At 33.1% G+C, this 60,948-nt stretch overlaps 3 protein-coding genes and 4 long non-coding RNA genes across 23 annotated transcripts in view; 5 read left to right on the top strand and 2 right to left on the bottom strand.

Annotated features, from left to right (window-relative positions):
• The first annotated feature begins 9,015 nt into the window (after positions 1-9,015).
• LOC123897367 lies at positions 9,016-10,868 on the top strand. Its single transcript, XR_006805002.1, has 4 exons — positions 9,016-9,475; positions 9,841-9,908; positions 10,010-10,122; positions 10,696-10,868. It is a non-coding gene; the product is annotated as an uncharacterized LOC123897367 (long non-coding RNA).
• Positions 10,869-10,937: 69 nt separating this feature from the next.
• On the top strand, positions 10,938-12,862 carry LOC123897366. Of its 3 annotated transcripts, none has more exons than XR_006805000.1 (3): positions 10,938-11,978; positions 12,083-12,208; positions 12,840-12,862. It is a non-coding gene; the product is annotated as an uncharacterized LOC123897366 (long non-coding RNA). The 3 variants fall into 3 exon arrangements; XR_006804999.1 differs by lacking the exon at positions 12,840-12,862 and having other exon boundaries at positions 10,938-11,224; positions 11,317-11,978; positions 12,083-12,472; XR_006804998.1 differs by lacking the exon at positions 12,840-12,862 and having other exon boundaries at positions 12,083-12,472.
• A 1,185-nt stretch (positions 12,863-14,047) lies between these two features.
• On the bottom strand, positions 14,048-15,611 carry LOC123895933. The gene is made up of 2 exons (XM_045946398.1): positions 14,118-15,611; positions 14,048-14,059 (listed from the first exon to the last, which is right to left on the bottom strand). The coding sequence occupies exons 1-2, from the start codon at positions 15,609-15,611 to the stop codon at positions 14,048-14,050; spliced, it is 1,506 nt and encodes a 501-aa protein (XP_045802354.1).
• Positions 15,612-23,148: 7,537 nt separating this feature from the next.
• LOC123899672 lies at positions 23,149-25,670 on the top strand. The gene is made up of 3 exons (XR_006805709.1): positions 23,149-23,549; positions 24,253-24,300; positions 25,357-25,670. It is a non-coding gene; the product is annotated as an uncharacterized LOC123899672 (long non-coding RNA).
• Positions 25,671-29,233: 3,563 nt separating this feature from the next.
• LOC123900105 lies at positions 29,234-31,755 on the top strand. The gene is made up of 3 exons (XR_006805801.1): positions 29,234-29,633; positions 30,338-30,385; positions 31,442-31,755. It is a non-coding gene; the product is annotated as an uncharacterized LOC123900105 (long non-coding RNA).
• Positions 31,756-34,861: 3,106 nt separating this feature from the next.
• On the top strand, positions 34,862-36,552 carry LOC123897896 (probable BOI-related E3 ubiquitin-protein ligase 3). Its single transcript, XM_045948713.1, has 3 exons — positions 34,862-35,038; positions 35,126-35,495; positions 35,592-36,552. The coding sequence occupies exons 1-3, from the start codon at positions 34,980-34,982 to the stop codon at positions 36,156-36,158; spliced, it is 996 nt and encodes a 331-aa protein (XP_045804669.1). The 5' UTR covers positions 34,862-34,979; the 3' UTR covers positions 36,159-36,552.
• A 17,726-nt stretch (positions 36,553-54,278) lies between these two features.
• LOC123895531 (protein WHAT'S THIS FACTOR 1 homolog, chloroplastic-like) overlaps positions 54,279-60,948 on the bottom strand; it is an 11,394-nt gene continuing 4,724 nt past the window's right edge. For 8 of the 15 annotated variants that reach the window (XM_045945933.1, XM_045945934.1, XM_045945932.1 and 5 more), the window contains exons 6-12: positions 58,818-60,593; positions 58,521-58,594; positions 58,124-58,272; positions 56,678-57,504; positions 55,789-55,949; positions 55,623-55,674; positions 54,279-55,012 (exon numbers count right to left, since the gene is read on the bottom strand). Coding sequence is in view for 1 of the 15 variants with exons in the window: in XM_045945936.1 (XP_045801892.1) it covers positions 54,882-55,061; positions 55,623-55,674; positions 55,789-55,949; positions 56,678-56,704 (420 nt within the window). In the remaining 14 variants the exon portion in view is untranslated. Of the gene's footprint in view, positions 55,062-55,622; positions 55,675-55,788; positions 55,950-56,677; positions 57,505-58,123; positions 58,273-58,520; positions 58,595-58,817; positions 60,594-60,948 lie in introns of those variants that run through there. The other 7 variants (XR_006804398.1, XR_006804399.1, XM_045945925.1 and 4 more) reach the window with 7 other exon arrangements.

The raw sequence follows: 60,948 nt of genomic DNA, 5'->3' as shown, positions 1-60,948 counted from the left end.
GAATGTTGAGGATTGATTGGCACATTGAGCAATGAAACTTATAAAGTGGCAGATTAAGCATTGAGCAATAACACAAACGACTTTGACACCACACTTATAAAGTGTTCATCCTCAATTGTTCCAACTAATATGAGACTTAACTGACACTTGATAGATCTCAACATTTTCCCTCTAGGGGGCCTTGATATCACTATTGGGCTGTGAGGGGTGCCTCACTTTATTGAATCGACACATTGAACATTGATCAACCACACAAGTAATTTTGACATCACACTTTCACTCAAAATTTTAAGACATTAGGTTTATGAATTCTTTAACTTATAAAATATTTAACCTCAACTCTTTCAATCAATACTCCCTTTATAAATCTCATCCTATTTAAGTCTGCGGAGGAAGTATAATCTATCACATGAGAGAAAGTTTCCCTTATTTAGTACTTTTACAATGAAGTGCTGACTGATCTTATTATTATTAACTCATTCACCTAACTAAAACAATCAGTTGGTTGAAAACCTTTTATTTAATTTCTGCTCACATGCATGCGCACTATTTGTTCATCTGTATCTATCACGATCGTTTTTGTTTTATGCTATAAGGTTAATAATCAGTGTCAATAAAAGTTGGTTCTTTTCAACTGAATTGAATCCCGAAAAATCACATTAGAATAAATGCATGATACTTCAAAGTGGTGGATGAGTCAGCATAAATAGTAGAGACAAGACAACCCTTCCATTCAATTACTTGCTAGTGCAAATTCATGATCTAGAACAACCAATGTTGTTTGTCTAGAATAAGCATCTTGGGTGTGTTGAATATAATGTCTAACAAAAATGAATGTGAAATGGCATGTCTTATTGTGAGGACAGGAAAGTAAGCATCTTGTATATCATTAATGCATCAATTTGGATTTTCCGCATTTAAATGTTCAAGATGTCAATAGTTGTACTCCCTCTTGTCTCATAGGTAATCTCATAAGTAAGTAAAATTAACTTTTTTAGATTCATTGAAAAAAATGATGTATTTTGTCTATATTTAAGACTAAATATGTCCATTTTTCAATGAATCTAAAAAAGCTACTTTTACTTACATATAAGGCCGGAGGGAATACGAGTAGATTTAAGTTTGGTCTTTTGAATTAAAATACGAAAATGAAGTTCTATATTTGTTTTTTACATTGAAGATCACCGATATTCTGAATATGTTTTTTTTGACGACGGATATATTATTAATAATAATCAGGTCTCTGCACAAAACAAACATATACATGTAAAAAACGGGTTACAAAACAAATGCGCCATATATAAGCGGGACGCCAATAAAAATATCAAAACAGACACCACCTAATAGAGTTTCACTTCTAATTTCATTCTTACATAGAGACTCATCAGCTTCCAAACCACCAGAAAAGACAGCAACCCGACCCGTAGAGATGCCACTAGAGGCACTAACTCCCGATCTCGAATCAAAAGTGATCGGTCCATTAGAATCCAAAAAATAGCTCCATGAGTCAAGAGCATCAACTCCGTCCCTATGGGCTTTTGAGGAGCGGGAGAAATTGTGTTGGAATTCTATGAAAAGTTGATGGGGCACCGGTAGAATGAGAACCTACGCAAATGAGTCTCTGCTCGAAAACTGCCTCTAAATAGTCAACACTGACGCAACCAGATATAAAGACCTGCAAATCTCAACAGATTTGGAAACCAACAACGACTCAAAAAAAGTTTGTAAATCTCAACATATTTTTATTTTTATTTTTACTAAAAATCTCAACATATTTAAAAAATGTCAAAGAATTAAGTATCAAAGAAAGTCAATCACACACGGCATCAACTAACGCCTCATCAACTCCAACCACCACCACCTCACCACAATACCAACATATATCGAATTTTTCTTTTACAATATCACTAGGAATCTTAATCCATAATTCATAATTTATAAAAACAATTTATATTGGGAAATGTATTCTTCAATCGAGAAAAAGAGTTGGCAGTTAACTATTTTTTTTAAAGTTTATATTATTGATGATTGTAAGCAAGTAACCTTAGGAAAATGATCATCTTATTTTTTGTTTCACTTTCCAAGTAACCTTAGAAGGCTAATGCTACGGTGGACTACCTTCACAAGTGTTTTGAAAATATCGTATAGATCATCCATAAATTTTTTAAAATATTTTGAAAATCATTTGATATGTTATTGAGACCCATCAAGATTTATGTTATTTAATAAACCATTAATCTTGATATGTCTCAATAACATATCAAATGATTTTCAATTTTTCTAAATTTTTCTATGGATGATCTATATGATATAAACTTTCAATCCAACGGTGAATTTTGTAAAATTTGTATTCGTTATAATGTTATTCATGACTGGTCCACCATGGACCACTTGACTGGTCCATATTAAAATTTACCTATATCTAAACATATAAATCAATTGACCATATATAAATTCCTTTTCCCAAAATTTCTCACTTTCCTTTGTCATTGGTACACACACTTATTCAATTTTGGTAGTTTTACATTTCAAGGGAATTGAATTCTGATAGTGAAATCACATGTTGCTAGTTGAACAAGAAAATGCCAACTACTAAAAAAGAAGGGTAGACTTTCAAGTATGAAATGCTGAATATATTTAGGAAAATGCTAATATATGTTTTAAAGGTATATAATAAACAATTTAATATAAAAATATTTCTCAAAAAATTATGCATTTAACTTCTAAAAAAAAAGATTGTTATATTTTTTATAATTCTATTTTTGAGTTTCTTAAATATGTCTTTAGGACACACGTTAAAAGACATGTATTTATACCTATCTTAAAGAAAGACAAATAAGATGGAGAGAGGGGTCCACACAAACCATGAATTGTGCAATTTCTTTGAAAACCTACCTCTCTCAACTTATTATTATTTTTTATGGATCATGCTAACCGGTGCCCGGGGCACTGGTTAAGAAAACAAAAAAAAAAAAAAAAAAATTTAAATAGAAAATAACATTTTTTTAACTTTTGAGGAGTTGCATGCACAAGTTTCAATGTCAAATTATTATTTTTGCTTATTATTTTTGCTTCTATTTTTTATTAACCTTTGATTTCCATAAAAGGGGGTCTGGTATCCGACAATGAGATAAATAAAATCTGACAAAAAATTGTTTTCACAAAAAATCAAACTTAAATTTTTTCAAACAATTCATCCTAATAGAAGTTTATTAACTATATTTGTTCCGCATCTCTCAACTTAATTAACATTCAATTTTGTTTTGGCTATTGTTAGAAATATTAAAGCTATCCTCTTTACAAGTATCATGACTCATGATCATGACCATTGAGCACAAGAAAAGTATGTCTCCAATACAAGAAATAGTGATAGCTCAACCCATAGGCCCATTTCAGCAAAAACCATCCTTTAAGTCTGTCATAATAAATTATCAAATATTATTTAAAATAACATAGCACATTAACCGATTTAATTTTTTTAGAAATGATAAAAAAAATTGAATTAGTGGTAAAAATTATAGCTGGCATTTTCTTTCTTTTTTCTTTTTTGTTGTTAATGTAATAATTTTAGTAATAATATTATTAACATTCATTAATTAACTATATACCTATTACTATTTACTTAACTATGTACAATTATCTCATGCAGACATATGGATGTTATTTCTTAAGAATTTTATATTCTTATATAGGAATTATTGTGGGCCTTATATATAATTCAATAAATTTATTTTATTTTTTTAACTATTTAACAGATGAAATGAGAGATATATGTTTGACGTGTTCAAAAACAAGTCTTATATTCTAGGTGATGAAAGTGATATATCCAAAAGATTCTCATGTATTATGTATAATGTGAGAGTTGATCATAGAAAATACAAGTGTTGAGATCACTCATGACCTTCAATGTGGAACATAGAAAAGAAAAAGATGTATAAAGAAAGTATATTAACAAGTCAAGATGCAAACAAAGTTGCCCCCCTTTTTAGGGCAAGCACAAAGCATGATTTTCCTATTACCCACTAAAGTAGTTAATCAAATTGTAGTTATTTGCTAATTTTATGACCAATGGCCCCTCTTTTCTTTTTCTTAAATGATATTTCTTTTCTCTTTAACGTCTTCATATGATGTTGGTTAATAAAGTTTAATATCTAATAAAGTGGGTGGAGATCAAAAGAACTTGAATTATATAGTATGAGTTTCTTTTGACTTCCTGAGAGTTTTTGAGATCGAATTGAGTTATGTAATAATGTCAAATATTTTGTGGGTGAATTTTGTCATCTATTCCGGTCATACTTACCTCGACAGATTAATATCTACAATTACGTATAAAAGACATTCAGTTCACACTATACTTTTTCATCTACAAGATTGGAACCCAACACCTTATTTAAGGTATTCATGTCCATTTGTCCATTTCCATTTAAACCAATATAATATTGGTGTATTTCATATTCTTCCAAATCTCACCCAAATTTCTAATTGAAATGATCAAGTGTTTGGGCAAAGAATTTTGTTTTGTAAAGTCCATTATTGATATAATCAGACGTGTTTGGGTGAAGAATTTCGCCGTGTGAGGTGACCGCCAAGAACTTACACTACAAGGATTTTTGGTATTACCTACAAAAATTTTAGAGGAAATTTGGTTCCTCACAGTGTAAAAAATTTCTAGGAAATATTTCTAGGAAACCATTTGTAAGGGAAGCACGTTTTACAAGAACACATTTCCGAGAATTTTTTTTTCACTAGCCAGTTTTGACCGAGTCAAACTACTTACCTAGGAATATTTTCCTGTGTAATTTATTGAAGGAATAATTCAAGTTAGAAGTTAGTTACAATTTATGTTACTTGTGTTGTAAGCAACTAACTAGTGAGTTAGTTAGAGTAACCATAGTTAGTTAGATTGAATGTGTATATAAGCACATTAGTCATTGTAATTTCAACACAATCTTGATCAATAATAATTCTCCCTTTACTCTCTCAATTTCCATCATTCTCTCATTGTTGATTTCCCTCATTCTCCTTTCAAGTTCTAACAACTGGTATCTAGAGCCTCAAGGTTCTTGGCATTAAAGATTCAAGAAAGATCACTGTGCAGCAGAAGCTTGAAGATGTCAAGCCAATTGGAAACTCTGAGCAACAGTTTTGGAGGAAAACTTCCGATTCTTGATGGTTCCAACTGGGATAGATGGAACAAGCAGATGAAAGTCATCTTTGGCTTTCAAGAAGTGCAAGATGTGGTGGAAACTGGTGTGACTCTATAACACCCCATATCGAATAACTAGAATACGATACAAAATACTCATAACGGTACATGGAATTACATTAAAAATTACAATAAAGTTCTTGAACAACATAGCACAAGACTTAAAATAATGTTGAAAGTCTCAAAATCTGAAGCATAACTAGTCAATTAGTACTAATACATGTAGGAATTAGCCATAGTTCAAAACATGATAACTCATAATCAACTAGATATCATTTCTGCATCAGTCACTACTCCCAATTAGCTTACCCTTGCCTTGCTCCACCTGTTTACCTATAACAAAAAGTGGGGGGTGAGACAGTCACTTCGTCTCAGTGGTTCCATCTACCTAAGTATTAGTGGATGAGCTTAACCTGTCTATTAGTTGATCATAAATTATAAACAGATTCATATGCACAATTCATAACATAGTTATAGTAAAGTGTAACACACATTAATTAACTTGGTTCATTTTATAACTCACGGACACTTCGAGGTGAGCGAGTCTCGAAGGCCGGACTGTAGTCCCTGATATTAAATATAGATCAGAGTACCACCTCATCTCACAATTTAAGTAAACTGATTCTCACTAGTAATGGAGAATCCTTCCTAGCAAAGCTAGTCTCATAGCCAAAGGCTAGATAAAGTTGTGGTTTAGAATTAACCACCTCATGATCAACTGTTCTAAAGAATTTGTCTACCTGTATCATCCGTTCCGGAAACTATGTAGTTAGTAACTAAGTATTATCTATACCTCTTCCCATTGAACTTTCTTTAACCTGTTTCATATTGTTAAACAGTGCTAAAAATCATGGGCAATAGTCATGAATTATACTAGTATGAATTGGGGATCATTAGGACCTTAAAAATGTAATTTTTCTCACTTATATGCAGTATCAATCGAGTGATTATATCAAAAACAGTTTATCAATCGACCGACAGTAGTAAAAAAATAGATTTTCAGCATTAGAAGGTCTGTAAGTCGATTGGTTTGTGCATTGATCTATTGATGCTGCAGAAAAATGAGTTTTTACCTGAAAATTAAGTTTCCGAACCAAAGTTTAAGATCCCCTATTCATCCTCAATTTATACCAGAGTCCATAACCATCATCAAACATGTTTTTTAGCATAAGTCTAAGCATTTGGATAATGGGAAAATAGCTATCAGCATACAATTTCATAAATTTATAGGCTTAACCACAAACATACATGATTATTAACTAAATCAATACCCAAAGTTCATGAATTTCTAGACTTAACTACAAACATACATAATTACTAAGTAAATCAAATTCTTAAATCATAATAATTTCCCAAAATCTCTAACTAAAGGAACCCACCTGTTAAGAAATAGCAATTTTTCTCTTGAAACTCCTAAATCCTCAACCTTACTTCAAGTTCCAAATTCTGATTCTTGTGCAAAAGCTTCAGCCCCTGTCACACACCACACAATTCTTAGTTCCAAGAGAGTAGAAGTGAAGGAATTGAAGACATGCAGACCCAAGATTTGATTTTCCAAAGGTTTGAATGGATGGGTTGCAATGGAGGGTACACGAAGGAGAGAATGAGAGAGATGGGTTTGAAATTGCTCACCTTATCTTCAACTTACTTCCATGAGTAATAAAATACCTTTGCATGTAGTGGGTGTTAATAAAGGTTGATGTTTAGAAGAGATGAGTAGGTGGTGGTGGTGATACGTGAGAGAAGAGAGGAAGAGTTTCAACTTTCCTTTTCATTGATTTTGTAATAATGAAGATGAGTGTTTTGTGTGGGGTTTAAGTCCTTGGGTAAAATATGGGTCCCACCTCTTGGTTACTAATGTGTGTGCATAATTTTAACACTAGTTTCTTTTCATAAACTTCTCCTTACTATTACTCTTAACTATTTTAAAGTGGGTTGTTACATCCTACCCCCCTTAAAATAATTTCGTCCTCGAAATTGAAAATTCATACCTGAAAACAAGTGGGGATATTGTTTTCGCATCTCCGATTCGAGTTCCCAAGTAGCTTCTCCGTCCGGGGATCCTTCCCACAACACTTTCACGATTGGAATGGTTTTACTTCTTAATGCCTTGACATCGCGGCCTATAATATGAACTGGTTGCGGTTGAAATGTCAAGTCTGATTTCAAGTCCACTGTATCCAAGTCTACTGTTGTGAACGGGTCAGGGACAAACTTTCTGAGTTGAGACACGTGAAAAACGTCATGTAGTCCTGACATTGCCGGAGGCAATGCTAGTCTATATGCTACCTCACCGACTCGTTCAATGATTTGAAACGGACCAATATATCTCGGGCACAGCTTCTTGGTTTTAAACACACCTCTTAATCTCAACATAGGAGTTACTTTCAAAAATACGTGATCACCTTCCTTAAACTCCACTGACCGTCGTCCTTTATCTGCATAACTCTTTTGGCGACTCTGAGCCGTTTTCATCTTTTCTTGAATTGATTTAATTTTCAAGGTAGTCTCTTGCACCATGTCTGGTCCTAATATGCCTTTTTCACCAACTTCAGCCCAACACAAGGGTGTCCTGCACTTCCTACCATACAGGGCTTCATAAGGAGCCATTCCGATGCTGGAATGGTAGCTATTGTTGTATGCGAACTCAATCAAGTGCAGATAGTTACCCCAGCTGCCTCCATCTTCTAACACACATGCTCTCAGCATGTCTTCCAGAGTTTGAATTGTTCTCTCAGACTGTCCATCTGTCTGAGGGTGATGAGATGTACTCATTTTCAATCTAGTGCCCATAGCTTCCTGAAATGCCTTCCAGAATCTTGACGTGAACCTTGCATCTCTATCTGACACGATACTCAGGGGTACACCATGCAACTTCACAATCTTGGAAATAAAGAGCTCTGCATACTTTGGGGCCTTATAAGTTGTCTTAACTGCTATGAAATGCGCTGACTTCGTCAATCGATCCACGATTACCCAAATTGAATCATGTCCCTTCTTTGTGCGCGGTAATCCACTAACAAAATCCATTGTAATTTGCTCCCACTTCCACTGAGGAATCTCAAGTGGTTGCAACAACCCTGCTGGCTTCTGATGCTCAATTTTCACCTGTTGGCACACTATGCAACGTGCCACAAATTCTGCTATTTCGGTCTTCATGCCGGGCCACCAATAGTCTTTCTTCAAGTCATGGTACATCTTGGTGGAGCCGGGGTGGATAGAGAATCCACTTTTATGGGCCTCACTTAAAATCAACTGCTTCAATTCAGTGTCGTTTGGTACACACAATCTACCTTCATAAAGGATGGCTCCGTCTGCTGATACAGAGAACTCGGGCTTACCAATTCTTCTTTGCAAATCCGGGTCAGATATCTGAGCTTGGACGATCATGCTTCTCAAATCGCATGACATTTCATATTTATTCATCAACAATCCACCTTCCACGTCCATCACGTTGAGATTCAAATTCCTGAAACTCTCAATGAGTCTACACTTGTGCATCATCAACTCTGATGCATGCAAAGCTTTCCTGCTCAGAGCATCCGCTACTACATTTGCTTTGCCAGGGTGATATTTCAATTCAAAATCAAAATCTTTCAAGTACTCCATCCAGCGCCTCTGCCTCATATTTAACTCCTTTTGATCAAACAGATATTTCAAACTCTTGTGGTCGCTGAATAGGTCAAAATGAACTCCATACAAGTGATGTCTCCATATTTTCAGTGCGAACACTAGTAAAAATATGACATATTACTTAAGAAGTTTACATCTGTGGAACATATGCCAGATGTAATAAGCTATATGGAGTAGGGTTTTCATCTGGTTTCAATATCCACAGAAGTGAAAAATACATAGACACAACTTTTTACATCTGGTCATAATATAACCAGAAGCAAAGCTGAATGCGGTGGCAATCCTGTAATTATGGTGAGAATTGTGTAACTCGCAGTACTATCATGATCTCACTCATCTCTCTCACGCACTGCTCACTCGATTTCTCTCACTTCTCACTCGAACCCTAGCGGCCTTATCTCTCTCACGATCGATCTCGTCTTCTCTCTCACTAATCTCACTCGAACTCGGCGGCGTCATCTCTCTCACCGACCTCACGTACTCGCTCATCTTTGTCGTCTCTCTGTCTCACTGAAACACGAATTGATGGCTGAATCGGAAATTCCAAAACCCAGTGAAACATGAATTGAAGGTTGAAGCACTCATATCTGTCTTCTCTCTCGTTTCATCTTCTCTAGCCCTAAACCCAGAGAAAAGGTCAAACCCTAATTTACTCATGGTTTTTTTGAGTTAATTACTTTGTTTGGTTTTTGATTTCAATGGTATTGAGGAGTGATATATTATGAATTATGAATAATTTTTTGTTTGATTATGAATAATTTTTTTAGTTGGGTTTTTGAATTTAGTGGTATTGTGTTCAAATTAGCTTCAATTTTATGGTTTTCATAATTAAATTAGGTCATTTGAGTGATTCAGTTTGTGTTCAACTTATTGTTCAATTGTTTTACTCTATAATCCTCTTATTGATAGTGTGTATGGAAAACATGGAAGATCAATCCCTTGAATCTACAGTTTTTATTCAGGAGGAAAATCATAATCACATGGCTGTATTTAAATTGCAGAAAGCATACAAGAGTTTTCGCACACGAAGAAAGCTACCTGAGTATGCAATTCTTCTTGAACAAATCTGGTATGTTATATTTACTTAATATTGGGAAGTTTTGCACTCAATTGTACACAAATTTAATTTCATGTGTTTTAATTTTGATCTTTTGTTTTAACCATATATAGGTGGAAGCTTTTAGATTTTGTTGAACTAAAGCAGCTCGATACCTTTCTTTGACATTGAGAAACATGAAACTACGATTTTGCGTTGGTCTATAGCTAGGACAATAGCTACTAAGGTTAGTAAAGGTTTATCAAAACATGTTAAAGTTAGTTAAGGTTGAACTAAAGATTTACAAATTACAAGAACAAGAAAATCAAAATGATTCCAGTCAAATTACAAGAGCAAGAAAATCAAAATGAGATCTTGTTCATGAGTTTCATATTCATTGGGATCCTTTGAGTGTAAATTATATTGTTTTCTAAGATATGTTCTGTTTTGTGAAAGCCACTGGTAGTGTGTAGTAATTACATTTATTGGAAAGTGGAAACTATGTTTGATAATGATATAGTATATTTTTTCAAGGTCACTTACATGCTTCATGAATACGAGATCATTAAGGATTTGAAGAAGTTACTGAATTGGTGTCTGACTTACCTTTAAATATATCTAAAAATATATCTGAAGCTTGTACAATATTGGGACTTCATTGTGTTCTTGTTACTTGTCAATGCATTAATTTGGCTTTCAGCTAGCTGAAGTTGTTTTGTTGCGTTCCTCTGTACAGTGAGTTTGATTCGTGTCAGTGCGCATTGAATTATGCTTTTATATGTTCAACAAAGCCTGATTTTCTTGGACTGTGATTTTGTAGGACCAGTTGCAGCAAACAGAAGTGGATTGTGCGTATTTGAATAGATGTTGTGAGATACTGACAGAAGAGACTAAGAGTTTACATAAAGAACTTCAAATTTGGAGCAGTTTCTCTCGGGTTCATTTTGTTATTGTACTAGTAAGCATTCTGCTTAGGTAAGATGACCTACATTCTATCAAAATATTTTGACAGATTCGGCAGTTTCGTGACTTTGTATTAATTTCATGTCTTATTGGTAACTTAATTTAACATGTTAGCTATTACCATGTTCTTGATGTCACATGTAGGGAGTTATTATGCATGTATAAATATTCAATATGAATGTATTTATTTTGCAATAATACTTGATCATTATCCCTTACATTCCAATAATACAATTTATGCTTTTGAAAGTGAACTAAAATTTCACTTTGACTTGATTACATTTGTGTTTTAACTCATTTGATTGAAGTATTGAATTTGTAGAGTATAGAGAAGTATAGTTAAAAATAACATGATCCAGTCATTGACTAAGCATCTCTTCAACAAGGTTTGTCTTCTAAGTTTACTCTGGTATAATCAGCCACCATGACTCTTTTTTTCAGGTAGTAGTTTGATTTTGTTATGTCTCTTTGATTTCAGCTTGTAGGACTAGGTTTTGATGCAATTTTGGCTTTCATATTCACTAATGTATAACACTAAGGCTCTGCAGCTTTTTTCTATTTTTTTAGTTAGTTTTAGACTCTCTTTGTTTTTTTTTACAAAAGAGTTAGTTTTAGACTTTTAGTAGTCACAATTTGTTGAATTCTGTTTTTGGTGAGTTTATCATGAAATTCTGTTTGCATGTTCTTTGTTGAATTCATATGAGAATTCCATTCCAATATCAATTTCTACAGCTTCCTCATTGCTTATATTTTTCCTCTTTGATTGCTTCCTAGACAGTATATGGACTATGTAAATCTTAAATGATGTTTCAGGCAACTACAAGATACTGTGTTTTTATTTTACAAAATGAATTTATATGGACTTTCATTGATGTTGTTTTCAGGATTTTTAAACCTTGTTGAAGGAGAAAGACAAATTCAAACCTGGATGTTTTCAAGAAGGAGAAAGACAAATTCAAACCTGGATCTAAGGTAGAAGAAAATTAAGGGTTGTTTAAGAACAAGTGGAGTGGCAGCAAAAGCTGCGTTTCTGTTACTGAACAGCTCGTCTAGCGAGAAGCATCATCGCCTAGCGAGGACAGCAGCGTGCTCTGCCTGTGTGTGTTGTTCTTTCCCCTATCCAACCATTCTTGATCATAGGTAAGCAAACTCAAGCTCTTTTCCTTCTCTCCAGGATTATTCTATTCTTTTGGTGTTAGAAATATCACTGATCCCATTCACTAATTTGTCTCTTATGTCTGCAGCTTCACATTGAGTAGGGTACTGTGCTCCCCCCCCCCCCCCCCAAAAAAAAAGAGACTGCAGCTATTTAGGAGCGAGGCCGGGTTTCTCTCTTATTTGACGTTGTACATTGTTTAGCTTAAGTTTTGGTAAGTTGCTATATAGGAGCTCTTAGATCTTGCGAACTGTCTTGATTTTGATGACAATATTAGTGATGCAATTTAGGAAAGGGATGTATAGTATGGTGCTATTGTACATATGTGATTTGAATTTAATAAGTATTAGGCTTTGGCATTTTAGTGTGGTGAACTATCTTGATTTAGGAAGGGATCTAGGTATGTGTGAAGTTATTGTATGGTGAATTGTTTTGATATTAATTTTGGATGTTGAATGGTACATATTAGCATTGTTAACATTACTATTTGCCTTAATTCGAATGTAGTATCATGTTCTTGATTTTTAATTTTGGATGTTTGTTGTGAAATTATGTTTATATATGCAAGTTATGTTATATATATATATATATAGTCTTGCTGGCTTGTGGGTTAGATTTTAAAAAAATCAGGATTTAAAATTAAAAAAAAAAAAAAGGTGAAGTTTTCACATCTGGTGGAAAGCTTGGCCAGATGTAAAAAGTCCAATTTAATTTAAAAAAATAATAATTGAAAAAATGGTCAACTGAAGCACGAGAACAGAGGTAAAAAGTGTTGATTTTACATCTGGCTAAGTCAGATGTAAAACGCGTAAACTTATTATATCTTGTGCGTCTACATCTGACAGGCTGCAGATGTAAAATGGGTTTTTGGCCAGATGTAAAAAGTGTTTTCTGTACTAGTGGAAAATTATGGCAGCTAATTCAAGGTCATGTGTAGGGTAGTTCTCTTCATGCGTCTTGAGTTGCCTGGATGCATATGCCACCACCCGGTCATCCTGCATAAGCACACATCCAAGTCCTTTAGCTGACGCATCACAAAACACTACATAGCTCTTGGTTGGATCCGGAATGGTTAAAACTGGTGCCTGAGTTAACATCTCCTTTAACCGTCTGAAACTTCTCTCACACTCTTCGTTCCACACGAAGGGTGTGTCTTTTCTAGTCAACCGCGTCAAGGGTAATGCAATTTGGGAAAAACTCTTGATGAATCTTCTGTAGTAACCAGCTAAACCCAAAAAACTTCTAACTTCGGTGACACTTCTGGGTCGCTCCCAATTCAACACTGCCTCCACTTTCGATTGATCCACTGATACTCCACCCTGAGATATTACGTGGCCTAAGAATTTGACTTCCGACAACCAAAACTCACATTTGCTGAACTTGGCATACAACTTCTTCTCACGAAGGATTTCTAAGACTATTCTTAAGTGCTCTGCATGCTCTTGAGAATCCTTAGAATAAATCAGAATGTCGTCAATGAAGATAACCACAAACTTGTCTAGATATGGCTGGAAGATGCGGTTCATATAGTCCATAAAGATGGCTGGAGCATTAGTAACACCGAACGGCATCACCAAAAACTCATAGTGACCGTATCGGGTTCTGAAGGCAGTCTTTGAAACATCCGAGGATCTAATACGGATCTGGTGATAACCGGATCGCAAATCAATCTTTGAAAATACGGTCGCGCCTCTGAGTTGGTCTAATAGGTCGTCAATTCTCGGTAGTGGGTACTTATTCTTGATGGTAACTTTGTTGAGTTGACGATAGTCTATACACAACCGCATTGTACCATCTTTCTTCTTAACCAGGAGTACTGGTGCTCCCCATGGAGACACACTAGGTCTGATAAAATGCTTTCTAAGCAACTCTTCCAACTGATTCTTCAACTCTCTAAGTTCGACAGGTGACATCCGATAAGGTGCCACGGAAATAGGCTGAGCTCCAGGAAGCAAGTCAATCGAGAATTCAATTTCTCGTTCTGGAGGGAGATTCGTGATATCGTCGGGAAAGACATCTAAGAATTCATTCACAATAGGAATATTGCTGGGACTCAGGACAGGTTCTGGAGTCACAGTGAACAAGATACAAAAATTCTTATTTTCAGCGAACAGGTATTGAACCATCTGGTGGGTGTTCTGTAGTAATGTTGATAATGCTACACCTTCAGCGGTGTTCTCGGTTGGCATATAAATGCTCTTCTCAGCGCACCCAATATACACGGAATTGGCAGAAAGCCAATCCATGCCTAAAATGACATCGAGATCACTAATAGGTAAGCATATGAGATCTACGAAGTAAGTTTTTCCGGTGACAGTGATGGGACAACTCTGACATACTCGCTTAGATATAACTCTTCCGCCAGTGGCAACTGATACTGACATCGGAGGAATCAGTGGGGAGGATTCTAAATTTAGACGCTTCACACAGTTAACAGAAATAAAGGAGTTGGTAGCTCCGCAGTCAAACAATACAAACACATTAGATTGACCAATTAAGCACATACCCGCAATCAAACTGTTGTCGCTTTTAGCTTTCTCTCCTTCCATGGTGTAGACTCTTCCTTTGCTAATTGTAGTGCCTTCTGCACCACCCACGCTTTTCCATTTAGGGCAGTCACTCTTCATGTGCCCCGGTTGCTTACAAAAATAACATATTCCCTTCCCTTTCATGCATTCACCACCGTGATAATTACCACACTTAGGGCAAGTTCTAGGGGATTGTGGTGAGTGAGTCTGCTTTCCCTTGCTAGGAGAACCCTTAGCCTTCAAATGTTGCTTAAACTTTCCCGATTCTTTTCTCTGTTGGTACGCAGCCTGCTTCTCTTTGTTAGCAAAGTCGATCGTCGCTTCGGCTGAATACGCCTTCTGAATTAAGTCTGCAAAATTAGCAATATTTTGTAAAGACACCGCATGGGCAATGTCTCCCCTCAACCCATAACGGTACTTGTTCATCTTCCCCTTCTCCGAAAGAACGCCGTTAACATCGGAGGAATAGCGAATCAGCTCATTGAACCTCTGAGTATACTCTGCCACGGTGGAACTGCCTTGCTTAAGTTCTCCCAGCTCACGCCCCATTTGAAATGAGTAACTCTCCGGCACATAATGACCCATGAACAACCTACTAAAATTCTCCCAGTTCATCTCTATAGCATTTGTCATCATGTACTCCTTGGTACCATGCCACCAATTACGAGCTGCCCCCCGAAATAAGCGGGTAGCAAAGGAAACTTTTTCGGCTTGAGTACCATCCACATCCTCCAACATCTCTGCCATGCGAAACAGCCACTCACTTGCTTCTGCTGGTACATACTGACCCTCGAAGGTCGGAGGGTTCATCCTACAAAATTCCCGGTACGCAGGATTTCCCCGCTGAGCCGGGGGTGGTTGAGCTACTTCTGGTTGTGGCTGTCCTCTCTGCTGCAGAAGGGCCTGCATCATTTCCCTATGATGTCTATCAGCCTGCGCCTGTTGCGCCTGATATTGTCGATGCATCAGTTGTTGTTGGTGCAACATCTGAACCCACATATCTGCGTTAGGATCGATGTCTGACATATCGTCCTCCTCTTCTATCTCATTGCTCCTTAGACTCTCAGGTCCACTCCGATTCCCAGACATGTTACTCTCTGTCATAACAAAATTGAGTTGATCAGGCTCAATATGGTATAACAATAGAATATATGTTAGAACTCGAAGAAACCATACTACTTGACATTGAAATTTTTAATGTCCCATGGCACAGTCTGAATCGACCTGCTCTGATACCAATTATAACACCCCATATCGAATAACTAGAATACGATACAAAATACTCATAACGGTACATGGAATTACATTAAAAATTACAATAAAGTTCTTGAACAACATAGCACAAGACTTAAAATAATGTTGAAAGTCTCAAAATCTGAAGCATAACTAGTCAATTAGTACTAATACATGTAGGAATTAGCCATAGTTCAAAACATGATAACTCATAATCAACTAGATATCATTTCTGCATCAGTCACTACTCCCAATTAGCTTACCCTTGCCTTGCTCCACCTGTTTACCTATAACAAAAAGTGGGGGGTGAGACAGTCACTTCGTCTCAGTGGTTCCATCTACCTAAGTATTAGTGGATGAGCTTAACCTGTCTATTAGTTGATCATAAATTATAAACAGATTCATATGCACAATTCATAACATAGTTATAGTAAAGTGTAACACACATTAATTAACTTGGTTCATTTTATAACTCACGGACACTTCGAGGTGAGCGAGTCTCGAAGGCCGGACTGTAGTCCCTGATATTAAATATAGATCAGAGTACCACCTCATCTCACAATTTAAGTAAACTGATTCTCACTAGTAATGGAGAATCCTTCCTAGCAAAGCTAGTCTCATAGCCAAAGGCTAGATAAAGTTGTGGTTTAGAATTAACCACCTCATGATCAACTGTTCTAAAGAATTTGTCTACCTGTATCATCCGTTCCGGAAACTATGTAGTTAGTAACTAAGTATTATCTATACCTCTTCCCATTGAACTTTCTTTAACCTGTTTCATATTGTTAAACAGTGCTAAAAATCATGGGCAATAGTCATGAATTATACTAGTATGAATTGGGGATCATTAGGACCTTAAAAATGTAATTTTTCTCACTTATATGCAGTATCAATCGAGTGATTATATCAAAAACAGTTTATCAATCGACCGACAGTAGTAAAAAAAATAGATTTTCAGCATTAGAAGGTCTGTAAGTCGATTGGTTTGTGCATTGATCTATTGATGCTGCAGAAAAATGAGTTTTTACCTGAAAATTAAGTTTCCGAACCAAAGTTTAAGATCCCCTATTCATCCTCAATTTATACCAGAGTCCATAACCATCATCAAACATGTTTTTTAGCATAAGTCTAAGCATTTGGATAATGGGAAAATAGCTATCAGCATACAATTTCATAAATTTATAGGCTTAACCACAAACATACATGATTATTAACTAAATCAATACCCAAAGTTCATGAATTTCTAGACTTAACTACAAACATACATAATTACTAAGTAAATCAAATTCTTAAATCATAATAATTTCCCAAAATCTCTAACTAAAGGAACCCACCTGTTAAGAAATAGCAATTTTTCTCTTGAAACTCCTAAATCCTCAACCTTACTTCAAGTTCCAAATTCTGATTCTTGTGCAAAAGCTTCAGCCCCTGTCACACACCACACAATTCTTAGTTCCAAGAGAGTAGAAGTGAAGGAATTGAAGACATGCAGACCCAAGATTTGATTTTCCAAAGGTTTGAATGGATGGGTTGCAATGGAGGGTACACGAAGGAGAGAATGAGAGAGATGGGTTTGAAATTGCTCACCTTATCTTCAACTTACTTCCATGAGTAATAAAATACCTTTGCATGTAGTGGGTGTTAATAAAGGTTGATGTTTAGAAGAGATGAGTAGGTGGTGGTGGTGATACGTGAGACAAGAGAGGAAGAGTTTCAACTTTCCTTTTCATTGATTTTGTAATAATGAAGATGAGTGTTTTGTGTGGGGTTTAAGTTCTTGGGTAAAATATGGGTCCCACCTCTTGGTTACTAATGTGTGTGCATAATTTTAACACTAGTTTCTTTTCATAAACTTCTCCTTACTATTACTCTTAACTATTTTAAAGTGGGTTGTTACAGACTCCACTACCAGCAGATGCAAATGAGAATCAAAGAACTGCACACAGAAATTCCAAGAAGAAAGACTTCAAGGCTATGTTCTTTATCCATCAATGTGTTGATGTGATAAACTTTCAGAAGATTGAGAATGCAGGATCTGCAAAAGAGTGTTGGGACATTCTTGCTAAATGTCATGAAGGGAATGAGAAATTGAAGAAAGTTCGATTGCAGACATGGAAGAGAAAATTTGAATTGCTTCAGATGGAAGATACTGAAACAATCACAGCCTACTTCAACAGAATCACCAATATTTCAAATCAGATAAGAAGCTGTGGAGAAACATTGGGTGATGCAGCTATTGTTGAAAAGGTAATACGAACTCTAGCTCCAAAGTTTGATTACATTACTGTTGCAATCATGGAATCCAAAGATATAAGCACTATGACATTGGATGAACTGCAATGTTCTTTGGAATCACATGATCAAAGACTGAGTGAAAGACAGAAAGATAGAGCTGCAGATCAGGCACTGCAAGCTCATGCAATCAAGAAAGGCAATGGTAAATGGAAAGGGAAAGATAAGGCTCATAAAGAAAGCAATCACCAAGATAATTCAAAGAAGAACAGTGATCAAGGAGAATCATCACATCAGAGTAATGGTTCAAATCAAGAAAAAAAGGGAAAAGTGAATTTGAAAAAGATTCAATGCTACAATTGTCAGAAATATGGTCATTTTGCAAAAGACTGCAGAGGCAAGAAGGTTCCAAGGTATGGAGGAAAGAATAAGGCTGAAGCACATATTGCTCAGGAAGATAGTGACTCAGAGGCTGATCCAACACTGTATATGGCAACCATCACAGATGCTGAAGATGATCAAGAACATTGGTATCTTGACACAGGTTGCAGCAATCACATGACAAGCCATAAAGACTAGCTAATCAACTTCAACAGTTCATTAAAAACTAAAATAAGGTTTGCAGACAATAGAACAATTCCAGCTGAAGGAGTGGGTGATGTATTGATCAAAGGCAAGAAAGGAAATCAAGCCATCATCACAGGTGTTCTATATGTACCAGACATGAAAACAAATTTACTAAGTATGGGACAGCTACTAGAGAAGGGATTCATTATGCATATGGAGAATAACATCATGGAAGTGTATGATTCTCAGAACAACACTATTTTGAGAGCTCCTCTATCTCAGAATAGAACATTCCAAGTCACCTTGACTGCAAATCAATCCCAATGTCTGGCTACAATAAAGATCAATGACCAAGCTTGGTTATGGCATCTGAGGTATGGTCATCTGAACTTTAAAAGCTTGAGTTATCTGCAAAACAATGAACTGGTCAATGGACTACCTGCAATTAAGATTCCTAGAGATATTTGTCAACATTGCTTGTTAGGCAAGCAAACAAGAAAGTCTTTTGTCAAGGAGATTGCAATGAGAGCCAAGCAGGTACTTGATGTAGTATATACAGATGTATGTGGTCCATTTGACACACTATCTTTAGGAGGAAACAGATACTTTGTATCATTCATTGATGAATTCAGCAGAATGATGTGGATTCACCTAATGAAGAGCAAAGATGAAGTGCTTCAGATTTTAAGTCATTCAAACTGTTAGTTGAAAAGCAATCAGAAAAGAAGATTAAAATTCTGAGAAGTGATGGTGGTGGTGAATACACCTCAAATGATTTCAAAACATTTTGTTCAGAAAATGGAATTCAGCATGAGGTAATAGCTCCATACACTCCTCAACACAATGGAATAGCTGAAAGGAGGAATAGAACTATCATGAACATGACCAGATGTATGTTAAGAGAAAAGAATCTACCTCACAGTTTTTGGGGTGAAGCTGTAGTTACAGCCTGCTATGTTCTGAACAGATGTCCAACAAAGCAAATGAATAAGGTACCAGAAGCAATTTGGTCAGGACACACACCATCAGTGAAGCATCTAAGGGTATTTGGCTGCTTGTGCTACAGACACATACCAGATCAAAAGAGGAAGAAACTTGATGACAAGAGTGAAGCAATGATACTAATAGGATATCACACTGTAGGTGCTTACAAACTGTACAATCCCATTACAAAAAAGGTCACTGCTAGCAGGGATGTAACATTTGAAGAAGATAAATGCTGGGATTGGAACAATACCACATCAGATAATGGAGACTATGTACCATTTGAGCTGCTTGATAAGCAAGCACCTGAAGAAGCAACTGTGCCACCACCTCCAGCTTCAAACAATGCACCAGTGGTACTAAGGAGGTCAGAAAGACCAATTGTTCCAAATAGAACTCTGCAAGACTATGAAAGGGTCAGTGATGATATGGTCACTCCAGATGGTGACATTGTACATCTGGCACTATTTGTTGACACTGAACCCTTGACATATGTTGAAGCCTCAAAGCATGAAGAATGGAGACAAGCAATGACAGAAGAAATTGCTTCAATTGAGAAAAATGCAACATGGAGTATCACTCAATTACCTCCTGGTAAGAAACCAATTGCTGTCAAATGGATTTATAAGCTAAAACATTTACCTAATGGAACTATAGCAAAGTATAAAGCAAGATTGGTAGCTAAAGGGTTCCTTCAGAAGCAAGGCATTGATTTCTCAGAAATTTTTGCACCAGTAGCAAGAATTGAAACTGTAAGATTAGTGGTAGCAATAGCTAATCACTTCAGATGGGAGTTTGTTCAACTTGATGTCAAGTCTGCATTTCTCAATGGCAAACTTGAGGAGGAAGTATATGTTGAACAACCTCAAGGCTTCACAGTTAAGGGAAAGGAGGATCATGTATTGAGGCTGAATAAATCACTATATGGCCTGAGACAGGCACCTAGAGCTTGGAACATAAGGATAGATGATTTTCTGAACAAAATTGGATATTCAAAGTGCACAGTTGAACATGGAATTTATGTGAAAGGCTCAACTCAGAGTAAACTCTGTGTAACAGCCCGGGCCCCTTTTCTACGTATTTAGTAGGCAATCCCGGCTGTCACCTCACGATCTTCTCCACCCCCCTCTCTAGTGGAGTTTTTGCCTTCCGTGGGAATCGAACCATGTACCCTGGGGTTCAAGTACATGTTCAATCCATTCCCACTACCAATTGAGCTACGTAGCTCAATTGGTAGTGGGAATGGATTGAACATGTACTTGAACCCCAGGGTACATGGTTCGATTCCCACGGAAGGCAAAAACTCCACTAGAGAGGGGGGTGGAGAAGATCGTGAGGTGACAGCCGGGATTGCCTACTAAATACGTAGAAAAGGGGCCCGGGCTGTTACATAAAAAGGCGCCTTTTTTGTAACAGCCCCCGGGCCCCATCATGGCGATCCCGGAGCTGCCACCTCACGATCTTCTCTACCCCCCTCACTAGTAGAGTTTTTGCCTTCCGTGGGAATCGAACCACGTACCCTAGGGTTCAAATACGTGTTCAATCCATTCCCACTACCAATTGAGCTAGCTCAATTGGTAGTGGGAATGGATTGAACATGTACTTGAACCCCAGGGTACATGGTTCGATTCCCACGGAAGGCAAAAACTCCACTAGAGAGGGGGGTGGAGAAGATCGTGAGGTGACAGCCGGGATTGCCTACTAAATACGTAGAAAAGGGGCCCGGGCTGTTACATAAAAAGGCGCCTTTTTTTGTAACAGCCCCCGGGCCCCATCATGGCGATCCCGGTGCTTTACCTCACGACCTTCTCCACCCCCCTCTCTAGTGGATTTTTTGCCTTCCGTGGGAATCGAACCATGTACCCTGGGGTTCAAGTACATGTTCAATCCATTCCCACTACCAATTGAGCTACGTAGCTCAATTGGTAGTGGGAATGGATTGAACATGTACTTGAACCCCAGGGTACATGGTTCGATTCCCACGGAAGGCAAAAAATCCACTAGAGAGGGGGGTGGAGAAGGTCGTGAGGTAAAGCACCGGGATCGCCATGATGGGGCCCGGGGGCTGTTACACTCTGCATAGTATGCTTATATGTGGATGATTTACTGATAACAGGCAGTGACAAAAGAGAAATTGAAAGGTTAACAAGCCAGCTGAGCTCAGAATTTGAAATGACTAATCTGGGAGGCCTAAAATACTTCCTTGGACTGGAATTCACTACAACTGAAGAGGGAATGTTGATTCACCAGAGAAAATATATCTCATACATATTGAAAAGATTCAACATGATGAATTGCAACCCAGCCAATACACCAATGGAAACTGCTTCAAGCCTGAGTAATGATGATGAAGGCAGCAATGTCAATAGCACATTGTATAAGCAGATGGTTGGAAGCCTGAGATATGCCTGCAATTCAAGGCCTGAAATTTGTCACAGTGTAGGGATAGTCAGTAGGTTCATGCAAACACCTAAACTATCTCATATGCAAGCAGTGAAGAGGATACTGAGATACTTGCAAGGCACAATGGAGTATGGTGTTCTATATCCAAATTCAGATGGAAAGAAAGGCAAATTGATTGGATATAGTGACTCTGATTGGTCAGGTGACAAAGTAGAAAGGAAAAGCACTATGGGATATGTATTCACACTGTTTGATTGCCCTATTTCATGGAGCTCTAAAAAGCAAAATGTAGTAGCACTGTCAACATGTGAAGCTGAGTACATATCAGCCTGCAATGCAGCATGTCAAGGTATATGGCTGCAATCTTTGCTGCAGGAAATGAAAATAGATATTGAAGATGGAGTAGAGCTTATGGTTGACAACAAATCAGCCATAAATCTGGCCAAGAATCCCATAGCTCATGGGAGAAGCAAGCATATTGAAACTAAGTTTCATTTTTTGAGAGACCAAGTCACTAAAGGGAGGATCAAGCTTAGCTACTGCAGTACAGAGAAGCAGATAGCTGATGTGCTTACCAAGCCATTGAAAATTGACAAGTTCAAAGACATGAGGAAAATGCTTAATGTGTTTAGCATGGAGAACTTGAATTAAGGGGGAGTATTGAAGGAATAATTCAAGTTAGAAGTTAGTTACAATTTATGTTACTTGTGTTGTAAGCAACTAACTAGTGAGTTAGTTAGAGTAACCATAGTTAGTTAGATTGAATGTGTATATAAGTGTAACACCCCAAATTTTATAAACTAGTATTTTCCTTATATTATTAATTTTAGTATTTTTATAAAATTAATTTGATCATTTAGTTATATTTTTATAATAGTTTGTGAAAATAATACATTCAATGAGTATTCAATATCATGTTAGTCCTAGTTACATGTCTAAAGTATGAGAATGTTTAAGTAATTATTTTCTTGGAAATGAATTTTAGATAAAGAAAATCTATAAATCTAATCTATTAATTTGATGTAAGTTGTGGTTGAAATTTTAGAACTAGCGGTGTAAAAGTACACACCATTAAATAGTTTATAAAAATATGACATTGTGATATCCTAATATTTTCGAATTATTTTAGGTGTGCTTTTGATAGTATTTTTACCTTGTGTAGACTGATAATTAATATTTTCTCTAGACTGTGAATTTAAGAAAAGTAATTTTAGAAATCAATCATGAAATATTTTAGTAGGCTATGATAAAAGTTTGGGCTTAAAATTCTACCGAATTTCGAACAGTAGTTTACTCAACAGTATAAATTTATATCGTAGAAAAAGAAAATAAAAATATCTTTTAGACCAGAAAAATATCTATGTTATTAAAATTAATTAAAAATAAAATGAAAGATTAGAGATAAGCATGCATTTAATTTTAAGATAAGAGCTACACCTATGCATACAAGGTGGCTAATTTTTCTTCACAAATTGAAAGTGAAAACGTGGACTGAGAATTTACCATGTAGCAGTAGAATTAGAAATCTATAAATAGGGTCTTAACATTCACTTTTTACACACAATTATCACTCTCACAACTCACACAAAGCTAGGAAATTCAATTAAGGTTTGAATCTCTTCTTTCTTTTCATTCTTCTTATACTTTTTTTTTTCTTCTCGTTAAAGTTTAGTAGATAAACCAATGTTTTCTTTTATTGTCAGTTAGTTTTAGTTAGTTAGGTAGTAACAAAGCCTTTGTCTAATTCTCACCATGATCATGTAACACAATAAAAGATGAAAGTTTCATTGTTTTACTTTTATTCAAGTCTTGTGATTAGAAAACCAAGTCTCTTTCATTCATTTTAAAACCTTTAATTACTCTACCTTATTTTCAATAGCTTTAAAGTTTGGTTTCTTTAACCCTTAACTAATATGTAGCTTTGTCAGATTGTAAATAAAACAGAGGACCTGTTAAATATATATATTTTCATGACTTTAGTTACATAGTTCTTCTAGTTTTTAACTTAGGCAATTGACTAATGTTTTCTTGTACATCTATAAGTGTTAATTAAGCAAAGTTTAATTATCTAGCTAGATAGTAACATAATTGAGTCCTTCTGAAGATAAAATTTTGAACTAATATGATGAGCTATAAAATATCAAGTGTTCTGTTTCATATACACGTATGAAAATAAGAAGTAGATGTCATGTAATACTCTTAATTAATTTAGGTTCCAGTTCTTGAATGATTTCTTTTAATACATTAGTATTGTTAGGATTTAATTATAATTCTAGTTAGTTAAGAAATAGTTGTTTTGATGAGTTGATAGGTGTCCTAGATGAAGGTGATCGCTCAAGTTATTTTGGGAAGCTTCGAGGTAAGGGGAATCGCTAATAATAAGTTTCGATGAGCACAAGAAATGTGTTACTTGTATATAGATTATTAGTTATAACTAGGGGTGTTGTGTACTTTATATAGTAATTTATATTCATTAAGGTATATGCAAAATGTTAAATGATGAGTGATTGATTTTAGTTTGATTATATGTGTGAATAAATCTTCTTCAATATATGATTTGAAAATGTTTATGTGTTTGAGTGTTATGGTGAAAAATTGAGGTTAACTCTCATAAGTTGTATGGTGAGTTTTGAGGATTAATATGTCAAGTTGATATTGACAAAGAAAATTTAAGTTGAAAAGTTGAACAGATAATCACCTTTGATAGGTGAAGAGCAAAACAGGGTGTTTCTTACAGTACTATAATGTATGTAAGACTGAGGATAGGTTCGGCTAGGTCGCCTCAAGACCTAATGGGGATCACCGGCGTTTTGAACTCCTACCAATAGTCAGAGATAGCCACTCTGACTGGAGGAAATCATACAACCCGACGTGGTGAAACCTGACTGTGCAGGACTATCTATAATAAGGTGTAGCGCTCGGGCCAGAATGGTTGAGACATATTTGATATATGTTGATTTGCAAACGACCATGTTATGGCAGTTGAAACGGCCTTACGCTCATAATAGAGGTCTCCATGGAGTAGGTTGAATAAAGATAATACTAACCAAATTAGAAGACTAACTTCGAGTGAAGAATTATGATTAGATTTTATATACATTTTAAATGATTCAATTTCGATGTTTGATATATTTGATGATTGATATATTTGACGATTGATATATTTGATTTTCCTTGTCTGACTAATTGTTGATTAGTGATGATGATATAATGTTTGTGTAATTCACTTTGTGATTATTTGACTATACGTGACTATTTGACTACTTGATTCTATTTGATGTAAATACATGATTAGATACTCAGGTATGTATATATACTAGTTAAATAAATGTATATACTTGTATAATATTATGTGTAGCCTTGTGACATCATCACGATGGTAACTTGTGTACGAGTGATTCACCCCTTACAACAGTTAGTGCAGGATTCTAAGACCTCAAGTTGAAGTTCATTGAGAAAAGAAAAATGGCATTGTGAGAGACATTAAAATAAAGAACGTTAGTGCTGATTGGTGGTCTAGTTTTATTTTTGGAGTCCGAAGAGAAAGATCTCTTTGATATGTATTGATGACGTCATTGGAGTACTCTCTAGGTGATATGTATTTTTAGTGTTTGACCAGCTTGTGATCATTTCTGGGATAGAGTCTTCTGTAGGAATTTATATTTTATTATTTCATATTGAAAAATTGTACGATACTTATGTGAAATGAAAATGTTTTATATTTGAAAATCCTTTGAGCAAAATTACTAGATGATTGTTTGATATAAGTGATGCATATTATTTATGGGCTTACTTTAAATTTATATAAAGAGAATTTTGAAAACTTTCTTAAATAAAAATAATAGTGCTTATATTAGAGTACATTTCTCACTTATTACTTTCCTTTACCAAAAATAAATCAGCATGATTTTATTTGCTTGTATTTAAACATTTAAATCTGGGTAGAGAACTGTGACGCTCTTCTTTTCAGTCTCTGAAAAGGGGGTGTTACAATTAGTGGTATCAGAGCTGGTCGAGTCTTTCGGGAGTCTTTGGGGAATAGGTTCATGATGCTTTTGTTGTGTCATCTATGTTTGCTTTTGTTATGTGATCTTTGTTTGCTTTTGTGGTGTGATCTTTGTTCGGACTTGTTGGATTAATTGTAGTTAAGATAAAAGTGTTTTCATTCTAAGTTTGTATATGGGGTATAAGGATGGTCTAATCGTAATGGAAATTTTGTGAGTCATTTTAGTGCAGATGATGACAACATGGATATATGACAGAATGAGTAGAACTCCTGATGGTTAGTCAATTTTCTTTTTCTAAGTGTAGACTAAGAAACTACATTGAAAGATATTGATACTTTAAATTATTGAGAATATAGTTGGTTGACTAGTATAAATAAATAGATAATAATGGGATCTAATGATTTTCTATATGCATAACTAGTTCATAGAGAAGGAGTAATAATAGAGAATCATAGAAATATCTTAGAATGTTTAGGAAAACATTAGTTTTATATGACTAATAATTATGATAATGTTATGATAGACTTAGAGTATAGTAAGGTCTTGCTTGTTTGAGAGTCTTATGGATTGAAATTTTACTTCACTAAGAGAATCAATGGTCATATATGTAGGTAATTATGTAGTTCAAGAATATGTAACATTGTGTTAGCTTATGGCTAGTTGAATAATATGTGAGCATGGAATTTAGTAGACTTTAGTGCGGATGCCAATTTTTAGAAATGGTATTATGATAAAAAAAAAATCATAGTAAATCCTAAAGAAATTTAAGTAATAGTTTGTTAAGGTAAAATTTTAGGGACACGAGATTTTGCTTTGCTAGTCTTTGTTTTTGATGGTATAGGATTCCTTATGTTTTTTTTTAGTTATTAGGCTAACTGCCGCGTTGCTGCATTTTGTGGTTAGGTAAGTACAAATTGATTGTTTTGGTTTCTAGTATGGTGTATTGGTTTTGCTATGTTTTGTTTGTCATGCTATACTTGCACAATTTTTGTTTCTTGTTGTGTTTTCCCTATTATACTTATTGTAGTTATGTAGGAATTATTATAAATAAAATGGTGTTGTTTCAAAATTTTAAGAAAATAAATAAATTAAGACTCATAGTTAAGGTTAATTATGTTAAAATTGGAAGATCGTGTCTATGGTCAATTTTACTTTGGAGTAAGTTATGCGAAACAAACTAGTTCTATAGAATGAACCAATACAAGACTATTAGAGTAAATTTTAGAATTGATGAAATATGATTATTTTGATAAGTGAAAATAAAATATATTTTACCATGAGTTTGAGGTATTTGATTGTGGTTTATTTTAGAAAGTTTAATTTTAGTTATTAAGAATATGATTGAATACTTTTTGTTGGAAAATATAGCACACACTTGCTGCAATATAAGTAAATTATCTTTCTAAAGAAAAAGTATGAGTAGATTTTATTTTTTTTAGAAAAGAAAAAGTGAGTAGATTTAGAGTTAGTTGTAAGAACTATAGTTGACAAAAGAATTTCTATTGGATAGTATGGTTAAGGGAAGATATCTAAGTAATTTTGAAGACTTGAGCTTCAAGTAATGATATAGTAAATAATAAATTTTGAGGAGAGTAAAACAATATAAGTGGGGGTTTTAATATCGAAATGGTGTTGTGGTTTAAGTTGAGTGGTTCACTTTGAAATAGTGGAGAATATATAGTAGGTATATATTAATCCTATGAACTTCTTAGAAGAAGAATCTTTATTTTAGTTTTGGATGAAACTTTAGTTTCTACCAAGATAGAATTATAGTATAAGCATGACTAATCTTTGGATATAATTTTAATGGTATAGAAAGAGTTTGGGTGGTATATAGGAAAATCATATCAACCTTATACATAAATTGTCCTACCTTCGGTTGGATTTTTATTAGTGGAAGGGAGATTGATTTTTTTGGATTTATCGATTTTTAGATTATATACCGAGTTTAGGAAGAAAAAAAAAAGAAGAAGTTGGAGACTGAAAAATATTAACCGGATTATGAATTTTGATTTAGATATTAGAAATTTTCAATACATAGAATTGTGATTAATTTTGCAAGTGTAGAATGAACTTGTGTGGCATCTAAGTTTGAAAATTTAGCTTTATATAACAAAGATAAGAAAGTTGAAAGTATAGTGATTGGACTAGGAACTTTATTTGTAGATTAGAAAATTGCTAAGATTTAGAAATGTAGTTAAGATATAAATACATATATTTTTGAAGATAAATGTGAATTCAAAAATTAGTTATGGAAATTGAACTTATAGGAATGAATTTTATAAGTAGTATAGAGAATAGTGATAGTTAAGTTTTGATTATAATATATATATTAGGTTTGAAAGACCTATATCTAATGTTAAGAATAGTAAATATTACTATGGTCGCTGATATTCAATGTCAAGAACGGTAATGATAATATGATTTTAGTGTTAAGATAAATGATTTTTTTTAAAGATTATTAATAGTAGACTAGAAATAGTGAAGTCAAAATTTTTTACGATAAGTTTACTAGGTAGGTAGGGCTGTACTTGAAGTTTGATCTTTTTGGGGTGAGTTTAGATTTTAAATGTGTATAAAAGAAATTTTTAAGTTTTGATTGTAACTTTAGCAAGGCTATAGAAAATCATAGGAACATGATATATTAAAAGTTAAGTCTATTATATTTATCAAATGAATTCTTAGAGAAGTATCTATCTTTATTATTATTATTATTTTTGGGTAAGGAGATTATGTACATATGCTCTTAATTATATAATTCGAAGTTACTAAATTTCTCTAACTATAAGATAGTTGTCATAAATTTCTTTCATTACAAATTTTGAGGACGAAATTTTTTTAAGAGGGGTAGTAATGTAACACCCCAAATTTTATAAACTAGTATTTTCCTTATATTATTAATTTTAGTATTTTTATAAAATTAATTTGATCATTTAGTTATATTTTTATAATAGTTTGTGAAAATAATACATTCAATGAGTATTCAATATCATGTTAGTCCTAGTTACATGTCTAAAGTATGAGAATGTTTAAGTAATTATTTTCTTGGAAATGAATTTTAGATAAAGAAAATCTATAAATCTAATCTATTAATTTGATGTAAGTTGTGGTTGAAATTTTAGAACTAGCGGTGTAAAAGTACACACCATTAAATAGTTTATAAAAATATGACATTGTGATATCCTAATATTTTTGAATTATTTTAGGTGTGCTTTTGATAGTATTTTTACCTTGTGTAGACTGATAATTAATATTTTCTCTAGACTGTGAATTTAAGAAAAGTAATTTTAGAAATCAATCATGAAATATTTTAGTAGGCTATGATAAAAGTTTGGGCTTAAAATTCTACCGAATTTCGAACAGTAGTTTACTCAACAGTATAAATTTATATCGTAGAAAAAGAAAATAAAAATATCTTTTAGACCAGAAAAATATCTATGTTATTAAAATTAATTAAAAATAAAATGAAAGATTAGAGATAAGCATGCATTTAATTTTAAGATAAGAGCTACACCTATGCATACAAGGTGGCTAATTTTTCTTCACAAATTGAAAGTGAAAACGTGGACTGAGAATTTACCATGTAGCAGTAGAATTAGAAATCTATAAATAGGGTCTTAACATTCACTTTTTACACACAATTATCACTCTCACAACTCACACAAAGCTAGGAAATTCAATTAAGGTTTGAATCTCTTCTTTCTTTTCATTCTTCTTATACTTTTTTTTTTTCTTCTCGTTAAAGTTTAGTAGATAAACCAATGTTTTCTTTTATTGTCAGTTAGTTTTAGTTAGTTAGGTAGTAACAAAGCCTTTGTCTAATTCTCACCATGATCATGTAACACAATAAAAGATGAAAGTTTCATTGTTTTACTTTTATTCAAGTCTTGTGATTAGAAAACCAAGTCTCTTTCATTCATTTTAAAACCTTTAATTACTCTACCTTATTTTCAATAGCTTTAAAGTTTGGTTTCTTTAACCCTTAACTAATATGTAGCTTTGTCAGATTGTAAATAAAACAGAGGACCTGTTAAATATATATATTTTCATGACTTTAGTTACATAGTTCTTCTAGTTTTTAACTTAGGCAATTGACTAATGTTTTCTTGTACATCTATAAGTGTTAATTAAGCAAAGTTTAATTATCTAGCTAGATAGTAACATAATTGAGTCCTTCTGAAGATAAAATTTTGAACTAATATGATGAGCTATAAAATATCAAGTGTTCTGTTTCATATACACGTATGAAAATAAGAAGTAGATGTCATGTAATACTCTTAATTAATTTAGGTTCCAGTTCTTGAATGATTTCTTTTAATACATTAGTATTGTTAGGATTTAATTATAATTCTAGTTAGTTAAGAAATAGTTGTTTTGATGAGTTGATAGGTGTCCTAGATGAAGGTGATCGCTCAAGTTATTTTGGGAAGCTTCGAGGTAAGGGGAATCGCTAATAATAAGTTTCGATGAGCACAAGAAATGTGTTACTTGTATATAGATTATTAGTTATAACTAGGGGTGTTGTGTACTTTATATAGTAATTTATATTCATTAAGGTATATGCAAAATGTTAAATGATGAGTGATTGATTTTAGTTTGATTATATGTGTGAATAAATCTTCTTCAATATATGATTTGAAAATGTTTATGTGTTTGAGTGTTATGGTGAAAAATTGAGGTTAACTCTCATAAGTTGTATGGTGAGTTTTGAGGATTAATATGTCAAGTTGATATTGACAAAGAAAATTTAAGTTGAAAAGTTGAACAGATAATCACCTTTGATAGGTGAAGAGCAAAACAGGGTGTTTCTTACAGTACTATAATGTATGTAAGACTGAGGATAGGTTCGGCTAGGTCGCCTCAAGACCTAATGGGGATCACCGGCGTTTTGAACTCCTACCAATAGTCAGAGATAGCCACTCTGACTGGAGGAAATCATACAACCCGACGTGGTGAAACCTGACTGTGCAGGACTATCTATAATAAGGTGTAGCGCTCGGGCCAGAATGGTTGAGACATATTTGATATATGTTGATTTGCAAACGACCATGTTATGGCAGTTGAAACGGCCTTACGCTCATAATAGAGGTCTCCATGGAGTAGGTTGAATAAAGATAATACTAACCAAATTAGAAGACTAACTTCGAGTGAAGAATTATGATTAGATTTTATATACATTTTAAATGATTCAATTTCGATGTTTGATATATTTGATGATTGATATATTTGACGATTGATATATTTGATTTTCCTTGTCTGACTAATTGTTGATTAGTGATGATGATATAATGTTTGTGTAATTCACTTTGTGATTATTTGACTATACGTGACTATTTGACTACTTGATTCTATTTGATGTAAATACATGATTAGATACTCAGGTATGTATATATACTAGTTAAATAAATGTATATACTTGTATAATATTATGTGTAGCCTTGTGACATCATCACGATGGTAACTTGTGTACGAGTGATTCACCCCTTACAACAGTTAGTGCAGGATTCTAAGACCTCAAGTTGAAGTTCATTGAGAAAAGAAAAATGGCATTGTGAGAGACATTAAAATAAAGAACGTTAGTGCTGATTGGTGGTCTAGTTTTATTTTTGGAGTCCGAAGAGAAAGATCTCTTTGATATGTATTGATGACGTCATTGGAGTACTCTCTAGGTGATATGTATTTTTAGTGTTTGACCAGCTTGTGATCATTTCTGGGATAGAGTCTTCTGTAGGAATTTATATTTTATTATTTCATATTGAAAAATTGTACGATACTTATGTGAAATGAAAATGTTTTATATTTGAAAATCCTTTGAGCAAAATTACTAGATGATTGTTTGATATAAGTGATGCATATTATTTATGGGCTTACTTTAAATTTATATAAAGAGAATTTTGAAAACTTTCTTAAATAAAAATAATAGTGCTTATATTAGAGTACATTTCTCACTTATTACTTTCCTTTACCAAAAATAAATCAGCATGATTTTATTTGCTTGTATTTAAACATTTAAATCTGGGTAGAGAACTGTGACGCTCTTCTTTTCAGTCTCTGAAAAGGGGGTGTTACAATAAGCACATTAGTCATTGTAATTTCAACACAATCTTGATCAATAATAATTCTCCCTTTACTCTCTCAATTTCCATCATTCTCTCATTGTTGATTTCCCTCATTCTCCTTTCAAGTTCTAACATAATTCAATGCATTCTTGTAGTGTTAAGATGATGATGAACATGTAACTCAATCACTTGATGAACATGTAACTACAAACTATGTGTAATTCAATTTGAACATGTAACTATCTTATCATTTGAATGAAATTTTGGCATTACCCTTATAAAGTCCTCTTTAATGTCCTCCCAAAATTCTTTCTCAAAACTAAAATTCACACCATTAGATCCTGGACTTTTAAAATTTTGCAATTGTAGACTTTCTCTTCTAAAAAATATCGAACGAATTCCTCTTTTTAAACTTTAAAAATGCATGTTAGCTAGGATTGGTTAAACCGCTCTTCTAATTATAGAGTGATTCTAAAAATGATCAACAATTGTATGCATTTGCTAATATAAAAAAAAAACAATGGTATGCATTCTTTATTCGTCTATTTCATTCAATTGTCTACCGTTCTTCTCCAAAGTTAAGATTTTTATTTTTTATTTTATCATCAGTATTCGGCTTATTGGACCGCCTAATCTGGTTATGAGTAATTCTAGTATCAAGTGGTTTCAACCCCTCCGATCGTAGTCGCAGGAAATCGTGATTCTCTATCAAATACTTAAATTCACATCTCCTTCTTTTAGCCATCCAACTCTCAATTTATTTTAAAATTAAAACTATAAAAGAAATGAAAATTTATTGCGCATAAACCCGAATTAATGAGAATATCGACACGGTTCAATCTAACGACATGACATGATCTTTGCCGATTATGAGTTAGGAGGCCCAAAAAGAGATTGACATTTCCGATGAGTTTGTGTGTAGACCAACCATTAATAGTTTTCGTTAAATTAGGTTGACAAGGACATTGCATTATGCTTCCTCCATCCTAAAACAATTGTTTCCGTTGATTGTTGAAATTTATTTTGACCGTATTTTTTTTCCTAATGTATAAAGACAAATATTATTAGCAAATAAGATCTTGTTTGATTTGTCTCAAATCTCAATGAATATTTTCACAATTTTAAATTTTTATAATTTTTCATAAAAGAAAACTAAAAATATTAATGATTCATATTATGCATTGGTACGTGTAAGGATTATTATTTTGGGAGGCAGGTAATATATATACAAAGTCAAGTTTAAACTCAACTTATTTTTCTTTATCAACAATTAACAAAGTAACACGTGGCCTGTGGACAGGAAGTTTCTCAATTTTGATGATTGAGAACCAATTACCTGAATCAAAAACATTTGCCAAAGGAAACAGCCACAAAAGTTCGTCACCTCGCACGTGCCTGTCCCTACCTCACCCTTTAACCTTGTCACGCAAGTGTTCTTCGGTGGGTCCCATTTGTATCCCATTATTCCCAAGGTTATCAAAACCGGACCGGACCGGCCGGTCGGACCGGTCGGACCGTGAACCGGTCATGAAAACGGTTCGGTTTTGAGCAAAAACCGGATAGGAAACCGACCGGCAAAAAACCGCTTGAACCGGGGTCGAACCGGGTCGAACCAGTGAACCGGCCGGGCGGTTCAAGCGGTTTTGCAGTTTTTTTTATTTTTTTTTAAAAAAAATAGGGCAAACGACGTCGTTTTAACATTTTTTTAAAAAAAAAAAATATGAAACAAAACAACGACGTCGTAGGAATAGGAAAGATTTTTGTTTTACATCTATTCTTCATTTGGTTTGAATTATAAATTTTATTTTATTTTGACTTGTGATATTTTATCTTTTTAATGTGTGAAATTATGAAATATTGAGCAATTATTCATATATTTTTATTTATATATTAATTAAAATATATATTTAATTAAAAACGGTTCGACCCCCGATTGAACCCGGTCCGACCAATTGAACCTTGAACCGGTGAGCTCGCCGGTTCGATGACCGGTCCGGTTCTGACAACCTTGATTATTCCTCTTTCCCATCCAAAAGTAAAAAGGAAAAAAAATGAATATTTTTTCCTAAAAAGAACTGTGCAATGTCATATTGCAGAAACAGGAAAGTGGATCTGTTTTGGATTTTAATGTGACAACATGGCACCCCATAGTCGGCACTCGGCAGGTATAACGTGGCAGTTACCCTAGTTGTCTGTCAGTTATTTAAGATCTTAACTATTTGTTTATTTTTTAATTTATTACTTCAACTTCGATATTTTTATTCCCTTATTATCAAAAAAAAAAAAAATTTCCTTTTTGTAATTCTTTAAAACAAATTAGTACTGTAACATTTAGTAAAAAAAATAGTAACATCAAATTTTTAATTAATTCCTGAATAGAAAAATCTTATCAAATTTATTGAACGTTTCGTTTAGGTACTACTACTCCGCATTATTTAACGTAAATTGACCGCTAAGAATAGTTTTAAAAGTAAATATAATTAAATGCCATTAATTAATCTTCCCAATACTGATTTAACTTTTGAAAAAACATGACCAAAATTAAAGATACTACCACCACCAGTATTAAAACTTAGCGCTAAAAATAGCACGTTATTACTGAAAATAGCGCTGAAAACATACTATAGCTATAATTATACAGCTGGATGGATTGAAACTTAGCAATCCATTAATAGACAAAATCTTACAATAAAGAAAGTAGCATAAAAATCAATCTCTATCACTCTCTCCTATAATAGTACACATAATATTTAATACTATTTAAAATTAAAATAATAATACATTAATTAAGTAGTAATCCTGAAAATAAACCCTACCTTTATATATAACCTTGACACCTCGCTTGCATGCTTGTTTGCTGTCGCTTATTCATTTTCGTTACCCACTTACCCCTCTCTCTATCTCTCTTATATATCCTTCTCTGTTTGTTCTAAAACCAAAATTCAAAAACCTTTCAAGTGAAGAAGAAGAAAATGACTGTGGAGACTCACCGTCTCAACCTTTTTCCTTCTCAACTCCTACCCAACAACAGGTACAATATTTTTATTAAAATTTTCAAAGTTACCAAATTTTTAATCCAAATTTTTTTTTTTTAAATTTCTTTGTTATGATTTTGCAGAGACATGAACATTCATCCCACCGACACAAGCTTCATGAACATGTACAATTACTCCTCACTACTTCCACTTTCCGGCACCACCACCACCGTGTCGGAGAATCTCATCCCTTCGCAACCACCGCCGTACAATCCTTTCATAAGTGATAACCTTCTTCAAAAAATCTCCGCCATGAAATCCGACAGCATCCTCACTTGCAACAACAATAACAACAACGTTGTCTCGTTCCCACGAAAACGTTCTAGAGACTCAATCAATAACTACCCTTTCGTTTCTTATAAGAATAGCGGAAATTTCTCCTTCCTCGGTGAAGATTTTTCTCAAAACATCAACAACCAAAACACCTACATCGACAGCATCATTTCTCAACATGTAATTTCTTTACCAAAAAAGATAATTTTTTTTTTAATTTTTTCTTTTTTGTTTCTTAACTAACCATTTTTATTTTATTTTTGGTGTTTGTTTTAGACGGAGAAAGTGAGAGTTGAATTGGAAGAAAAGAGAAAACGACAAACTCGGTTGATAATGGAAGCAATGATGAAAAGATTAAAAGCTAAAGAAGAAGAAATAAAAAAGATTGAAATAATGAACATGATGCTTGAAGAGAGAGCAAAATCACTATGCATGGAGAATCAAATATGGAGAGAAATAGCACAAAGCAAAGAAGCAACAGCCAATGCACTCCGGAACAATCTTGAACAAGTCCTTGAACAGATGACAAACGGTGGCGGCGAAGATGCCCCCGTCGTGCCGGAAGAGGATGCTGAGTCATGCTGCGGAAGTAATGATGAAAATTTCAGGTGGCGCACTGTAGCAGATTGTGCGCAGGATAAGGATGAAGGTAGAGTGATGATGATGAATGGTGGTTGCAGTGAAAAGAAGAGATTGTGCAGGAATTGTGGTAAAGGAGAATCGTGCGTACTGATTTTACCTTGCAGACATCTCTGTCTATGTACTATGTGTGGGGCTACGGTTTATACTTGTCCTATCTGTAAATCCTTCAAAAACGCTAGTTATCAGGTTAACTTAAGTTAAGTTTAGGAATTAGGAAGAAAAATGCTAGCTAACTTAACTTTTTTTGCTGGATATAATGGAATGGTAGGTCTTTTTTGTGGTTATTGACTAGTCTTATGGTGCATAATCAACATAAATCTTGAATCATGTACAAGTTAAAATATGATGATAATGGTTTTATATGTTAAATAGTTTAATCCAATCTTTTCAGCACGTCTCTTTTCCAATGATCTTATATAATGTTAAAACCAAATTTTTTCTAACTTGCTTCTTGGTTCTGTTTTTGTGTGTCGTCATGCACCAATAGGCTTTTCCAGATTACAGTTATATTTCAATTTTAAATTACGTCGTGCATTTGTAGAACCTATTTTTTTGTCCTTGAAAACGATAAAAAGGAGCTGTGAAGCTTTTACCTTATTGGCGACCCCATAACACAAGATAGTTTGAGTTCATAAGCCCCCTTAAGCGACTTTGTAGTAATAGAGAATGAGCAAGCAAGTAGGGGACCTCTATAAAGAGGTAGCAAGGTACTACAAGGCCGCAATTGCAGACAGTATTCTTGCTTACGAGTATGATGAACAGCTCTTATCGGCTTGAGTAGGGGTGGACATGGTTCGGTTTTGGAAGAAAATCGAATCGAACTTCACCAAACTATTTTCAAAATTCATAGTAACTGAACCGAACTATTTATCTTTCGAACTGAACCGAACCGAACTGTTAAAGTGGTTTGGTTTTATGATTTTGAACCAAACCATAACTAATTTTTCACTAAAAATAACCGAATCATTAAATTAAATCGAACCGAACCAAACTGATAACCATGAACCGAACTGTTTCGGTTCAGTTTTAAAATTGTTAGGTGTGGTTCAGTTTTTTTGGTTTGGTTCAATTTAGTTTGGCGGTTCGATTTGGTTTTTGGGTTTTTTTTTGCCCACCCCTAAGCTTGAGCCTTCTTTTCAAGCTGATTAGAAATTTAATAAGAGAAGAAAATCGCGTTGAAAAGATTTGGATTCGAGGCTTGCTAAGTGAAGTCAACAAACAAAGATAAAAAGCTTTCTCTGAGAAAGCGTCTGTTCATGTCATGGTCCGCTGGAGATGTACTCACTTTAACTTTTTTATCGAGTCTTAACAAAAGTTTACTACTCCATCCATCCCAAAATGAGTGAGCCATTTTGATTATATGCACTATTCACATATCTTGTTTTGATCTTTTTCTACTAATAAATAAAAACAAATATTAGCATATAAGATGTTGGATTCATCTCGATGAGTATTTTCAAAGTATTATAATTTTTTAGTATTATAATTTTTAGTATTCACTCATTGTGGGACGGAGGGAGTAATAAATTTGTCTAACTTATATGTGATTATTATTTTTTTTGAACAAGCTAAAATGAGATATATTAACAAAAAGCCTCCTCAGCACAAGATGTGCCGAGAATGACTACAAGAGTTTACAAAAAGTCATAGTAAGAAATACAAACAATCATACAAGGCCCAAACATAAAAGGGGACTAGACCACCAACTATGGTAGTTTAAGACTAAAGTATCACTCGTCGTCTTCAACCACCTATAGGAAAAAAGCTTGATCTTGTCCAATAACTGATGAATAGTATTAGCTGAGCCATTGAACAACCTGTAATTTCTTTCCATCCACACAACTCATACGCTAGCAAGCCAAATGAGTTTCAAAAAAGACCGTCGTGCTCTAGAAAACACAGCTCACGGAATAGGAATCACGCCCTCCAGAGTAGCCCCACCCACTTGAATCACAGAAATAACATTCCCACGACGACGACCTGCCAAAACAGAATGAAAATACTTCGAGTTCGCATCTCCTTCCTTAAGCCACAGCGAGCGAGATTGTTGCCAACTGATGCTAGCATGCATCCGAGAAAACGAGTGAATATCCGCGGTGACCCCATGAAGCTCCGCTAACTCCTCTCCAGACAGGTCCTCTTCCTCCCCCTTATGGTCTAAAACCGACAGCCGGTCTTTCAGAGAATCAATACGACTAGGTAGGTTTCGGACATGCCTCTGATGCCAGTCTTTCAGAGCCACCTTTAACATCTTAAATTTTTCTTTAAGAACATACCCACCCCAACCATCTATCTGAAACGAATTCCATTTCTCTCTCACAAACAACTTGTAACCAGGCACATCTTTCCAACACTTGAGCATCCTAAGAGGTCGGGGTCCCCAATCCTCCTTATTCGTAGAAAGAACCAGCGGACAATGATCAGACAACCCCCTCAAAGTAGCCACTTGTTTAAAATTAATATACATTTAATATAAAACATAATTTAATAATAATCACATATAATTTAAATGTATATTAATTTTTAATATTCATTGTTTTTTTTCTGGTGCATATTTTTAATATTCATTGTAAATTGGTGATATTTGATGTAAAAAAAAATAATACATTTAAAAAAGGGTAGATGATCTTAAAAGGGTTTTTATAATTAGCAATAGAGAATAAATTTATTAAATAATCGATGATTTTAGTCTATAATATAAATTAAATATAACAGTTATTCAACAAATATGAGAAATGTAATTTTGTTTATTGTTGTTCGAGTCCTTTCGTGCTTCCTCTTTCATCCTCGTCCTCATCAGAAGGAAAACTAGTTACACACGGAAACGTCGATTGTCGTCGCACCGTTCTAAACCTTCGTCGTCATGTAGTCTTTGTTTGAGACACGAGAGAACACAAATTTGGGATGAGGACGGTGGTAGTGATGGTCGGTGATGAAGGATGGTGGTGGTAAGTTATGGAGGTGGTGATTGTTGGTGACGCTGACAAGTGTTGGGTTTGGGCTCTATTCCTATGTGGAGAAAAGTCCAAGTTTATTAGCTCATTATGTCTCACTTATATAAGTCGAGATTGGTCATACTAGGGTTATCATGTGAGTAAATTTTGTGAGAGAACAATCTTCAAAAGGAGGGAAAAGAAGAGTGAAAGAAAATCTCTTATTCCGCACAACATCCTCACTAAAGCATCGGTTTTCGATTCGTTAACCATTGGATTTCGCTCAAATTTGGAGGGCATGTTCACAACACATCAGGCCAACTTTTGATCGTTGGATCTTGAAAACTAGGTCTGGTTTGAGAGAATATCTACTTGCAGTACACCGGGTTTTTTGGGAAAATTTTCAGCTTCTTGTTCTTGTTTTGAAAATTTTAGTGTTTTGTTGTTTGATTGGTTGTTAGCACTAGTTTATTCCTCACTTGGAGACTCTCTTGTCCTTATTTGTTTATAGGGGAGCTATTTATTTCGTCTTGACGACCCGTGATTTTTTACTCTTACATTGAGAGTTTTTCACGATAAAATTTTGGTGTTTTTATTTTGCTATATTGGTTGCTTTTATTTGTTGTTGATCCTCATTGGTTCCTACAAGTTTCGGGAATCTTAATTCCACTGTATATTGCACCATTAACACGAGAAATGGCAGCCGACTGGCAAGACAATGGTGATGCCGACAAGAGAAATGACGGTCGCCTGCAAGATATTGCAAGAAATAGTAAAGATAAAAAAAATGAAAAAAAATAGGCTTAACTACACATTTGGTCCCTTACGTTTATTTTAGGTTTCAATTTGGTCCCTTACGTTTAAAAAGTATCAATTTGGTCCCTTACGTTTATTTTAGGTTTCAAGTTAGTCCTTTCCGTCAATTTTGTCACATGTGGCAGTCAATTTGCATATGTGGACTGACACGTGGCACTTGGACACAGTGACACGTGTACTGTTCAAACGTTGAAAGTGACAAAACTAACGGAAATGACTAACTTGAAACCTAAAATAAACGTAAGGGACCAAATTGATACTTTTTAAACGTAAGGGACCAAATTGATACTTTTTAAACGTAAGGGACCAAATTGAAACCTAAAATAAACGTAAGGGACCAAATATGTAGTTAAGCCAAAAAAAAAAAAAAATGTATGTATATATGAATAGTGTTTATTATACATTGTAGTATTTGTTTGAAGGCATCGCTAACATGCAAGACTTCATCAAGTCTTTCATGATGCACAAGTTGCAAATATTATTATAATGAATATAAATTTTATAAAATTTATCGTTTGATTGAAAATTTATATCATAAATCATTTATAATTAAAAAAAATAAAAATCATTTGATATGTTATTGAGCCTTATCAAGATTAACGGTATTCAATTAATTAAACCGTTAATTTTGATGGTTCTCAATAAGATATCAAATGATTTTCGATTTTTTTAAAAAAATTATGAATAATCTATACAATATAAATTTTCAGTTCAACGATGAATTTTGTAAAATCCGTATTCGTTATAGTTATACAGATGACTTGTGTGAAATTAACATTTCTGCTATTTACTCCCCTGTCCCAAAATATAAACTAGTTTGACTAATGCACGTATGTCAACGCACAATTTTGATCACTAATATCTTTAATTTTCTATTAGTAAAAATTATAAAAACTTGAAATTTTGAAAATACTCATCAAAATAAATTAAACAAGATCTTATATGCTAATATTTATATCTATATATTATTAAAAGATATGATCAAAACAAGATAAATAAATAGTATCATTTAATCAAAATAACTCTTGTATTTTGGGGCGGAGGGAGTATAATATTCCTATTTTTTATAAAAGGGTATCCGACAGCTAGGTGTAGTGCTCTCCAATAGAGAAACTAGATACTCCACCACAACAATGAAATCAGAGTATCTCAATTCTCAAGTATTTAAGACACACGCAATTGCAAAGGAGCGCGTGATAAAGTCAACGATGACATGAAAAAGAAAGAAAAGGGCGTAAGGCAAAATCTGACACGTACAACGCGCGCAAATGTCGCTGTTTTTATTTGATGATGATGATGATGAAGAGTGGCCATTTTTCTACTGCGTCAGTCACCGAGCAGCAATGCGTTTTTGGATTGAAAGCTGTGCGCAAAACGACACCAAAACAGGTTGTTGTTCCTGTAACCCGCCAAAAAAGGACATTGATTTTAGACAGACAGATGCAGTAGTATTGCTTGGGAATCTTCAAAAGCTATGTATTGTGGTCACAGAATATTGCCGATTGCGTGCAGATAACGACGGCGTTTTCTTTGATCCGTGTTTATAGGGACTACACAAAGTCGTGCAAAAATAATTATCGTACTAAGTTGCTGGGAACGAACGAACGAACGAGGGTTTTTGACTGTATGGGTAGAGCTGTCAAACTCCCTTTGGGGACATACGAAAAAAATTATGTTTAATAGTATTAATGTAAAAATTATTTACAGTTGCATATAATTATATCTCAATAAAATTAATAATTATGAAGAATTAATACATTAAAGTAATTAAAAAATCGAGCTCATAAATGTATAGCCCAACAATAACTAGGTCGTGCCATGCTAGCCCATATATATTATCTAGCCCACCAGGCCGGGCCAGCCCATTTGAGAGCTCTATGTATGGGTACAGAAACATATGCACAAGCTAATTTTTTAGGAATGTCAAATTTTAAGTTTAGGCAAATGCTAACGAGTGCCCCGTGCATTTTTAAGATTTTAAATAGTAGGAAGTTTTTTACTTATGGAAATACGTAAAGTCAACGCATTGAAAGTTATAGTGTTTAATTTTTAGAATAAAAAGTTTCTTTAAATCGAAAAGTTTTATAATAATTTAAATATTTTATTTTATTTTTTTATATTTGATCCTATATAAAAAAAATATTAATTAATAAGGCAAATGCTAACGAGTGTCCATGGACACTCTTTAAGACCTTAAATAGAAAGTTTTTTATAGAATTTTTATACGAATGTGTAAAATCAACACATTGAAAGCTGTAGTATATAATTTTTTTTAAGAAATTTTGTTCTTTAAATAGAATGCTTAAAGAAAGCCCTGATGACACTCGTTAGCAAGATCCACTTAATAAAAGTTATGTAATGTTTCAACGGAAAGGACTAACTAATTCAAACATTAAGAACTTGAAGGACAAACTTAAAACAATTAACACATAAAAGACCAATTTAAAATCTAAACCAAACGTAAGAGACTAAACTCTGTTTGGTAAAAACGGATAACTAATAAGCAAATTTATAAGTAATAGCTTATGGCATATAGTTCATAAGTTAATTGAAGTGTTTGGTAAAATTAATCGTTGAACTGACTTATAAATGTATAATGATATAAAAGACCATTTTTAATTCATAAGAAAGTTCATATCAAATTAATATTTAAGATACATACAATTTAGTAATTTAATATATATTTTATATATTATTATTATTATTATTATTGACGATAAAGTGCTTATAGCATATCATTGATTAAAATGTGTTCAATACCATCGGAAATATCATCCATAATTTGGACATTAGCTAAAAATGGGACCGCCGTAGCTAAAAATCGGGAATATATTATTATTATTATTATAATAGATTTAACTACACATTTAATCCCTTATGTTTATTTTAGATTTCAATTCAGTCCTTTTCGTTTAAAAAATATCATTTAGTCCCTGATGTTTCCACCGTTTACATTAGTTAGTCATATCCGTCAGTTTTGTACATGTGGCAAACGGTTTGCATATGTGGAAGACACGTGGACACTTGGACGCTTTGACATGTGTATAGTTCAAACATAAGAGACCAAATTGAAACTTAAAATAAACGTGCAAAATGTGTAGTTAAACCATTATTATTATTATTATTTTGGCGTAGTGTTTTTGGTTACCGGTGTTTTAAAAGAATGAAATTATTATTATTATTTATTATTTTGGTAGAGAAGAATGAAATTATTATTATTATTATTATTTGCTACCTACAGTTAAGTCATAAATAGAAAAAAAAAAAAAAAAGTAATGAATACTGTTTTTAATTTTTGTTCGAAAATCTATCTTGTATGCAAAAAAAACCGTACAAAAAAAAAATGTTTGTGTCGGATTTTTTGTCGCTAATTATCGGTCTCTAATTTAGTCTCTATAATCATGTAGCGACCGATTTAGTGATCAAATATTTTATTGACTTTGACACTAGAATTTTTTTCTCTAATTCGGTCTCTAAAGCGACCGAAATATTGGTCACTAATTACCGGTCTCCAATTCGATCTCTATAATTACATAGTGATCGATTTAGTCACCAAATATTTTTGACTTTATACGCTTGAAATTTTGGTATCTATTTCGGTCTCTAAAGTGACCGAAATTTTTCGGTCGCTAATTTGGTCTCTAAACGCGAACTTTCTAGTAGTGAATGTATGTAGATCAATAACGCGAGTTCGAAAGTTTCGTTGGAGATTCAAAAGATAAAGGACAAGCGCGCCAAACCAGGAGTTTTCCCGCCAAAAATTCAAATTCAAATTCAAATAGCAAGTGAACATTGGAGCGAACGGTTTTTGACGGTTATCCAAAGACAGTTGTCCTACATGTGACTCACATTTAAAGATCAAACATGGTTACTCGAGTTTTAAAATTTTCTTATAAATAGAAGAATCTTACGTTGTTTTAGGATTTCATTTCCAAGATAGAAAATGCACTGCCTAAAACAGAAACACATCCGCACGCTAAAATACAAAACACACAACGATAACTTCTTATGACGGTAAATCTCAATTGATGTATGAAACTCAATTTATTTTAATGCAATTTACTTTTTCAAATCATAACATTTTAGATTACGACACTAATCATTTAACAAATATGAACCAATTATAAACCTGATGAGAGGAACTCACAAAAGATTTAAGGCTTAAATGGAGTTTTGATCCCCCTATTTTTAATTTTTTGAAGTTTTAGTCCCTCTATTTTAAAATACAACTTTTTGGTGCCCTTAATTCAATTTTTTTTTACTTTTGATCCCCTCTTCAATTTAGATGACGTGGTTAAATTAATTATAACTTGACAAATGACATGTATATAAATCAAAGTACATATGTGAATATTATTTAATTTAATTTTTTAAAAATATTATAAAATATTTATATTCATTAATTTTTTTTTACACAGATTCATTAAAATGTTATTTACCTCAAAAAAACCTATTATATAATACTTTAAATATTATGTAATATATTGATTATTGAAATTGAATTAAATAATAATGACATATAATTGTTTAATCCACATGTTATTTGCCACATCATAATTGACCTTGCCATATCATTAAATTTGACTTCCAATTGGAGTGAAGGACTTAAAAGTAAACAAATTGAAATAAGGAGACCAAAAAATTGGTTTTCCAAATAGGTAGACCAATACCTTACAAAATTAAAAATAGGGGGACCAAAAGTGCATTTAACACAAAATTTAACACAAGTCCTAAATTGACCGTTGAATTCATTATATTGAACGTACTAAAAATATATAACATTGCGTTTGTCCATGGTACAACTATAAAAAATATGAAAACACCTATTTTATTTTCGATTATAAAATATATTATCGTTCTTTATCTTCTTGGTATAGTTTTGTCCTATCATGTACTGTGATATTCAGTACTTATTGTTTTGCGAATAAAACACACCTTAATACTCTAATGATGATAAATCACGGTCAGCAATTAGTTATTGTCAAAAAAAATATTGCTTTTTTTTTGACAAAGTAAAAAAAAATGCTTAGTTGGAACTTTTAATTTTTTATTTATGATCTTATTAATGAACCGTTGCTTTCGTTACTTTAAAGCGTAATACAAAAACATGGACGGTTGTTTAAAAAAAAACAAAAACAAAAACATGGACGGTTAATAAAGTGTAATAATATTTTCTCTAAAAAATAGTGTAATACTCCATCCGATCCTATATATAAGAAAGGAGTTTTCTAACTTAGACCCTAGTTAGGTCTAAGTTAGCAAGGTGCACCTTTTGAGTTGGACAAAAATACCCTTTTTTTTTTTTTTGAAACAATAGAGCAACTGGGGCATGTATGTAATTTGCATCATAAAAATACCTTTTTTTTTTTTTTTTTGAAACAATAGAACAACTATTACATTTTTTAAATTTCTTCCAAATTTCGACCTCATTTTACGTGCGAATCGAACGCCGATTTCAAAAACTAATACCGGAAACCTTTGTAAAATTGAAAAACGATCAAAATCCATATAAGAAACGTCGAGTTTCGTTGAGTATTGAGGGAGATCGAACCGGGTCAAAAACCGGGTCGCACGACCCGTTTCTGCATAAAACGGGTGGGAGGGACGATGAACAGTGCGCGTCGCCCAAGCCCACTCTCACCGGCGGCGCGTGGGGGCGCGTGCGGCCTCAGGGAGGCTCTATTTTTTTTTTAATTTTTTCATAATAAAATAGTAGATAATATTCTGGAAATTTTGGTATATTGTATGAAATTTTTGGAGACCCGAAACTATTTTTAGTTAATTAAATGAGTAAAAAGGTAATTAAAAATATTATAATTCCATAAAAAATTTCCAAAATTTTATGTAAAGTACTATGAATTATTTAGAACCCTCTTGTGTACCTCACTCTCCCTAGTTCAAGTCATGAAATTATTTTCACAAATTCCGCTGATTATTTAAAACCATTTAACAAATAATAATAATAATTTCATAGATTTGTACTCTGAAACCAATTGTGTTTTTATTTGTTTCTAATAAAATATTAGATAATATTCTGGAACTTTTGGTATATTTTATGAAATTTTTTGAGACCTGAAACTATTTTTCGTTAATTAAATGAGATAAAACGGTAATTAAAAACTATTGTTTGCTTCTGAAACCATTTAGCTGGAAGAATGGTTTCAGAGAGTTATACTGTGAAACCATTCTAGCAGTAAAATGGTTTCAGAAGCAAACAATTAAAAATCAACTCCCCTGAAACCATTGTACCAGTGAAATGGTTTCAAAGTACAACGCTCTGAAACCATTGTACCAGCTAAATGGTTTCAGAATGGTTTCAGAAGCAAACAATTAAGAAATTACTCACTGAAACCATTCTACAAGTAAAATGGTTTCAGAGAGTTATACTGTGAAACCATTCTACCAGCTAAATGGTTTCACAGTATTATATAAAGATAATTAAAGGTAGTGAAAAATTGAGTTTTTTTTTTGTGTCCAAATCAAACGAACCAAGTCTCTATTTGTAGACAAAAAAAAATTATGAATTTTGGTATAAAAATAAAAAAATAAAAAATTAATTTACAACGAAATAATTGAGTTTAAATTATTAAATGAAAAAAAAAACACGCCAACCACCCAGCAGTTGACACGTGTCCTGCTTTTTTTAAATGAAATTTTCTCTCTCCAGGCGCAGGTCTAGTGTGGTGCACGCGTTGGCTTATCATGGAGATGGATGATCTGGACTGTCTGATTGATCCGACAGCCATGATGAGATCATCGCTTGGCCGTCTGATGGAAATCAACGGTCTGTAACGGTGGTCCTGCGGTAGGCGCGCGACACTGGATCAGCGCCAATATGTTTTTTTTTTTTTGTTTTAAAAAAAGAAAGGGTATTTTTGTCCAACTCAAAAGGTGCACCTTGCTAATTTAGACCCAACTGGGTCTAAATTAGCAGCCCCCTATAAGAAATATTTTGAAATTATTTTTTTTGGTCTTTTTTTTATAAGAAACATTCTTTAAATTTATTTTTTATTAAATAGATAATCTCTTGTATACCCTTAGGGTCCGTTTGATTTGCTAAAAAATAAGGGACTGGACAGGACAACTGTAGTTGTACTGTGTTTGATTGTAAAACTGTTTCAGGAACTGGACAAACTGGGAGGCAATGGACAGGACAAAAATAGAATTTTTTGTCCCTCACTAAATCACAGCACAACTTTTTGTCCGCAGTACAAGTTGTCTAAAATGTCAAAATACCATTTTATTAACAAAATATCGTATAAGACAAAAAAATGTTCAATATCTCAAAAGTTTGTTCTGTGCTGTTCTGTCATGTGTTGTGCTGTTCTGTCTTGTACTGGTCTGTCCAGTACTTACCCTTTAACAAATCAAACACACCCTTAGGGTCTGTTTGGTTCGGGGGTTTTGGAGAGGAGAGGAGGGGAGGTGAGAGGATATTTTAAATTAATTGTGTTTGGTTCAATTTTTAGGAGGAGAGGGGAGGTGAGATGAGGTGAGCAAAATCCTTCCAAAACTCAATTTTTGCTTCCCCACAAATTGCGGGATTTGGAGGGGAGGGGAGAGAATATTTGTTATTATGATTTTAATTATATTAACATAATTGTCCTCATAATTATTTTAAAATACCAAAACTATCCTATTTTGTATGTTCTAACTTTTTTTTTTCAAATCTTTTTGTTACATATACTCAGAATTTTTTTTCCTGCGTAAAAAATTTACTCAGTATTTTTTTTTTACCTTGCATAAAAACTTTTGTGCTAATTTCTTATAACCATTTATTTTTTACGAAAGTTTTTTTTATAGGTTACATAATCATCTTTTCTTTTGTTTTCAAATATGTTCTTGTTACGTATTACAAGCATGTTGTTTGTTATTTTTTTTACGTAATTTTCTAAATTTATTTTTTATTTTTCTTAACAAAGTTATTTATGAAGTATAGTTTTTTTTTTACTATATGAACTATAGTTTTAAAATTATGAGACTATGTTAAGATTACAAAGAATAAAAAAGTAAAATAATTTTAAAATTCCTCCCCTTCCCCTCTGAACCAAACAAATATGTAGTCCAAATCACTTCCCTCCCCTCCCCTTCTTTATTTTGAACCAAACACATAAATAATTAAAACCCCTCCCCTCCCTTTCCCTCCCCTCATTAAAATTCCTACATTCTCCTCCCCTCCCCTCCATCTACTTTGAACCAAACAGACCCTTATTAAATTGTATAAAATGCATCATATTTCAATGTTATGCATTAATTACACAAACACATTCCCAATGTTAGTTTTAAAATAACACATACTCCCCCGGTCACAATTTGATTGACACAGTTGACTGTTGTGCACTATTCACACATGTTGCTTTGACATTATTTTTCTACTAATAAACAAAAATAAATATTAGCATATAATATGTTGTTTGATTCGTCTCGATGAGTATTTTCAAAATATCGAATTTTTATAATTTTTACTATTATACAATTAAAAATATTAATCGTTAAAGTTATGCATTGACATGCGTGAAACAGTCAACTGTGTCAATCAAATTGGGACGAAAAGAGTAACATTTTAGAATTTTTAATAAAAAAAATAAGCCTCCTTAATATATATATTTTTCTCAATGTATTTTTTATATATAGGATCGGAGGGAGTAATACAAGAACATGGACGGTTAAATTAACACTAACTCAGCATTATTCTTTACCAACATTGATGAATGGGAACCATTATTTTCATACCGTCATCACATTGAATGGGTGGTGGTGATGGACTGATGGTGTATCATCAAACTAACAAAAGTAGACGGTGACAATTTGCGTTCGTAATTCTTTCTATATAGTTAAATTCAATTTTTAAAAAATTAAATTCATAGGCCTACGCGATACAACATTACTATGCATAACTCTTTGAACTATTTTAGAAAGTTTAGAATTTATGTGCTAGAAAATCAAAATTATCAATTGCAAATAGTATAAAAACATGTTGATTATCAGAGCACGTTTTTCATGTTTAACCATTTTAAAAAATCACACAGTAAAATCGTCAACCCTCAATCCCAAAAGTTCAAAAACTAAAGTCAAATCTACAAGAACATGTTTCCCTCCTACATATCCATACACCAAAACATCCGGACATATCCATACACCAAAACATCCGGTGGAGGCCGAAAATTCGATCTCCCTTATTGTAGGTCTGTCAAGAAATTCACCGGTATTTATTTTGGTTACATTAATTTATGCACGACTAAAAATATAAAAAAATCCGTCTTTAACCGGATCATGTTAGTATTTAAAACTTGAAAACTCTCTGCAATAAATTGCATACTCCCTAAAATATCAAGACACGTTTTACACGACAAACAAGAAAACTATGCCAATAAAATTATGAAAAGGGTGTAAACTTTGGTTTTTTTTTTCTCAATTTTTCAAAATATATAATTCACAAAGTATGAATGACACTCCACTCCTCGTGATGATGCTGAAGGTGTTTAAAATTTGTTTAGTAGTGCATTGCAGTGTTGGAATCGTCCAAATTTTTTAAGCTTTGAAAGGACATCACACAAATAATCGAGTCACAACTCATACGCAACAAAATCCATGCATAAATAAATACTAATATCATTGCCAAAGGGAAAGACAAATCAACACTAACCCACATTGCTTCATGTCTCTGTGTGGATGAATAAACTAACCCACTTTTATTGCTTTGGTCAATTTTGTGCAAAGAATCACACATCCATTTCATGTGGGCCTTGTGGGGTACCATATCCATCTAATCTTTTTTCAATGAAATTTATTTGTATTTTAAACATAACTATCTGTTCACACCGAAGATATAGGATATAAATTTATTCGAGTTTGGGCAAAATTAAATTTCACAAGATATAAATAGTTCAACAAATTTTTTATTTTTTCTTAAATTAATCTTTAAAAATCTCAGTCAGAATTCGGGTAACTGCCCAAACTTATTGGGTTTTATGTGCTCTATAGTTAAAAACATTAAAACAGATAAATTTTACGTTGAAAAATATTTTATAATATGAAAATGACAAAACTTATATGCATTTTTTTAGGTGCAGTTTTTCATGTTCCTCTTATAAAAATGTAGTTTTTTTATATTTTGTAATTAAAAAAAAAAACTGTTTTTAAATAAAAATAATTACCTTCATGTATATAATACAGTCAGAACTGTGTATATAAAACTGTACATAAGTTTGAATTGGTGATTCTATACTATAATCAAATGTGAAAATTATTCTACTATATTAAATTTTTGAATCGGTGATTCAATGGAATTATTTAGCAACTTCCATATACAACTATGTTTTGTAAATATCAAGAAGACTTCAAATCCATCGTCACGTATGCACTACGGACCTGATCACCAATTAAGACAACGACACTTAACCTAATGGCATTTAATTTACTTTTTTCTTCTCAATGAGCTATAGAATAAGAAAATGATGAATAACCAATTTAATTAGTTTACATCCGGCCACCATCTTATTTTACTAAATAAAACAAATTATCCTATTTTTTATTAGTTTTATAATTGTTCTAAACTTGTTTTTTCAATATCGATAACTATTAGATAACATAAAGTTATATTAATTTATAGATAATTATGAAGGATATATGTAAATATGTTAAATAAACTTGGTTGACAAAAATTAGAGATGCAAAGTTTTTTACATCGGTGATATATACCATATTCCAATTTTTCATTTGAGGGTTGGAGTGGACCTTCTGCAACTATTGGGATAGAATAAAAGCATATATAAAAGTCATGTTAATATATATCCTAAAAATACATATTAAAATATTTAAAAATTTGCATTAAGTAATATGTTGCAATATTCAATTCTTTATTATTATTTTATATATATACTTCAATCAAAGAAGACGTGCATGGGGCCAAAGCCATAATGGGGACCCTAACTTTCTTTACCTAGTGAAAGGAGACACTTATGTTAGTCCATCAACTTAGAATTGATTTTGTTGTTTCCATTAGTACATGTTTGTTTCCTTTCTTTAAAAATATGAGCCCCACTTTTAGTTCTCCCATATCACGAGTCACTTGAGGATAAAAAAGAAAAGAAATGACAAGACCTTGGCTTAGACACAAATTGAAATGAAGCTGACACAAAAAAAAAAACAGCATCTCCATTTTTTTCTCCATTCAAATTAAACGTGAATCACAAAGTCTAAAGTGGCACAGTGAAAGTTATTGTGAAACGCGGATAATATAATTTTGGGTCTCAATCGCCTATGAGATAATATTGGTAATTGAAGGCAGGGCTAATCTTAAACCACTTTTTTTTACCATAAATATCTAGTCAACTAGTCGACAAAATCAACTAGTCGACCGAACCGTTTAATCTAATCTGAGGATTAGTTCTGGTATTAAAGTGGTCACACTCCTCTTCCAATCTTAGTTGCAGGAACCGTGATCCTCCCTATTAAGTTAAGCGTCAATCATTATTGAGTTGGTGCATTGATATTGGCTTGAGACCTGAGAGTGTACTCCTCTTGATGTTTGAGGTTCGATTCTCTTTGGTGTTAATTTGGGTAGGCTAATTTAGCTTCTTCTAAAAAAAAAATCATTGGACCAATTAACGTGAAAAATTAATTAACATGAATGAGACATTCAAGGGCCTCATTGTAACTTTTTAAAATTTTTAAATAAGGCATTATTCTCTTTTATGCCGCCGGCCTTATCGTTTTTTGAACAAGTAAAAAAAAATTAAACATTATCCAAGCATAAGAAGTGTAACAAGGTCTAGTGGTATTGACTTGGGTCATTGGAGTATGCTCATCTGAAGATCTCAAATTTGATTCCCCCGGCCGGTGTCAATTTCGGTGGGTTAAATCCATACAGAAAAAAAACTCTGGCTCACTTTAGATTAGTCGGTCCTAGGGCCGGATACCAAGCTTTCAAAAAAAAGTGTAACAAGGAAATGTTCCTCATGATTGAGAGAAAAAAGAAAGGGAAAATGCAAATTAATTGAGAGAATTCTTTGATTATTCTGAAAAATTACAATGAAAGTTGCAAACTATTTATAGCATAAAACTAACTAACAACGATTGTAAATCAAATCTTTCAGGATCTCTAACAATCGGTTAAGCTGGTTACTTGTTGAACAAGTTACCAGTTGAGAGTGGTTACTATCTTGACACTTCCCCTCAAGTTGAGACCTATAAATGTCAAGTAGACAAAGCTTGGACAATAGTCAGTGAAAGTTAGCTGCATGCAAGGCTTTGCTAAGAATATCTACCAATTGATCATAGTACAAAATAGGTAGCAATTTCATGAGAAAGGATTCTCTGGAAAAAAAATTGAGCAAATTATACTGTATGTGATAAATTGAAGTGGTCCACTCTTTTTTTATGATGCTGGACAAATATTCAAAGATCTATGTTATGTACAATTTTTTATATCGTAAAAATAAAAAATCGACACATCATATCAGAACATTAATAAAAGTAGCTTTAAAATTATATTAAAATTATATGCCATTCAAAATATGTATCCAAGAGTCAATTCATGAGGTCAATAAATATATTCATGCTTGCTAAACATAATTGTAAGGTCAATTCATGAGTGAGTTTTGTTGCATGAAATACAAGTGACTCGAATAAATAATGAACAATGAATTGTATGAGGGACCTCGAATAAATAATGAAAAAAGGAACAATAGAAAGAATGTAATGAAAATGAAGGATAAAAGATCACAACTCCTTAAAGTTGAGAGAAAAAAAAAAGAGAGAAAAAATATCACAAATCATATGTACGAGAAAGACAAAAGAGAAAAAAAAAATCCAAAGTTGAATGATCACAAATCCACCAAATGAAAGAATAAACAAGAGATCAAATTTCAGAAAAAACCATATTTGCCTAGCTACATTAGCTTTTCAATCAATTAAAGTTCTACAAATAATTAATATTCCAAGTGAAAGAACCTTATATAGTCATATTATTCTTACATCCCTAGATTGGTTCTCCTTTAAGTAATGTCTCTTTCAATTTATAAAAACTAAAGCCGAAGAAAAGAAGGCCACAAGAGAAAAAAAAAAGAAAAAAAAAAGAAGAGAGATTTACTTCTACTCTTCTACTACTTAACTAGCGGACGTTAAAAAAATGAGAAATTTTTGAAAAATGTCGTCCGCTACTAAGTAGCGGACGTTATAAAAAAAACAAATTAATAGGGTGTTCCGCTACTTAAGTAGCAGATATGATTATTCTTGTAATTTCGTAGGCCGTGTGAAAAAATGAATAGGATGATAAAAGAAAATTTCTGAAAAAAGAACAAGGTCATCATGGTCATGTTTTAACAAACCGACAAATTTGCCTCAAATATTCTCCAAGATCTTAAAGAGAAATATGCCATCTTGGGACCTCTTATTCATGTGTTATGGTATTGTTTGTTATAGGATTCCTACAACAATATTGTTTTTCTAAAAGAGTATCTATAAACTCACACACACTAATTACATAAAAATAGAAAATTGCAGGTTCAAATTTGTAGCTTAATATATTAAATATTTCAACAGCTTTTTACCATATGAGTTTTACTTCTGAGACAACAATATTCACATAGATGTGGTAGATATTTACCATCTGAGTTTTACTTCTAAGACAACAATATTCATATAGAGGTTTGTTATTTTGACATAAAGTAGATGAGATAAAAATACGACATCTACTTTTTTCTATTCACAACACGGATACCGATGCATGCAAACAATATTAAAAAAAGTAAAAACCATAACTTTGTTGTATTTTTGTTTGAAAATTGTGTTTAAATAACATTTGTCATTCACATAAATGTGGTAGACTAGTTAGGAACCCGTGCAACGCACGGGCGAGGATGATTGTATTATCTGATTAAATACAGCATTTAGACAATTGGTTGTTAACATAACACAACCATATAATAAAAACATGTAATAATATAATTGTTGTTATAGTTAAAACATAAACCAACAAACAAACAATAACTTAAGAGTATCATCAAGATAATTAATGTAGATGGAGTTCGAACTGAAAAACATAATAAAATACAATACATCAAACATAATTACTTATGATTTATTTATATATAATATCGATAGTATATACTATAACCTCCCGTGTTATAAAAATTGAACAATAAAAAATGATAAAAAATTTAAATACTAACTTTACAATAAAAGGGCACAGAAAAGAGAAATAAATTACTTAATTATAGGATTTATTTATATATAATATCAATAGTCTATATTATAATCTCTCGTGTTATAAGAATTGAACAATAATTATTGACAAAAATTGAACAATAGTCTATACTATTGTCACATGTGTTATAAGAATTGAACAATAAAGAGTGACAAAAAATTTAACTACTAACTATACAATGAAAAGACACGGAATAGAGGAACGAATTACTTGATTACATGATTTATTTATATATACTATCAATAGTATATACTATAGCCTCCCGTGTTATAAGAATTGAACAATAAAGAGTGACAAAATTGAACAATAGAATATACTATAACCTCATATGTTATAAGAATTGAACAATAAAGAGTTACAAAATAGAGGAGCAAATTACTTGATTATATTTTATTTGAAAATGCAAAAATTTATTAATGAGTGACTTAGGCACAAGGTATGCTAAAATCACTACTCAACACAATAACCCTGATTACAAAGAATACTCCATGATTACAACGACCTCCAATTCAACTATGATCTAGTACACCAATCTTTTGGAAAATCTAAACTGAGATACCAGGAAACAAACACCAAGACTAAAAGAAATAAAAGCACTAACTCAGATTGATAGGCTCTGCAACTGATGCCATTCCAAACCAACACTAATAAACTTTCATCATTATTAACACCACTGACAGCATAGAACAGGTTAAAAAACTGATACAAAACCAAACTCAAGATCAAAACCTCAACAAACTTCACTACTGAAGCAAAACCTCTTTTGGCATACCTGCTCTTTTCTAAGAGGCCTGCCATCCATCCAATAGAAGCATCTCCTTTCACAATAATAGAACTCCAATTCGGCAAGGAAAAATAAGCAGGCAAGAAGGACATGCTCACAAGGCATTAGCGCAAAAGCAAGAAAAAGAAGAACCTCCTAATACATAGTCTTCTTAGGATCTCGCGTCCCGCCACAAGATAATATCAGACAAACAGAAACAGAAACGCTTCTGACCCGACTTCACTGAGCAAGGACCTTATGAGATGCGGCCAAGAAAGACAATTGTATACCGGAGGATTGCTCGCAACAAACCCACGCCTGGTTCTGGCAGCACCTACACTTATAACAACAAAAAAACCACCAGTAAAGGGTATAGCAGACACCTGAGTTAAGGAAAAACATAGATACAGTCAATAAAAACAACCACAATGCAGTCTAAAATAAGTCATTCATGGATGAACTGGTGAACCAAAACATCAACATTATTTTAATAATAAAATGCAAAACCAAAATCTCCATTACTCAAATCAAAGAGACGCACATAAACTATTGAAGCAAGAGTTCTTAATTTATGGAGACTTTCAAGTAACTAAAAAATCTAATATGCCTCTGTTATATATTGGCATGATCTTCCTTTATAAACCTTCAATCAAGCAACATATATCTGAAATATGAAAGTTCTTAATTTTCTTAGGCTTATAAATAACAAAACCATGAAATTAACAGCAACTAAAATTGTCACAAAGCAAGCCATCAAACCAAAACTCAAAAATAAATAAATCATAAATGGGTATTTTGAAATTCTCACAAAACAAACCTATAAAATACAATCACTGTTATCTTCTCAAATATGGCAGGAAAATGAACATTTTCTCAGACATGCATAATTATCATCACATTAGGAAGGAAATGGATAGTTGTTTTGATCATTAAAAATGGCATACCTTTTCCTCAGATTCGTGAGCAGCAGCAGCCTCTGATATTTCCTGTCGCCGTCTTTGTAAAAGGAGAAGGAGAAACACAAACATACTTAATATAGTGAGAAAATTTGCTTGGCATTATGTATAAAAAAATAAGATATAATTTAGTAATTAGGCATATTTAACCTACCTGATATTTGGATCCTCAGTGCCATGACCATCTTTACATTCAAACAGATGCTTGACTGCAAGATAAGTTTGTTTGATGCACTCAGTGTAGCCAGTAAAGAACCATCCATTGGCTGATGCTCTGATATGTGAGATTGTTGCAACAGTGACACAAATTTGGTCCTACATGTAATAGTTTGTTAGATGTGAGTACCAAGGAAAAATAATATCATATATCAGGTCTAAAAATAAGGAATTGAATTGGTATAAACTTTTTCAGCTTAATGATATCAGATAGCTGAAGTAGTATGGCTAAAATTATAATTTTACTATACTTTTAATCCAGTACTTTCAATTCTGCGATACTTCTTAAGGATTCAATCATGTGTTATTTGAAAACTAAAATTAATTTTATTCTATGATATATAATACATATTGATTTTGATTGGGAACCATACCACATTGATTTCCTAAAAACAAAAACCAGGAGGAGCAGAAAAATGAGATTATAGAGGAATGTAAAATCGGTTCAAAAGTTGAGTATCTGTCTCCATATAAAATGAACAGAACAGAATAAACAAAGAAAATCTAATTAATCCTATCTTTTAAATCCCCAATCACATTTTGAATATCATACAATAGATATAGATATTAGCCAAACATAGATGATTGTTAATAGAAGCTTGAATATTACCAACTGCAACAATATCACAAAACTAAGCAAAGAGTAATCTTAATTCTCAAAGCACACAAAGAACAAAGTTGATGCACATTCCAAACTTACAATGAAAATTGGATGAGATAGAGCAAATTTAGATTTCAATGATTTATCTATGTATTAAAATGCTAACAGTCATAAAAGTTTACTATATCAATGTCAGAGAATGAGGAATGTAACATATTTTACTCACAATAATACGCGTGCTCAAAGGAAACATGTTAATTTTGCTCCATCATCTTTTTAGTTACCATCCTTTGAAGTCAAACCTGCAATCTTAGACAATGAGGGTGTCAAAAAATAGCACGTATGTTTACATTCATGAAGGAGCCAAATGAGAGTTGATAACATCACATACCACCTTAACAGCCACCTTCTCTCCAGTTTGGATATTAATAGCTTATATGAAAAGACATATCAACACATAGTAAACACGTATGTTTACATTCAGGGCTTAAAATTGAACTTCTCTATCCAATAAATCACATATCCGTTTCAAATTAATAGTAAACTGAAACTTAAATATTTTCCATATCATGAATACCAAATTAAAATTCATAAGCAAGTTTTGTCATGTCAGTAGACTCATGATAAAAAGCTCTTTGTTGACAAAATTAAAAATAAGTCAGTTTGGTCAATGTATTTTAGGCACGTCTAATTTCAGTAGACATTCATGTAGTCCAACATTTTGAGTCACAGATGAAAGAGGCAAATAGAAAAAAGTTTCATTTTTCAACCTGTGACATAGATACTTTATGGAACAATATATTTACCTAATGTAGACATAAATCATTATGCTTATGAAGATAATAAAAATAGAATAAATTGTACATACTCAATTTGATTTAACATGTAAAACTTAAATTAAATATACAAATATACAAAAGGCAAACTATAACCTGATTCAAAACCTCAAAATTTGTCCTCCATGTTATAATAAAAAAAATAACTTAACACGAAGATGTACACTACCTTTAAAACACAACTCACTCAAATGATTTCACTTGTAAATAAAACTACCTGCAAACCAAGAACCAAAAGTCACAAACTAAAACAAACCATGATACACAACACATAAAACCATTTACTCAAAATAGAAACACAATATTAGGAAACATTAAATTAGGCACAATGAGTCTGAAACATTGCAAGTTTCAGTTCAATGCTTATACGATTGAATCCAAATTTCAAAATACAGAAACTTGATATGACTAATAATTAAAGGAATTGTATCTTGGGAAAAAGATAAATGAATATGGTAGTCATTGTAAACTTAAGGAGCTGATTCAAAATGAGACTATAGCTTCAACACATCTAATTTAACCCGAAGCATGGAGTTAAAGTAGACAAACCATTCACAACACAGTAGTCCTATTCTTATATAAATAAATAATAAAAAATATTGAATAATTTATGCTTCTGCAAATTTCAAACACCAAGAAAAAAATGTATTGATGCAAAAACAATATATTATAAAAAAGCAAGAAAACCATATTATAAAAAATTCTAATTCAACATATAAAAAACAATATAGCATTTCAATCAATGAGTTTTCTTGAACCATGTGAATTCAAATGATCATCTTTGTGACTGTTTGAGGTTAACATAAACTGACAAAGCCAAAAAAAGTTCAACTTACCTAAATGTGACCATTCAAACTCCATTATCTCTCACTTCTGCAGTTGTAGCTGATATTTGTGGCAGCGGTGTAGCAAAGCCTTTTTCCACAACCAAAAGTCTCTTCTCAAGTAAAATGAAAAACCTTGAATTAATTTCGGTTAGTAGAACCTGCAAAAGGAACCGTAATAAAGTTTATGAAAGACATGGTTCAGATCTTAATATAAGATACACTGGTGCAAATCATACCATATATACAAATCATTTTAACGGACAAAGTATACTCTCAATAATAAACCATGTTATGATCACTCAAGGCATGAAATTAAACCACAACCTCCAAAACAGAGCTGATGCATATTAGTTCATTTTCAATAAGGTGCATAAATGAAATAGGAAACAAATTAACCATCCCTCACCAGTTCTTTCTCCATTGTTCATAAAGCCACTGTGAAACTCCCCCAATACATTCTTGTTGCCTTTTAGTTCAAACCTGCAAGCCAAATTTGTGGAATCGAAAATTAGAATACAAACTGAAATCGAAAAACAAATAAGTAAAAAATAAAATACCCAAAATCAAACAAATAACATTCACGTCACTGAATATATGCTTAAATAGTCAAACCCTCTAACCCTATTTTCAATTATAAAATGAATAAATCTATTGATATCCAAGGCGGGAGAAATTGAAAGTGAAATTCGAAATTTGTTTTTACCTCTTGTTCTTATCTTATCCCTTTGGAGGGAAATCCAATCTGCATGTATATTGACCAAACCTGCAAAATCAACAAATAATGAATCATTAAAATGGAAATTTTTTAACATTGGGGTTTTCTTCATGTAAAGACAACACAAATTTTTCTGAAATTAGAGGAGGATTTGAATAGAGGGAAGGGTTATAAATGAAATTTCTCTAGCAATGACAGAGTGAGAAGAAGATGTTGCATCGATAAGTAATTGAAACTTTTTGGTTGTGAAAATGGTTTCAAAATTGTTAGCCAAAAGAAGAAGAGGAGTTCTTCATCGCAGAACAATGAAAACGACGGCTCATCCATTCCACTGTCCTATTTTGCTTTTATTCAATTTTTTATGGTTTTCAACAAACCGGACCGGGCTTGTTTGGGCCTTAATGGATTGGACTGTTGTTTTTGGCCCAGCAAGCAATGAGATGAAAGGGAGGGAAAGGAAATTCAAATTGCTGGCCAGAAGAAGCAAAGTTTTTGAATTTTTTCCAGCTAGGATTTTTTCTGCATGATTGTGTGATTGACATGTGGCAAAAATTACCCTAAATCTGTGTTGAATGTGTGTAGTTAGTATGATATGATGTGGGATTATTCATGAGTTGACTTTGACGCCAAGACACACTAGAAGTGCTTTTGAATTTTGCTCGATTGTTAAGAGTGAGTGAAAAGCCTCTTAGTCAGAGATTGTGTTCTTGAAATTTTTAGTCTTCATTATGATTCTTATGTTTGACTCATACACGTTCAATAATATACTATTAGTTACTAGTACAATAATTACACATCTTTCACACGTTGAATGGTTTGTCCAACTGAGTAATAATAATATTAATAAGAATGAAGGTTTTTTTAAGTCATCATCGTATATTATTTTCTAACATTTGAGTTGATGAACTTAAAACAGTACTACTATTCAACAATGTTATTTACTATGTAGTTTTCGTTTAACCAGCAAAATAAAGTTATTTTAGCTTATAAAAATTGTATGAAAAGATTGTTACAAAAGAGAAAGTAAAATGAGAATGCATATCAATATTGCTCTAGAACATTTGGCCCGGAAAGCAAAATCCACAACTAATAGCAGTATAGAAGTTAAAGAGAAAAAAGCACCCGAATTTAGTGTCTTTCCACGATCCCACCAGAAAATTGTGATCTTGACCACAAAACTCTTGCAAGATGTACGATCCTACGAGCTAGCACTTGATCGTGACTACATTGCCATAGAGCGCAAAATCATAAGCAGGACAATGCAGTGTATGTCAAATATCCGCAGTGTCAGACTGGGGTGACAGAAGTTTTTACAACAGACAAAGCCAGTTTGTGAAGGATGGCAATACCAAGGCATTTTATAGCAGATTTTCCGTTTTCCTCCATAGTTCGCGATCCGCATTCGATAATGTCCATTTGTTCACATTTTTGTTGAAATCAAGGGGGAAATAAAAAACCAGGTATTGAACCCCACCTAAGAAGAAAAAGCTTTCGTTGCTGTTATCAGTTGAGACTTGAGAGAAACCAGAATAGGACCAATATTAAAACTGCTATGAGCTACAAAATCAGGAGACACAGAACTTTCTGACAGTGCAATTGGTCATGTTAGGTCTGTGATCATGGAACTATTCTTGCAAATAGAAATGAGGTTCAGCAGGCCAGTCTTTCTGTGTATGAATTATTAACTCACCCACAACTTAAATGATAGACACTAGACATGAAGTGAAACTAGTCTCATGGCAAAATCTAGAGATTTGGCAACACCTGCAGTAGGAAGGTACTTTTTGTTATCTAGAGCATTACTTTAGTTACTCTATTTTTTTTTCACAGTAATTACTTCAGTTACTATCATCAAAAGCATAAAAGATATTGTTCAAACCATTCTCCTCATAACATACTAGGTTCATTATAAACAGCTACTTCCACCATAACAATTTTATTCATTTCAACTTCATGCAATGAATGAATATAGGTTACTGACTCGGCTACTTTTGAAGAAGTGCATTAATGTTCACTGGTTTTTCTCCATTGACATTCATTCTTTCCACTTTTGAGTTGTTTCATTGTTTTATTATTTCAAAACAAAGAATTAATAAGACATTCATAGCACAGCCAATCA

The sequence above is a fragment of the Trifolium pratense genome, linkage group LG7 (assembly GCF_020283565.1).
Source record: "Trifolium pratense cultivar HEN17-A07 linkage group LG7, ARS_RC_1.1, whole genome shotgun sequence".
Taxonomy (NCBI): domain Eukaryota; kingdom Viridiplantae; phylum Streptophyta; class Magnoliopsida; order Fabales; family Fabaceae; genus Trifolium; species Trifolium pratense.
The sequence above is the reverse complement of the archived record's forward strand: the minus strand, read 5'-3'. Positions and strand labels throughout refer to the sequence as shown.

Coding starts and splice junctions, on each gene's coding strand:
- LOC123895933 (XM_045946398.1), bottom strand. CDS start 15,611: ATGTCTGGGAATCGGAGTGGACCTGAGAGTCTAAGGAGCAATGAGATA.
- LOC123897896 (XM_045948713.1), top strand. CDS start 34,980: ATGACTGTGGAGACTCACCGTCTCAACCTTTTTCCTTCTCAACTCCTA. Junction 35,039..35,125: donor CAACTCCTACCCAACAACAG/GTACAATATTTT, acceptor ATGATTTTGCAG/AGACATGAACATTCATCCCA. Junction 35,496..35,591: donor ACAGCATCATTTCTCAACAT/GTAATTTCTTTA, acceptor TGTTTGTTTTAG/ACGGAGAAAGTGAGAGTTGA.